This window comes from Syzygium oleosum, unplaced genomic scaffold, assembly GCF_021117445.2.
Source record: "Syzygium oleosum isolate NSW1041296 unplaced genomic scaffold, Sole_v2.1 Sole_v2.29, whole genome shotgun sequence".
NCBI classification, from domain to species: Eukaryota; Viridiplantae; Streptophyta; class Magnoliopsida; order Myrtales; family Myrtaceae; genus Syzygium; species Syzygium oleosum.
The window spans coordinates 3,283,691-3,345,869 of NW_026607513.1; the positions used below are offsets into that span (position 1 = coordinate 3,283,691).

Below are 62,179 nucleotides of genomic sequence, written 5' to 3' on the forward strand. Positions count from 1 at the left end.
GAGACATTAAGTTGGAGCTCCTAACTGAGTTCCTATCCGCTTGCAAATCATCCATCGAAGACTTGACGGGCCAATGCGAAACTACGGTTCACATTGCCATTAAGAACTGCAACCTCCAAGCATTTAAGGTGCTGTTTGGATGGTTTAAGAGAGTCAATCTGACGCCAATCTTGGATTGGAAAGATGGTTACATTGTCTTACATATTGCTGCATCCGTAGGGCAACCGGAGGTATAGTTCATCGATTCCGTGATTGTTTGTGCTTATATTGTTCGATCCTTGAATTGTCATAATCCAATTCCGGAACAAATGTTATGATAATGAAGATTGCGAGATCACCTTGTTGGGTTCTTTTGATGGAGAGAAGAAAAGGAATTAGGAGGGATTAACATCACGGGAGAGTATGCTCGACCCTTATATTGATCCATTCTTTTTTCTTTTTTTGTTTCCTCAGTGACTCCTCTAATCATTTCATTTCTCTCCAAATCACTCGATCCAAACTTATAATAGACTTTTTATGCCACTCAACTGGGTTGTGAAAGTTAGGTCAACAACTAGCGTTTCTTCAAAAGAGGAAAATTAAGAACTCATATTAAGATAGTGACAATATGAGTATGTAGATTATTTTTTATTTTTTTCGTTTAATTTAATGGATACACATCGGCCTGTTACAAAATCCAATTAAGCGTTGGAAATTACAAAATTTAGCACTGACTGAGATTAAATTTGTATGATAATGTTAATTAGTATTTGGCTTAAAAGACTGAATTCGGTCAAAACATGCAGTTAATCTAGTTATGGCAGTTCCTTATTTGGTAAGAAATTAATCATATTCAGTGATGCACTTTTAATTGTTATTTTTTTATATTTCTATCTACAGCTCTTAAGAATATCAACACTTGCACTTATTTTTTAGTTTAACCAAAACAAGCCCATAGTTTCATTTCAATTACTACTAGTGGCAATAAAATCTAATTCAAGCTCTTGATGCTTCTAATTTGAGTTCATTTTAGCTGGCCTGACAATTTTTTTATTGGTGGAGGATATAGAGGATAAGGAAGGAAAACATAGTAACTGACGTAGAGATCACCTTGTCTATAGTCTATTAAGCGAATAGCAAAGGTATGATTAAAATTGTTTCCCTTCCAACCCCTATAAAACTCATTTTTTAGTGAGCTCTAAATCTCTCTAAGTTGGATGGTTTTGGATGCATAATTTTCTTCCAACTCTAACCATCATGATCGCTCCTGCCTAATAACTTAATTCATTTTTTTCTGTTCTTCAATTTTTTTTCCTTGTTGATCAGCAACATCTCTTTCCGTTTTCCGAAATCAATCCGTCTGAACAGATTGTAGGAGATAGAAGCTAGTTTGAATTGGAAGCTAACGAGGTCGATCCTACACCACAATAAAATACCCAATTTGTGGATGGGAAAATTACTTCTTGATCAGTCGAATCTCGTGCATATAGGTTGTGCATATATCTGTCCAAGGTTGTCTTTCTCTACATAGCGGAAAAGCTCATGTACAACTTGTAATTGAATTTGAAACATTTTCAATTGATGTGAATTCGCCTATTATAAGTCACATGGGCAATTCCTAGCTATTACTTAAAAAATTTATGGTGAATGGACTAAATCGCACTTTTTGAAGAGATTTAGGAATTCATTACATTGGTTGAAGTAAATTCCATTTTATAAATAAGGTTTAGTAACCTTTCCCCTTTGTACATTGGTCACTGCATCACTGGCATAATTCAAACTTATATGGCATGAGCTCACTTTGTGCACAATAGTAAAGCCTGTGACAAAGTAGGGATTGAAATTGAAGGGATAGATGCTTCATTTTTCTCCTTTTGCATTTCTTATCCCTGTGTACGTGTGGGAATGGCACATCCAAGTTCTGAACCGAATCGACACCACAAGGAGTCGGGTCGGCAACTTCCTGGGATCAAAGGATCGGAAATAACTCGCAAGTAGTATTTACTCTAGCTATTCTTGTCGAGTATGCAAATAATATAGGTTTCTCGTCTTGAGGTTTGCAAGAAATACTCTTTTTTTTATTAGTTGCACGTAATGGACTCATCTATTAATTTCTTGATTCCTTAAAGATCTTTGATCTTGCTAGAAGTCGGGCTTCGAATCGCTTTTTCCCAAATTCTATCTCATATAATGACGTAGTGGAAACGAAAAGCATTAAGTCACAGCTCGCAAACACAAACGTTCCAAGCTTACACACATAAAACAAGTAGAGGGAAATTCTATCTTTTTGTACTTCTAGAAAGAGGCAAACCGCGTGATCCGACAAAACACAATCAATATGCATGGTTGTAACCATTCTTTTAGAAAAACCTAGATAAATCGAACAAACAACTAGATCCTATGGCATCTTCTAATAAAAAATACGATTTCTTATCACATTTAAAAAGTTAAACTAATAAAAAACAATAAATTGAAGTTTGTTATATACTAAGTGAATATTCTAAACCAACTTAATTAAAGAAGGAAATAGCAAATTTCAAAATCCTAAATATATCAAATAAAAGAGGTAAATCCAAGCTTGAGGTGCCCCACATCATTGTCCCTTTGTTAGAAAAAGAGCTCGACCTCGAGTTTTTAAAGTGTCAGATTATCTTATATGCTAAAATTCTCATGGAATTTGACCCATATCTGCAAATCAATCTCATTTCTTGCTTTAAGAAAATATCCCAACAAAGTTCAAGATCGATCTATCAATTGATTCTTTAAATTTGTTGGTATAAGGAAACCAATTTTGGATAAACTATTATCCTTTCCATTTTCTATTGCTTCAAATTTTCTCGTTGAAATCTCATCTGTGTCTCAAATCAAATCAACATAAATTATCTCTCTATCTAGGATTGGAACTGAAGGTTGGGGTCTTTTCTAGGGAATTAGATCGGAGCAAGTGAACTAATATGACTTGTCAATATTGGAATAAAAAAGCACTTGGACACTATGTTCGACTCACAGCCTCCAAAAGATTTGATTCATGCTTTGTCGGGTGACAAATTAGGGATAGTAGATTTTAGCTATTAATTTGTATTATGTTTACTTTTATTTACCAAAAAAAAAAACGTTAAAGAGGAACAAGTGACGAAGAATCCACCAATGACTCACCCAATTTATGGATATTGATCTAATTTTCTTGACAGCAATAGAAATGAGTGCGAAACAAGACTTAAATTTTGATCAGTTGGTTAATTGAGAATTTAAATTGTTATTCTGGGCCACTCGAGGACTTAAAATTTAAAAGAAAATCTTCAAATTAATGTCAAGTTCACGACTAGTGGACCCCTAGCGTTGAAATTCTTATACACCACACAATTTAGTACTTACCATTATTGCGTGCCAGGGTGGGTGTAGTTGTGATTTATCGATACGGCCTCAGCTGTCACTCCCCCACGACGATATCACAATTACAGAAAGACATTGTCAAACCACAAATTATTGGCTTACGATTGATTTCACTTGTTCGATTAGCGTATTAAATTATTTATTTTGTCGCCCGGGTTCATGCACATAAGATTTCCGACAGAGAAAGACCAACCAACCAATTGAGCTGTCCCAACGGGACAAATCATAAACAATGACTCGCCAAATTAATTTTGGTTGACTATGGCAGTACATATGATCTTGCATGTTCGCTACTCGTACTTCCATACTTCATCAACGAGCAAAGCCCCCCGCTCCTACATTTCCCTCGTCAAACAATGGACCATCGGCTTCAACAAGCAATTGAACATGACGATGTTGATGAGCTACATGACTTGATTGTGGAGGAGCCAAAACTCTTAGATCATGCATCTGAGGGCCCCTTCCCAAATACTCCTCTGCACATCGCTGCGGCCACCGGAAAAACCCAAGTGGCCACGAAAGTGGCCATATTGGAGCCATCGTTCACTCGGAAGCTAAATCCAAGGGGTTACAGCCCATGCACTTGGCTTTGCAACACCAGCATTATCACACCACTGGGGTTACAGCCCATGCACCTGGCTTTGCAACACCAGCATTATCACACCACGAGGACACTAATGACCCTTGACCCCGAGAATCCGAGTTCAAGGACAATGCGGAATCACCCCTTTGCATTATGTTGCAAGGAGAGATGGAGACATTGACCTGGAGCTCTTGGCCAAATTCCTACATGCTTGCAAATCGTCCATCGAAGACTTGACAGGTCAATGCGAAACTGCGGTTCACGTTACCGTCAAGAACAACAACTTCACAGCATTCAAGATTTTGTTTGGATGGCTTAAACTAGCCGGTCTAGAAAGAATCTTAGCTCTTACAAATTGTTGTGTCCGAAAAGCAACCTGAGGTATAGTTCATCGATTTCGTGGTTGTTCGCGCTTTTATTGTTTGATTCTTGTAGGATGGACCCTTATTGTGAGATTTTGTAGAATCGCTACTAACTGTTCTAAAAACTTAAGCTGTTAGATGAAGGCGTGATTTAATATTTAATTATCCTAATACTTCCCCTCACACTTAGTCTGGTCTTTTGCCTAGTACTAAGTGTGGATATATTTAATTGGGGAGGCAAATGGGACCCGGAAAAGTTTGAACTCGGGACCTCCAAGTCTGATATTATATGAAATTTTGTGGGACCACTTCCAACCGTTCTAAAAGTTTAAGCCATTAAATGAAGGCATGATTTAATATTTAATTATTCTAACACTTATATTGAATACAACTATTGCAGGTTGATCCATTCTTTTATCTTAGTTTGTGATTAATCTTTTCAATTCTCACCGATCATTCCATCTAAACATATAATAGACTTTTTATGTAGTTTAGAGGGGCTGTGAAAATTGGGTCAACGGGTAGTGTTTTATTTTTCTAAGAAGAAAGTTAAGTACTCATATTCATGTAGTGAATATGTGTGTGCATATATTTTTAATTATACTCATTTTGCTTAATAGATACCCATACGCTTGTTTGAGAATCCAATTAGGTGTTGAAAATAAAAAATTAAACACTGAATGAGATCAAATTTGTATGATTACCCTAATTAGAATTTCACTTAAAATACTTAATTTAGTTAAAACATTCAGATGTACAAACTTCCTTCCAACTCTTTCCATCATAAACTCCTACCTAACACAACAATAACTTAACTCATTATTTTTTATTCTTTCTATTTTTCCTATTGATTAGAAAAATCTGTTTCCTTCTTTCGAAATTGATCCATTTGAACATATTTTACAGAAGCTAACAAGAACAATATGATGCAACCATAAAATAATCGCTTTGTGGAGGGGCAAAATGACTCTGATTTGTTAATATTATGCATAATACGATATATATATATATATATATATATATATATATATATATATATATGCTTGTCGAAGGTAGTCTTTCTCTTCGTAACAAAGTAACTCATACAAAATGCAATAGAATCCTAAACCTTTAAATTGACGTGATTGAATCCTAAATTTTTATGAAAAATCATTATTATTCGGTAGAGGTGTCAAAATGGGTCTTAAACCCATATATGACCCATTTAAAAATAAATGGGTCATATATGGGTCACTTTAATTTTAAAGAGTCAACCTTAAATGGGTTTTAAATTTTAAAGCTTAAAGATAAATGAGTCTAAATGGGTTGAGTTTGGAACCCATGTCCAACCCACCCACTAGACCCATCCACACACTCTCTCCCTCTTTATAAAGATGTTTAAAAAAAATCGAAATTTAATTATTTTTCTTTTTTCTTTTTTCTTTTCTCTTCTTTCTTTTTCTTTTTTTTTATTCCGGCCGATGGTCGGCCACGACGACCGGCCACCGGGGCGGGACGACCTCGCCGATCTGGCGAGCCTCGAGCTCGCCCGATTCCGGCAACCTCGAGGCTCGCCCGATCCCGGCGAGGCTCCAGCCTCGCTAACCTGTGGCGAGGCTCCAGCCTCGCCGATCTGGCGAGACTCGAGCTCGCCGGATCTGGCGAGGTGGAGCCTCGGCCGAGGCCGGCGAAGCTCGAGCTCGCCAGCCTCAGGCGAGGGCGAGGTCAAGCTCGCCCGAGGCTGGCGAGCTCGAGCTTTGCCGGCCTCGGCCGAGGCTCCACCTCGCCGATCCGGCGAGGTAGAGCTCACCCGAGGCCGGCGAGCTCGAGTCTCGCCAGATCGGCGAGGCTGGAGCCTCGCCTGGCCGGCGACCGGCGATCTGCCAAAAATAAAGGAAAAAGAAAAAAATAAAAATAAAAAATAATTAAAAATTCGATTTAAAAAATAAAAAAATATTTTTTATTTTTTATTTTCTTAGATAATGACTTTATGGAAAATATTTTTTAGAAATGTCGCATTTTTCGTAAAACAAACAGAACCTCAATTTTAAAAAAAATTATAAAAAAATTTCACTAGCTTTGTATTGCATAAAATATTTTAGCAGTATAATTTTAAAAAAAAATCATAAGAAATAAGTATTCCTATATTAGGTTAAATATAAAAGTATTTTAGCAATATGGATCGGGTCGGGTCGGGTATGGGTCAGGTCACGTATGGGTCGAGATATTTACACTATGAATAAATGGGTCATAAACGGGTTAATGGGTCAATTTGGGTCGGACCATTTATGACCCGACCCAAACCCGATCCGACCCACCCGTTTAACAAGTCTATTATTCGGGTCTTCACTAGTGTCGATTCGTCTATGTTACGACTCACATGGGCAACTCCTAGCTATCATGCATATTTCGGGAGAAAGGACTGAATCACACTGTTTGAAAAGATTCAAGACTTTGTTACGGTGGCTGAAACAATTTCATGTGATAAATTTTATGAAACGTCTTCTCTTTGGATATTTGCCGTTGCATCACTAGCATAGTTCGATCTTATATGGCACGGATCAATTCGTGCACAATAGTAAGGTCTCTGACAAAGCAGTGACTGAAATTGAAGGGAGACGCCCTTCATTTTGTTCCATTTACATTTCTTCTAGATCATGAAGCTGTTGATTGGGCATGCGAATGTAAATGCGAAGAACTTCCAGGATAAGACGGCTTTGGAAATCTTCCAAGCGAATCCTTGTGGCGATCAAGATGCTGCGGAGAGGTTACGCCGTGAAGAACATCAAGCTGGACGTTTTACTCCTACCCTCTCTCTATCGCAAGCTTTTAGCATCGGAAAGTACGTAACTGTTTCCAGCCGCCGCCCCAAGGTGAAGCCACTCGCAACATAACCCTTATAGTGGCTACGTTAATTGCGACCACCACTTACCAAGCCGCTCTCAGTCCTCCGGGAGGATACTGGCAGGATAACTCTTCAAATCACCCGGCCACTTCCATTGTCGTTACTGCCAATTCCAGCGACATTGCTATTTGAAAGCCACATCAAGCCGGAAACCTTATCCTGAATGGCTTCAACCTAGATTATTTCGCGTATGTCAACACCGCGACTTTTTTACTCTCAATCGGCATAATCTGGGCCACGGTCATTCCACTATTACCCGGCAGTTTATGGGTTTGCCTATCTTTATCCTACCTCGGCGCTGCCTACTTTTTCTCCCTTATAATCGAATTGCCGAAATCCAAGAACGTACCAATAGGTCTGCTAGGGTGCTTTTATGCCTTCTTGCTGTTGGCCACGGTTGGGTTCTCCGTCTACATCGGGCTACAGCGCAGCCGAGATCTAAACAAAATTGATGCCACAAGGAGACGCGTCCGCAGCTTTCGCAAGTAGTATTTACTATAGTTATTCTTGTCGTGTATGCATATAATTGATGTTTTATTATGACGATGTACATTTTCTTTTGAAAAAAGGAGGACTCTTTTTATTAGTTGCATGTAATGTACTCATCTATTACTTCCTTAATGCCTAACGACCTTTAATCTTGCTTGAAGTTGGGAATTCTGACAGCTTTTTTTTCCTGTTTCCATGTCATAAAATGACTCGGTCGAAATGAAAAGAACCGAGAGTTGCACCTCGCAAACACGAACGCCCGAAGTATGTAAGTATAAAATGAACAGAGAGAAATCTCTCGATTTTTAGTATTTCTAGACGAGCCAAGCTTCGTGATTTGATAAAACACAAAAAATAAACACGCAACCCTTTTATATAAATTACTGCTCAATAGAGAGTAACAGAAAAGGAAATACTGAGAATATGACAAAAGTCTAGATAACCCTAAAAAAGCAACAGATTCAATATATTCTATGTTTAATGAATATCCTAAACTAACTTAATTAAATGAGGAAATATCAAATTTCAAAATCCTAATTCATCAAATAAAAAACGGGAATCCAAACTTGAGGTGTCCCACATCATTCTTCCTTTATTTGAAAAAATGCTCGACCTCAAGTTTTTAAAATATGGGATTATCTTATAAAGCAAGATCAGTCCATCAATTGATACTTTAAATTCTTTGGTATGACAAAATCATTTATCTACTGTTATTCTTTCCAGTTTCTATCAGTTCAAATTTATCCGCCGAATCACATCTGTGTTTAAATCAAATCGACATGAGAGGGGCTTTCCTTCAAAATCTGTCTCCATCGTCAAGGTAAACAAGCTCATCCTGAAATTCTTCTTCGAGCAAAAAATCCTACCGTTCGTGAAATGGAAATCAAAAACTGGCTTGTTTGCACATCAGCTCGATCATCAACCTAAATAGCTTTGGCATTTTATGTTTACCTGCTCTTTTACCACTCAACCTGTCTTTGATCCCACAAAAGGAACAGCATCTCCCTTCAATATATAATCGATTTACTTGTGGATATTTGGATAGTACACGCAATGAAAAAGTGATCTACATATGCCGTAGAACATTTCCAGGTTCATACATCCATTAAAACAGGTGACCTTGCAGTGAATTCATGTAACTCTCTGAGACTACAGTAATGGTCACCATTCTTGGTGGGAATCTCCATCACCAGCTCCACCATGACAACCATCCGATTGTCGTAATTACCATGACTATCACCTCCAGACCTTCTGTGGTGACCAAAGTACTGATTACCCCTCTCAAGCTTGTCATAACCCTTCTCGCTCGAATCTGGTGTCTCCAGATAAGCAGTATGTTCCATTACTTCGGACCACCGAAATAGGTCCATCGAACCATTGGCGCCGGGCTCATTTTTCCTGCAGTGCCACTTCTTTGTTCCCACCTAGGCTTCTGTCCAGCCCTTCAACACCAAGTCAGTTCCCAAACGCGTCCATAGTCAGCTGCATCCCACTGAATTGCTGCTCCAGGTTCTGTTGAGATGCTGGCCGTCAATGCCTGGGCGCCTGATCTTTGTCAATGAGGCAGTTCCCACCGTTATCCTTGTCACCAAACATCACCTTCCCACGATCTTCTAGCTTCTAATATCAACCGACGCGATGGAGACGAAAAGCATGTGTCCCAACTCGCACACACGCCCGCCCTAATCCTAGGAATTACGACCTAATAGAGTGATAAAGGGAAATACAGAGATTATTAAAAAAAACCTAGCTATATGTAGAGAAAAAAGAACAACAAGAAGATATCTTCCAATTATAGATAAGATACCTTAACAAATTTAAAGAGCTAAAGTAATAGAAACAATAAGTTCAAATATTATATACCGATCGAATATTCTAAACTAACTTAATTAAAGAAGAAAAAATCAAATTCCAAAATCGCAAGATTATAAAATCAAAGACGTAAGGTCAATATTTTGCACTTTCTTTTCAAAACGTGTTGCATTTGTTAGGAATAATAACATTAGTCTATACTATAAAGTATAACAATATATTGAGTAGAACAATGTAAATAACCCTAGCCTCCAGCTAATTGCTTCCTTGATCTGGTCGACTCTAACATCTCGAAAACATATATTGATTCTTGGGCTTTTCAATAAGGTCAAGGACATTTATTTAGATAAAAACTAGTTAACAGCATCCTGAAGTTCATAATGGAGAGAAAAAATTAAAATCTTTTCGTTTTGGTCAGGGCAGATTAACCTAGCTGTAATTTCCGGCTGGTGAAATCTTTGAATTAATTGCATTTATTTTCTCTGACTATTAATATCTCTACTATGTATTGAAAAACTCACGGTAGCTGTTATTGAAAAAATAACTCAAAATTCCAAGAATTACCCTTCATCCGAAGAAATTGGAAATCTAACAACAACGGAAAATTTTCCCACTTTTTCCATACTGACCACAGGATCGTCAGTAAACTATGTATGGCAATCCACAACTCTGCTGCTTCAAGTTTTTTCTTTTAAATGTTATGACCTTGACCAATTTTAGTATAGTTAGCATTATACTGTATGACCATGCTTTAAGGTCTTTTGCTCGCCGTGGACAATTTTCAATGTGGCTGGTACTATTGAGCGCTTTTGTTGAAAGCACTTTTCGTCCCCTGAAAAGCTTTTCTCTTTCTTGTTCCATTAATGGAAAATTTGGCTTGTGCTGGATGATTGTGAGAATCAAGCATGGCGAAATATGCTCGATATCATTTTGAACTCAAGAATTGAATGCAAGTTCCGAGCTTTGAGTCAACATTTTATGTTTTGGATTCATTCAATTCTTTTCATGACAGAGCTTTTGATTTGGAAGCAACAGTGAAACGAACTTCAGATGTTATCCAACAAGACTTATTGAATTTTCGACCATTTGATTACAATTCATGCCCCTTCCAAAATCGATGTAGGATAACTACAACAATCTCCCCCTCACACATTGGGCTTGAGTCGGTGTCGCAACAACCCTCTCTAAATGACTATTGAGTCCAGACTTGTTGGTAACCTGAGCTCTAATACTAGTGTGGAATCATCTTGGACCTCTCTCATCTTAAAAGTTAGCTAAAAGGTTAAGGCATTCTCTCATACTTATAAACTGACCAAAATGCCTTATTCTGACGGCTGGAATAGGGCATTTTGGTCCAAAACAAAATTTGCATAAAGGTTAAAAAAAAGAAAAACTAAAAAAGTCAAAATAAAATTTCAAACCAGGTCAAAAATGAAACTCAGATTCTAAGAAGAAAAGCAGGGACATTAGGTCTTTGAATGTGAAGAACGCAAGCCAATCTTAGCAATGTCAACCAACCAAACCGGGATTTTAATAGAGCAAAAGCTTGTAACTTTCACTCATTTTCTTATATGGTTGGGGGTGTGCCCCTCATTTTCTTATATGGTTGGGGGTGTGCCCCACCGCCCTTCCAACTTTTCCGATGAGTGCCGTCGACCCCTGACGGAGGGTATGTGTCTAGATGCTGAGAAAATGTGGGAAAGTTACAAGCTTTTGCTCTCTTAAAATCTGGGTTTTAGTTGGTTCACATTGCAGAGATTGGCTTGCGTTCTTCAGCTTCAGAGACCAAATATCCATGTTTTACTTCTTAGAATCTGGGGTTCATTTTTGCCTTGGTATGAATTTCTTCTTTTATCTTGGGTTTTTTAGTTTTTTTCTTTCTTTTTAATCTTTATCCAAATTCCCTATCCTGGCCGCCTGATAAATCAAGTGTTCACCAGCCAGCTATAATTTGGCCGGCCGGCGAGTTCAGACCCTTATTGGAGACTCACTTGGCCACTTCAGGTCTTTATTTAAAAGAAGGTCCATTGTAGGCCCTTTTTCTAGAAAATGAATCCACTTCGGACCCTTATTTAAAATTTTCCAAACTTTTTATGATATGCATGACAATCGGTCTAATGCACTCACCTCATCATCTTGAGATAGTGGAGTTGGTGCCATGAGAATTTTGTTCAATGTCCTCGAACCGCCATCTCAATGAAAGAGTTCACCAAGGGATGCTGTTATGTAGTTCATTTTCGTTGTTTAGCACACTCTCTGTCTCTCCAGCTGAGCATTAAAATCCATCCTTTCACTATCATTTTCCTAGCATGGGTCTTTTATGACTAAAGATCAAGTTATAATAGTCATAGGATATGAGGTCATTAGATTTAACATATAATCCATCCCCAAAATTAGCCAGTAGCTCTATTATTTAATTTCGCGTTATGGCTATGTTTTATTTTTTGTAAAACAATATGTAGTTCACGAGAGTTCCTGAATCTTTTGGGTTAAAAGCTTTAAGATTAAAAGCAAATGAACTATTATAGCATTTAGGAGTGATTAACTTCAACGTGGTACGGTTCGAGACTATAAATATCAAATCTATCCCATTAGAGCCGATTCTCAGTTTTTGGAACTAGAAACCAAACCGGCCCTAAGATTGATTGGAACCTAACCAGCCAGTTTTCGGGTAGACCTGAGAATTAGCTTACGTCTTTATTTATTTATTTTTATACTTAGTTTGAGGAAGACAACATACGGAAGCAACTATGTTTCATCCTACACAAGAGATCCAAGTATTCCCTCTTACTCGTGACCCTCCTCACATTAAAAAAAGCAAAAAAAAAAAAAAAAAGGAAAGCAAGAGAAAAGAGAGAGCACCGAGAGGCAAGAAAAGCCCTATTTTCACTCCTCAAAAGTTATTCTCTCAAAAAGTCAGTGTTCAAGTGGCAAGAGTCCTTCAGCTTTCCAGGGATCCTTTCGGCATAAGGCATCGACACTTAGGCTCCGTTCGTTTGGCGGAAAATATTCTCCTTTTGGAAAATATTTTCCCGGAAGTCATTTTCCTGGAAAATGTTTTCCCGGAACATAATTTTCCGGTGTTCGGCGACCAATATGAAAAAGTTTCGGAAAATATTTTTCGCCGGCGGCGCCGGCGACCGGCGGCGGCGGCCGGCGACCGGCGACGGCGGCGGGCCGGGCGACCGGCGACGGCGGCGGCCGGGCGACGGCGGCGGCCGGCGACCGGCGACGGCGCGGCGGCCGGCGACCGGGCGACGGCGGCGGCCGGCGACGGCGGCGGCCGGCGACCGACGGCGGCCGGCGACCGGCGGCGGCGGTCGGCGACCGGCGGCGGCGGTGGCCGACGATCGGCTGTGGCCGGCGACCGGCGGCGGCGGCGGCCGGCAGCGGCGGCCGGCGACGGCGACGGCGGCGGCCGGCGACCTGGCGGCGGCTGGCGGCCGCGGCGCGGCCGGGCGATGCGGCGGCGGCCGGCGGAGGCCGGCGATCGGGCGGCGGCGGCGACGCGGCAATGGCAATGGCGACCGGCGGCGGCGGCCGGCGATCGTTGGCGGCGGCGGCGGCGGCCGGCGACGGCGGCGGCGGCGGCCGGCGACTGGAGGCGGTGGTGGCCGGCGACCTTAGTGAAGAAGAAGAAGAAGAAGCTCCGGAAAATGATTTCCGCTTTTGAAGAAGCGGAAGTCATTTTCCATAGACTTAAGCTATTTTGTGAAGGGGGGAAGGAAAATATTTTTCCACGGAAAACGTTTTCCGCCCCCCGAACACCGGAAAACCCGGAAAATATTTTCCGGAAGAATATTTTCCGCCAAACGAACGGAGCCTTAATGAATAAAATCTTGACCTTACCCCACCACACTAGTGCTCCTCGCATGGAGTAATTAGCAAACGAAACTGACATGTGGAGGAGGAGAGTGTGCGAATCGCGAACGAATTTGAGACTTGGCTCACCCATTGCAAAACTTCGCATGCACGTTCAAGAGAAAGATCCCACAACTAGTTGCGTTGTTCCTACAGGATGTATAAAACACACCGAGTCGCCTAATTACACTTTAGTTGACTGCGGCACTGTTTATGATTCTGCAAGTTCGCTTTACTCCTACTTCCATCCATCATCAACGAGCAAAGCCACTCTTCTCCTATGTTTCCCTCATCAAACAATGGACCCTTCGGCTTCAACAAGCAATAGAACATGATGATGTTGATGAGCTACATAGCTCAATTGTGGAGGACCGAAAACTCTTAGATCATGTATCTAAGGAACCCTTCCCAAATACTCCTCTACACGTCGCCGCAGCTGCCGGGGAAACCCAAGTGGCAAAGTGCTATCGCAGACAAAAAAAATTTTATTTTCCTTCTTTTCTTTTCTTTTTTTACTATGGCTAGTGAGCCTCACCCAAACCTGGGGCCTCGACCAGATTTGGGCAAGGTCTTCACGGCCCTCGCTGACCACAGTGGAAATAAGAAAAGAAGGAAAAGAAAAGAAAAGAAACAAGGAAATTAAAAAAATTTAAAAAAAATTTATTCACGTCAGTATCGGTCATGTCACGTAGGACGGTCGATGTCCACGTAAGCGATTTCTAGCCAAAATTAGCTGGATGGATTAAATTAGTAAATTATCCAAAGGTTTATATCTAAATTGGCCAAATTAAGGTTTAGAACTGAATTTGTATAAATAAAATAAGTTTATGACTCTTTTGGTGATTACCCCAGCTTGCCGAGCCTCTTTCCACTATGGAAGATCATAGATTTGAATTTCACACAAGGAAAAGAGAATTTAATTCCTCCCAATTAGACAAGAACCACTACCACACAGGCTCGCATTCTAACTATTCAGTGTTGTTGACACCTATTTTTTATTTGCCCAAAATTAATTATACAAAATTTAGGAATTAATTTTTTTTAATTCCTAAAACAAAAAATATTTCTATTTAAATGCATTGCATATAGAAATTAGGTACATTTGCACTAATAGAGTCTATTATAGAGTTAAAAAAAAAAAAAGAAGTTAAAAAAAAAAAATTTCGAGTCGGGCCGGGTCGGAGCTGGGCCGACCCGGCCCATTTCTTTTTCCCTTTCCCCCCGGGCCCGGGCCCTTTTCCTTTTCTTTTTTCCCCTCCGCAGGCCCGGGCCCGTTTCTTTTTTTCCTTCTCCTTCCCCCCGCGCGCTGCTGGGCCTGGCCCGGCCCAGCCCTCCTCCTTCCTTCTCCCCCCGTCGCTCTCGCTGCCCTGTTCTCCCCTGTGCCCGACGGCAGCGTGACGCACGGCGGCGCCGCTCCTCGGCGTCGCTATCCGGCCAGAGCAGGGCCGAATGAGCACGCCAACGGGACTGGCATTAATTGCCAGTCCCGTCCTCTCCGTTTTCCTGGCTTCCCCTTATCTCCTCCTCCCTCTCGGCTTCTTGTTCCTCCCTGCCCGTCTCAGACTTGCTCCGCCCCTGCTCTGCACCGGCCTACAATGGCCACGAAAGTCGTGGGGTGGCGTAGGCCGGTGCAGGCCGTCGTCACGCCGACGCAGAGGAGCAGAGGGGCACCGTCGTCGCCGGCTATAAATAGCCAGAGAGAGAGAGAGAGGCCGGTCGGCCAATTTAAAGAGAAATAGAGAGAGAAGAACAGAGAGAGAAAGAGAGGAGAGTTGGCTTCTACAGGTTCCCAGCAGCGTCGCCGTCGCCCTCCGATCAGCCGGAAGCCCCCCAGACGCGCCGTCGACGGTGAGATTCCCCCCAGTCCGAACTGCCCCTGTTCTGCCCTGTTTTTATGCTCGGTTTGGCCGGGACCCGCGCCGGCCGTTTCGCGCGAGTCCCGGCCCATACCGCCATCCCCCGCCGTCCGTGTGTCATCACCGAAGGTAGGTTGGGTCGCCTGAATCCTCCGGTTCGCCGGAACAGGTTGGAATCTCCTGTTTTTGGTCGTGCACACTATCTGCTCGACAAAATTCCCCAATGAAGTCGGTTTTAATTTGGTCGCCGGCCGGCGATCGGACGGCGACCCATGTGGGTGGAGGGGCTCGGTATTGGTCCCAGGGGCCGAATTGGGGGCAACGCCGGTCTGGGTCGGCCGGCGAGAGGCCGATTTTCGGCTTCGCCGGCGGCTGCTCATGCGGGTTCGGCCTGACCCGGTTCAGCCGACCCGACCCAGGTCAATGCCCTGGGTCGGATCCGTTGACCCGGGTCGGTCCGACCGATCCGGATCAACTGACCCGACCCGGGTCAACGACCGGGTCGGATTCGTTGACCCGGATTGGTCCGACCGATCCGGTTCAGCTAATCCGACCCGAGTCAAATTAAAAAAAATATTTTCTTTTCTTTTTTTCTTTTTCTTTCCCTTTTTTTATTATTATTTTTATTGAAAAAAAGTTTCGAATTTATTTTATTTTATTTTATTTTATTTTATTTTTAAAAAAAAATTTAAAATTTTATTTTATTTTTTTATGTGATATATTTGTTGTTTTAATTTTGTGGTATTATTATGTAAGTTTTTGTCTTGTTTAAATTAGACAAGCCTGAGGTTGCGCGGTAGTATTTTGCATGTTAGTTTTTATTACCGTTGTATTATTATACGTGTTTTAGTACAATTGCATGAGTTGTTGTATTTTTTAATGTCATCTGACTCAGTTAAGGTTAGAACCTTAGGCTGCATGAATTGTTGTGTTCCTGATTGCTGATCGTTTCTGATTATGCACTCGCTTGATCACCTCACATGTTAGGAGAAATGTCCTAAAATCAATCCAAACTGCTTGACAAATATTTTCAGAAATGAACAGGGTAAAAAGGTACCGAAAGGGCATTAGTTATCTAACTAGTATAACCAAGTCCCCGAACTCGGTTAATCTCCGGTTCGCAGGAATAGGGTGATTCTCCCATCACCCTATTTGGGTTTCTAATCGGCCCACCCCAAATCGATTAGTGGCGACTCCTTGATATAAATCACTTGCATGTTAAAAACTTAAACCCTAAGTCGCGATATGGTATGGACTTGGGAGAGCCCGAGTTAAGTCCTAAACCTAGACTTAGCACGTACCAGGCGAGCCCCCCTTTTTTGCATGTTCGATAAAAAAGGGCTCGGGAGTTCGGTCGCGACAGACTGGCGACTCCGCTGGGGACTTATTTATTTTTTTTTTTTAAAAAGTGGACTTAGGCCAAAAATTTTTATCCTGTTCAAAAATAATTTTTGGCAGCAAGGACTCCAGGTATGATCCTGACTAATGGTGTTATTTGTTCTTGCAGGTTCGAATTGATTGTTTATAAATTGTTGTGCATACTCTAATGATTTAGCACTACACTATTGCACACACAACCACGCTGCCGGACCTGGGCCGCAATAGGGCATTTTAGGATGGTGTTAAGAAAGATAAGACCTCGAACGCAAGCCCGCGATGTAGAGGTTGCCTTTCTTTTCCCCGAAATTTATTTCTAACAAATCGTAAAGAAATATCTTTAGCCGCTATTCGCGTGACTATAAGATATTCCTTTCGATTTGGCCGAGATTAAAAGGACTTGACACCAATGCGAGACTGCGACGGTCAGGCTCCCTTTTAATTTTATTTTGTTAAGCCAGTCTAGATAGAAATTGAACCTCACTCCTCATGTGTATGTCGTTGTGATTGCCATGGTTCAAGGAAAGGTATATATTCTGTCCCTTCTCATTTTATTATGCAGCCTACTTATTCATTTGATTTGTTATTGTTAGGCCACCCGTTGATTGCATTCTATATACGATGGGAAGAGCTGATGTCCAATTCGTCCCCACTCCTAAAAAAGAGCTGCTGGCATGGTGGGACCGACTCGATCAAAATGGCCAACAGTATTTTGAAGCAAGAATTGGTCGCCTACTCCCCTTGCTCAAAATTAACATCCACTCTGGCATGATGCAAGCATTAGCACATTTCTGGTGCCCACAAACATCCACCTTTATATTTGGTAAGCTTGAGATGACCGCGACTCTGGAAGAGTATAGTGTTGTCATTGGAAAGCCTTTGGGATCTGAGCTCATTAAACCACTTTTGGGTGTGCCCCCTCTACCCGAATTATCCCAGTTTTTGCGAACCGATAGCAATACCGTGAAAAGAGTTGTCAAAGCCCATTGCAATGCCTGCCCCTAGTTTTTCCTAAATGAGCGTTTTGAAAGTCAACCCATGAGCCAAAAAGCTAAAATTTTTATCCTTGCTTTTGTTGGGTGTGTCATTTTCCCCCATCGCAGAAATTCGATAAACCCTTCGATTGCGTATGTGGCCAAACAAATTTGCACCGGCTTGGGTTATGTTAATTCGGTTCTAGCAGAAACATTTTTGTCTCTAAACCGTTTTAAACAAAATGATGATAAAATCATGCAGGCCGCCCCAGAGATTTTGCAAATCTGGTTTTTATCTCATTTGAGAGGATTTGGGCATCTCATGCAGCTTTTTGAAGTCGATGACTTCATGCACCCGATTCAAAGGTTCGAGGTTTTAAAAAATAATTCCCCTCAGAAGGATTACTCTACCTGGGTAAATTTTTTGAAAGACCCTGATCCCAAAGCTTTCTTATGGCATGCTAAATGGTTCCATGAGGGTCAGGTTCGGTATGCTCACCAGTTTTATAACCCTGTCCCACTACTCAGATTATCTGGCATCACTTCATACTACCCCTACCGGGTAGCTCGCTAGTACAGGGCCCTCCAGGAGATCCCGCCACCTCTCACGACAGATTTGAGGCGAGCTCGATTCACTCGTTCGAATTACAATTATGCTGGCGAAATTCGTGCCACCCAGGGGAGATGGACTGAATGTCAGCCTGAGAACATCCTTGTGCCTAGACTATTGAAAGGGCAAGAAAAAGTCCACCATGCCTCTTTATTCTACATCACACATCACAAAATCCCGGCAGAGCTACAGCCAAAAGTCCCGGATGTACCCAACAAGCCCAGTCGCCAAACACAGATCGACCAGCTCGAAAGGACCGTGGGGACGAAGGATACGCTTATTGCGGAGCTTGTCCGTGAAAATAAACGGCTCCGAGAGACTGTAGCTTCCCCATCGTTTATAGAATGAGCATCCGGGAAAGGGCACCTTTTCGTTAAAAGCCCTATCTTTTATATTTCCCTGTATTTATGTTTAGGGGTTTTGGTTATCTCCTGTAAAAATGTTTATGGGTTGTACAAATGTTAATATAACTCGGGCCGTTTTTTATGCTTTAAATAAATTTTTTTTGCCCCTTAATGACACCACCGCGGCCTTCGGCCCAGTGGTATCCGGGGATGTAGCGTCACGGTCCGAGGCGACCGGGGTTCGAACCCCGGGGACGCCGCCTGTAATGTTGATATTAATAAAAAAACCCTTTTTCTCATTTTTTTCTTTGCAAATAAATAAATTATGCAATAATAATATGACTAGGTCATAGAATGATTCTTTATTGGACATTATACTCATTCATATTAGCGTTTTCACAGGTAGTTACAAAAAATGGCCGAAGAAAACGTCCGTCTCAATAACATGGAGGACGAGATGAAGATGGTCCTCAATGCGATCCAAAATCTCACAAAGCAGGTGGAATCCATTCAGGGCAAGCTCATACCCACGCCTGCAGCAATTGAAGTGGTGTTACCACCACCGTCTACTGGAAAAGACAAAGCCTCCGCCAGTGATAGCAAGATGCCCCTGCTGGAGGACGATCCGCTTCCCCTTGCTGTCAGGAAGCCTGAACTTGAAGCTGTACCAATGACAGAACAGGACAAACGCCTTGCAAAGGTCGAGGAGATGCTGAAACAGCTACAAGGCCCGCAACATGCTGTTCCACTTTACCTGTCTATATACAAACGGGTCAAAGTACCAGAAAAATTCAAGATGTCGGAATTCGAGAAGTATGATGGTACCTCATGCCCCAGACATCATTTGCACATGTATCATGTGCGGATGACCCAGTACGTTGACAACGAACCCCTCATGATTCAGACCTTTCAAGCGAGTTTGACGGGGCCAGCCTTGACATGGTATATGTCGAAAGATGTGGATGCTTTTAAGTCTTGGGATGATGCCGCTGATGCATTCCTCAAGCAATATCAGTTCAACCTCGACGTTACCTTTACTCGTGACGATCTGGAACGCACTGAAAAGAAGAAGAGTGAGTCCTTCAAGGAGTATGCCACCAGATGGAGAAACTTGGCCGCCCAGGTTACCCCACAACTCATTGATCATGAACAAGTAAAGTTGTTCATAAAGTCGCTTCCGTACGAATACAGACACCGCCTGGTTGGCGCCACTGCTGAATCCCTTAATCGTCTTGTTCCTATCGGTGAACGAATTGAAATGGGACTGCGTGACGGATGGTTCACAGACCCCGCTTCTACAAGTAAGAGACTCCACACACGAAAAGATAAGGAGCCCCTGGCGAATGGGAACGTTGCATATACCCAGACTGTTCATCCTCCCCGGACAGTCCAAGTAAACAGTGAGCAGCCGCCAACCTCAAGTCACCAGCCTCCGAGGTGATATAAGAAAAGGCAATTTACTCCGTTGCCTGGATCCCCTTCTCAAGTCCTAGCCATATTCCGGAAGAAAAACCTGCTTTCTACCGAACCAAAACGGCCCAACTCAGAAAGCTTTTCGAATTACGATCCGTCCAAAAAATGTGACTATCACATGGGCGAGGTAGGACATTCGACGGACGACTGCTATACCCTCAAACACCGAATCCAAAACTTGCTCGACACCAAAGCCTTTTCATTCCAGACATCCAAGCCAAACGTACAGAATAACCCACTACCCGAACATGAAACAGAATCAATGCCATATCCACCTTCAACGCCAGTCGAATCAAGAGTGAGAGGGTACGCACTGTTGATGTTTATAATGCTCTAGTGAGAGCAGGGTATTATCCTACTGGTGAAGTACTGCCCTTATCCCTAATGAAAGAAAAGGTTGCCAGCATAGCGAAAGTAGGTTTGATTGTGTATGCCGACCGTACCGGCATAGTGGCCACTATCTCTGAGGTTATCATCGACCGGGACAAAGAACTCTCAGCATTGAATGCCGAAACAAGTGAATCCACCCCCACGCTTGTAAACAAACCTTTGTCTGACAGCCCAGACGAGAAGGAGGAGCTGGCAATTGAGGTACCCCTACCTGAAGGGCACATAGTGATTGAAATACCTCAGCCCTATCGGTACGAGGATGACAAAGCAGTCCCGTGGTCCTATGAATTGGATGTGGACCTAATCACCAGGTCAGGACGAACGTATGCCCAAGCTGACGCTCAGCCTCCAAAGCCTGTTACCGACGAAGAAACCAAAGAATTCTTGGCCATTGTCAAAGCTAGTGAATATAATGTAGTGGATCAGCTACGCAAATTGCCAGCTCAGATTTCCTTGTTAGAACTGCTCCAAACGTCCGTAAAGCATCAGAAAGCTCTCGGGGTGAGGTCGACCTCGCCATGACCAGGAGGTCTCGCCAGATCTAGGCGGCCTCGCCATCGCCGGGTGAGGTCTCGCCAGTGCACTCGCCGGTCCGACGACTGGGGAAGAAGATAGGGGAAAAAAAAAGAGAAAAAAATATTTAAAAAATTCGAAAAAAAATTATTAAAATATTTCCACGTCAGCCGACCGGCTAAAAGTGACCGGATGGACTAAATTAGCACAATTACAAAAGGTTTGGAATTGAATTGGCCAAAAAAAAGATTTATGACTGAATTGGCACAATTGCAAAAGGTTTAGGACTTTTTTGGTAATTTTCCCCACTTGTAGATTGTCCATTTAAGACTTGACGAGCAGATGTGAGACTGCAGTTCACATTGCCCTCAAGAGCCACAACGTCGAAGCATTCAAGGTTTTGTTTGGATGACTTAAGCGAGCCAATATGACAAAAATCTTAGACTGGAAAGACCAAGATGGTAACAATGTGTTGCATATTGCTGCATTCGAAAATTAGGCCGACGTATAGATCATCGATTTCGTGGTTGTTCGTGCTTTTCTCGTTCGATCCTTGAATTTGACATAATCTAATCCAAGAACAAATGTTGTGATAATAAAGTACTAGAGATTCAAAGTACATGATTTTAGAAATATTTAGAGAGAGAGGCTATTTGAACGGGATCACCTGGTTTGGTTTCTTTTGTAGGAGAGAAGAAAAGGAATTAGGAGGGATTGTTATTTACTTTTAACTACTCTGGTCGTGCGTGTGTGCATGTAATCCATGTTTCTAGTCTCGAGGTTTGCAAGAACTAGACTCTTTTTATTAGTTGTATGTAATGAACTCGTCTGTTAATTCCTTAATCTCTAAAGACCTTTAAATCTTGCTTGAGGTCGGGACTTCTAATAGCTTTTTCCCTAATTCAACTTCATAAAATGACGCACTGGAAACGAAAAGCAATGAGTTACAACTCACAAACACGAACCCCCTAATCGCACGCACACAAAGGGAAATCGCTCGATTTTCTGTATTTGTAGAAAGAGGCAAACTGCGTGATTCGATAAAATACCAACAAATAAACACGGTTGGAATCTTTTTTCCAGAGATTACTTCTCAATAAAGTAACTGAAAAAGAAATACTGGGATGAGAATATAATTAAAACGTCGCTAGACCTTAAAAAAAAAAAAGAACCAGGTCCTTATGGTATCTTCCAATCAAAGATAAGATACATTAACGCATTTAAAAAGTTAAAATAATAAAAACAATAAATTCAAATGTTCTATACTAAGTGAATATCCTACTAACTTAATTAAAGAAGGTAATATCAAAGTTCAAAATCCTAAATTCCTCAGATAAAATACCTAAATCCAAACCTGAGGTGCCCACATCATTCTACCATTATTGGAAAGAAAAGCTCGACCTCGAGTTTTTAAAGTGTCGGATATTGGATAAAGCAAATCCATCACAATCCTCTTGGAATTTGGAATCGTGTCTGCAAAATCAATCAAAATTCCTCGCTTTAAGAAATGATACCGACCAAACTTCAAGAAATCATGAAAGATCAGTGAAAGAACTATTGGGCTGTTTACTTGGCATGCTGGTAATTATGATGGGGAAAATTACCAAAAAGGTTTTAAACATATTGTATTTGTGATAATTCAATCCTAAACATTTTTATTGTATCAATTTTTTTTTACAATATTGTACCAATTGAGTCCTCCTTTTGACGATTTGTCAATGTAATCAATTCGGGCAATTTAGGAAGAAAATCGCTATGTGAAAGTCGACTGTTTTACATGTCATAACAGCGCTAACGTGAACGATTTTTACAATTTTTTTAATATTAAAGTGTTTTTTTATTTTTTTTATTTTTAGTTTTTCTTTTCTTTCCTTTCTTTTTTTTTTCTCAACTATGGGCTAGCGAGGTCGCTAACTAATCCTCGCCAGCCACAGGAGAGGTTTGGGCGAGGTTTGCAACCCTCTTTTGGATCCGGGCAAGGGCTCAAGGCTCTCGTCAGTGCTGTAACACCCTAGCCTGATCTAGGTGAGGACCACGATGCCCTGGCCGCAGGATAGGGGCTTGCAATGCCCTAACTTGGATTTGGGCAAGGACCCAACGCCCTCACTTGTGGTCGATAAGGGAGCAGAGGCCCTTGCCTATTGCCAACGCGGGCCGCAAAGTCCTCACTCAAACCAAATGAGGGTAGTCGGTCCTCATTGGCCCAGAGTTGTAAAAAAAGAAAAAACTCAGGAAAAATTATAAAAATTATCCACACCAGCATCATCTATGCCACGTCGGACAGTCGATGTCCATGTCAGCATTATCCAACCAAAATTGACCGGATAGACTATATTGGCAAATTGTCAAAAGATTGAGGACTCAATAGATACAATTAACATGTTTAAAATCGAATTGGTACAAATGCAACAAATTTAGGACTTTCCAAGTAATTTTCTCATTTTGATAGTATTGTTGGTTTCAGAACACTCTTTGGTAGCGGATTAGTAGCGTGAAGGGTGTAATCTTCAGTGGAAACAAGGCTATTGACAACTGAGAAAGGCGGGACGTGAACATGGGGAATAAAGAATCGAGAAGTAACTATCATTCCAAGAATTACTATGATCATGAAAGAAAGGGCAAGGTGCAGTCAAGGCACTCCAGAATTGGTGATGATCACAACTCGCTAGAACAGCTAAGCAAATTTCGCAGAAGTGCACCTCATTTGAGGGATATCAGTTAAATTACTTTCTCGAACTAGTGATCTTGTGGCGATCGGAACAATGACGAATTCTGATTGTCGAAACCTGATTTTTAATCGATAAATCAAATGTGTATAAAAATTGAATAAAATAAAGTGAAAGATCAAAAGAATGAAAAGGAAAAGAGAACAAAAACCATTTTCGAAACCCATTCGGCCATCGCATTCAAAACTGGTCTAGTAGCTTGATCCACTCATTCCACACTAAGCCCATCATCTCTAACCCAGGCTCATAAGCCTACTAATTAGGCTCTTGAAACTCTAATCAATGCGCGGGCTAGCTAAAGGCCCATTTCGATTAAAACGAAACCCATAGGATACAAAAGGAGGCCCGGCCTCAATTTTTCCAATGTCTGGAACGTGACCTGAACTCAATCAACCATATGCAAGGCACCGGAGAGGGAAGTAAAAGGGGGGCGTGTGAAAAAAATAAAAAGAATTTCAAAACTTGTCTACATCAGTGCCGGTCGTCACCATGCCACGCAGGGCGGCCGACATCCACGTCGGCTATTTCCGATCAAAATTGATTGGAAAGACTAAATTGGCAAATCGTTAAAAGATTTAGGACTAAATTGGCACAATTGAAAGGTTTAATAATGAACTTGATCGCCGCACAATAGGTTCATGAACTTTTTAGACAATTATCCCAATCTTTATGGACAATTGCCAATGTGGATGGTACCCTACATTAGTAGAGAAATTTTGAGCACCGGTGTTCAATACTAGGTTACGTAGAGTAAAAGAATGAAATTGGTTTGAGATTAAAAGCAAATGAACTATTAGAGCATTTAGGAGTGATTGGATTCTAGGTGGTTAGGTTCTAGACTAGAAATATGGAATCTATCATGTTAGAGCCGATCCTCAATTTTTGGAATTGGAAACCGAATCTGCCCTAAAATTGGCTTAGGAACCTAATAGGAACTGGCCTACTTCTTCTTATATATATATATACTTAGTTTGAGGAAGACAGTATACAGACACAGCTATGTTTCATCCTTCACAAGAGATCGAGTATTCCCTCTAGCAGGCCAATCCCATGTGTCCAGTAACGGTTTAGAATGCTGCACATGATTGTTCTCCAGCTATTAATTTATCTTATGAATCCCAAGATGTAATGATATTCAGAAAAATATATATAGTTCCATTCGCCTCAAGTATCGTATCGTGCAATGATATTTAAAAAAGTGGATCCAAAGGCCAGAAGCTAAAGGGTTCTAACAAGTGATTAGATGCATTGGTATTAGTGCAAGAACAGGTTCCTTAAATATCATATCACAACATCTAAACTCCAGGTGAAAGCGTTCAAGATCCCAAACTGTTCAGATACCAGAGCAAAAGAAACAAAAAACAACACTTTCCTTCTGCTTTACAGATTTCACTTGATGTAGAATGCAAAGAGAAACCTATTTGGAGTTTGTTTTGGCCGGAAACGAACGATACTATTGACAGCAACAGCCAAAGAACGAACACATCCAACTCACAATTATTGTCAAAACTCTACCAAGTTTCACATAGATCACATCGTTTTTACTATGGAAGATCATAGATTTGAATTTTACACAAGGAAACGAGAATTCCACTCCTCCCAATTAGACAAGAACCTCTACCCCACAGGCTCACATTCTTACTACTCACAGCGTTAATTATTCACAGTAAAGAGACACCGAATTCCATTTTGCCAATCCCTACTTGCGACCCACCTCACATTAAAAAACCAAAAAACAGAAAAGGAAAATAAAAGAGACAGCACCGAGAGGTAAGATGAACCTATTTCCTGCTCAAAAGTCGTTCTCCCGAAAAGTCGGTGTTCAAGTGGCAAGGGCTCTTCGGCTTTAATGATCACCTTACCCCACCACACTAGTGCTCCTCACACGGTATTAGGTGAGTGCTTGACCCTCATGGCCTGGGCGGTCCTCGCCCCCGCCTGGATGAGGGTTGCCCTCACCGGGTTTAGCGAGGGCTCGACCATCGCAGCCGAGTAAGGGCCGCCCTCATCGGATCTAGCAAGGGCTCACCTGGGCACCGGTGACCTTCGCCAATCACAATGAAAATAAAAAGAAAATAATAAATAATAAAAATTAGTAAAATTTGCCCACGTCAGGGCGGTCATGTGATGTAAGACAGCCGGCGTCCATGCCAACGATTTTCCAGCAAAAATTGATCGGATGAACTACATTGGCAAATCATCAAAAGTTTAGAACTCAATTGATATAATTGAAAAGTTTAATACTGAATTGGCACAAGTGTAATAAGCTTATGACTTTTTTTATTCTTTTCCAGCTAAAATTTCTAAAAATTACCCTTCATCCGACAAAATCAAAAATACACCAATAATGGTAAATTTGGCAACTTTTCCAATGACTCGACCATAGAATCTTACGCAAATTACGTATGGCCATGCACAACTCTGCTGCTCCAAGGTTTTGCTTTTGAATGTCATGACATTAGCCAGTTCTAATGGAGGTAGCATTATTCTCTATGTACATCAATAGAGTGTGAACAACCCTCGCATTTCGACCCAAAAAAAAAAAAAAAAAACCTGACCCTTGCACGGTATGTACATAAGGCGGAAATATACTATCCGGCTACTTTATAGTTTCGCCTTTTCTTTGGAGTACATAATGCATCTTTGATTGTTCTTAGCAACCCTATCTTTTGTAACTTTCTTGAATTAAAGACGACAAGTAGAACTTCCTTCTGCAAGTCTGGTGGCTAGTCTTTCTTGCCCGATTGCATCTTGGAAACCATAGACTACGGCAACCTCTTGTCTAGAATTTTCTTCTTCCCCAATTAATTTCTCTGCAGCATGTCTGTCAAAAGATTATATAAATGATGAGTCCAGTGACGCACTGCCTCCATCGTCATGGCGACGACCGACCCTTCGAAACTTCGATATAAAAATGGAACGAAAAGTCCACTATCGCGCACTCCCAAGGAAATTGACATTTTCCACGTGGCAATAGCTCATAAGGGAATCGGAACTGGTCTTGTTTTTCCGCTTTTTTTTCGGCGACTGACAGGGGATTTTGTTATGTCGACAATCCTCGAAGAGTCGCAAGAAAAGATCCTAGTGGCGTCTTACTTGCTGTTTATTTTTTTATAGAATCATTTTGATATGATAAACATCAAGATTGTTGCGTAGGATAAAGGGTGAGAGAGTTGATGAAGAAAACAAAGAAAACTCGTAGTATATAATCTTAAACAAAGTGAATATTAGACCATTAAGAAACTCCATTCGCCTTGTCCAGAGAGAGGAAGGCTCCGCTTTGAATTTGTCTTCCTCATTGTAAGCAGCAACTCTGAAGAACAACCTGCGGGAGGTGATTTCTGCGTGCTTCGAGGAATAAAGGTTAGATTTTATGCAGTCGAGGCTCACCATGTTTTAATAATGGGATTGAATTTAGCTTTTGAAATTTTTCTTTCTTATCTGTTCCTAATTAACCTTTTGGTCAACTAAGAAAACATGTAATGATTGTTGTGACAAGAGGGTTTGCAGCTTTTTTCCAATCTTGTGTTTTTTCTGGGAAGTTTACAGGGAAGTTGCTTGGGAAGTACAGAGCTTTTAAGAGTCGTGGGTTTGACTTTTATTGGGTGACTTCACTGGTTTTTCCCAAGAAATGGGTTAATAATAATATGACCACAGCTTTTAGGTGGAGGGTTGTTGTCATCCGTAATTTCCGTGAAGAACTGATCAGCTCAAGTTGCGCTCCCCATCAGTTTTGAAGCTTCAACCCCTTCGTTTTGCCTTAATTTTATTTCTTGATGCAAGGCATTGACTTTGTATTTTATCAACAGTTCAACACTCCTCTGTCCCTATATATTTTGGATGAAAACCGCTTCTTTCCTGCAGAGCATTCGTTCTGAGACCTTGTGATTGCGACAGCCTTTTCTTTCTTTTCTTTTGTTTTCACTGCAATTGAGGTAAATACAATCTATTTCTGTTGTCTATGATGTCCAGAGAATTATGACATGATCTCTGGTTTTAGTTTGTCTCTCTCGGTTTATATCTATTGCTGAATTGGCTGGAATCCAATCATAAAGTCTCTGCGTGTTTCTGAGAAAGAATCACAATTTTCATGGAGAATGGTGACAGAATTTGGTTGAATTTAGAATTTGTTTCAGCTGTTTTTGCATGTTTCTCAAGTCACTGCGCTACTGGTAGAAGTGGATGGTAGCAATTTTGCAGCTTATATACCTTCAAGTTATGCACAATCCATTGTAATTTTTTAAAAGTGGTGTGGTTAGGAAACTGTACAATGAAACGCCTTGTTTGATAGTTATCTGCATATGTTGTGTCTGTGGTTTTATCAAGCCAATGAGTTCATACTACTACATGTTGCGACAATGTTTTATTTACTTGAAACTTAGAAATTTATATCATGAAAGATCGGTGAATCCAAGAACTATTGGGCTGCGTACTTGACATGCTTATAACTTTGATGGTATTGCTGGTTTCAGAACACTTTCCGGTAGCGGATTAGTGGTGTAAGGCGTGTAATCTTCGGTGGAAGCAAGGCAATTGACAACTGAGAAAGGAGGGACGTGAATATGGGGAATAAAGAATCGAGAAGTACCAGCAGCAGCTACTTTGATTCCCGCAGTTATGACTCCCAATCATTTCGAAGCTCGTCTAATCGCTCTTCATTTTCCGAGAATTACTATAATCATGAAAGAAAAGGCAAGGTGCAGTCAAAATACTCCAGAATCGGTGATGATTACAACTCGCTGGAACAGGTGCTCAACTGTAGGTTTTACTTTTCATGCTTATTTGCCATTTGCAAAATAAAAAACACTAGGTTCAAGCTTAATTCACTGAATAAGGTGAAAATGCTTTGCATTTACAGTCTGAGCTATTCCAAATATTATAAACCACTAGGATCAAGCTTAAATTCTCTGAATAAATGTGGAAATGCAGGTCACAAATGCTCTTGCTCAAGCTGGCCTCGAGTCTTCCAATCTTATTGTGGGTATCGATTTCACAAAAAGCAATGAATGGACAGGTGCGCGATCTTTCAACCGCAAGAGCCTACATCACCTTGGGGATACCCCTAATCCGTATGAACAGGCAATATCTATAATTGGGAGGACGCTCTCGAGTTTCGATGAAGACAATCTCATTCCTTGTTTTGGTTTTGGCGATGGTCAGTACTTGTGGATGTTGTTATTAGAGGTATCACTACCTAGAAGAGTTGCTAATTCCATTGGTTTTGCAGCTACAACGCATGATCAGGAAGTCTTCAGCTTTTATCCCGACGATAGATTATGTGAGGGCTTTGAGGAAGTTCTTTCCCGTTACAGAGATCTAGTTCCGGACGTAAACTTGTCTGGTTAGTTTCAAACTTTTCGCCCTCATGTGTTGCAAATTTTGCTTATGGAACTGTGGAAATGACTAAGTACCTATGTTTTCCAAAATAACAGGACCGACATCATTTGCTCCCATTATTGACAATGCCATTGAAATCGTAAATAGCAGTGGCGGACAGTATCATGTCCTTGTGATCATCGCTGATGGACAGGTCAGTTTATAAAGAGCTCTTGTTTATGCAGTAACTGCAGCCCTTTACTTTGTGCCTTTCACATATGATGAATTTCTCGACCTTAATGATTTGGTTTAACTTCATTTGCAAGGTCACAAGAAGCGTTGACACGGGTCCTGGCCATTTGAGCCCCCAAGAACAGAAGACAATAGAGGCTATCGTGAAAGCAAGGTTTTGATATTGCATGACCTTCCATTTTACTAGATCTGATGCATCTACTGCACAAATCACAATCCTGAACGCACGTTTCCATTCTTTCAGCGAGTATCCATTGTCCATCGTGTTGGTCGGAGTCGGGGATGGACCGTGGGATATGATGCACAAGTTTGACGACAACATCCCTTACCGAGCTTTTGACAACTTTCAGGTTGACAGACCGAGCTACAATGATTATAGAACTTGCTCGTATAATACTTTGACTCGTTGTGACCCGACTCTTTTCTGCCTTGTAGTTTGTAAATTTCACCGACATCATGTCGAAGTGCATGCCCGCATCCAAGAAGGAGGCAGAGTTTGCCCTCGCGGCGTTGATGGAAATACCAACACAATACCAAGCTACACTCGATCTCCAACTTCTTGGGTAACGATTGAGCGTACACTTTGAAGTGTAGTTTAAATTAGCAATTCATAACTATAGGATTTGTATTTGTAATTTCAGATGTCGAAGAGGAACTTCGGGAAGGTTTCCTCTCCCTCCACCAAAGCAGATCCGTTCCGCAAAATCTTACCCGAAGCGCATGCCCTCAAGCACTAACGAACACAGAAGTGGTTTTTCTTACACTTCTACTCCTCCTACTGAAGGTCCTTCTCACAAGGTAACTTTTTTTCCTCAAATGCGGAGCTCAACTCAAAGTAAATGTCAGGACCGATACAGAAATGAATGTTCAAACGCTTGATGTACTTTCATATGATGTCCCGTTCGTTAATCCTTGATAGAGGGTAACACAAGTCTTGGATCACTTGTAAACCTCGGTGGTTCTTTTTTTCTTGTTTTTCAGAATTGTCCCGTGTGCTTGTGGAGTAAGAAGGATCTTGCATTTGGATGTGGGCATCAGGTAAACTCAAAAGAACACCAGATTTATTTGCTGTTACATCTCTACGGGATCCGTAACCCCTCAGTGTGACTTTTGCAGACATGCTACGAATGCGGAACGGACTTGGCCTCGTGCCCAATCTGCCGCACATTCATAACTACCAGGATAAAGCTTTATGACTGAACATCGAAACCAAGAAGATGGACAAGGCGATAGATGCGGGCCGCAATTTACTGGTGGATTTTTGGCTCTGGTACGGTTCTCTTCGAGTATGTGAGCCTTTGCGGACATGTAGTTGACTTTTGGTGTTTGTTGTAACGGGTTCTGTTTTCGGTTCTTTGCTCTTTGTTTGCTTGTAGCCGTTGATGTAAATTCTACCTCTCTTCTAGCTTGTTTATGTCTCCCTCCAAACTTTCTACAGCATCATCTACTTGCTTACAGGTTCTTTTTGGCACGAAAGGCTGAATGCAATCAACCCATAATTTTACATTGAATCTTACTGCATTGTGCAATCACTCCACAATTTTCACGCATGGAGACGTTCTTTTTATTGAAAGCACGATGTTCGAGCAATAATCATAAGATATACCATGCCAATGTTAATTTAAGAATCAATGGTTCTCATCTCACTACATAACTTCACTCTCTGTGACAATTACGAAGAGTCTACATATACTAGGGTAATCCTGAGTATGTCTAAGTATAGCGACCTGACTTCTATGACTATCGGTTTCACTTTCAGAAGAGGGGAGCAACAAAAACCCCAAGTAAGAAACTTCACACTTCAAACACCCAGACACTCCACAAAATCAAAACCCAAACCATGACCCCTCTCCAATATGTCCCAACAGCAGCAGAAGTAATATCAGTTACACCGACCAGAAACCTACATTCACCTACCGACGGATCCAGGAAAGTAACCATCCCAAGCCCATCGAAATCGCAGCTCTGTGAATTCTGCATCTGCACTTGATAATAACTGTTGAATGCATACGAGATATTTCCCTTTGCTCCAATACCATTGCATGATCCACCGTAGTTGAGCGTAGTGCAATCCGCAATACTACAAGCAAGCTTCATGTGATTCGCAACGGTGGAGAGATCCTTTGATGGGTCAGCCACGCACCACCTAGACGGGAGATATTGCACGCTCCTCGCATTTTTTAGCAACCTGTTGCCCATACGGAGGTTCAAGGCATATTTAGCCTGGCCATCAAAAGAGAAAATTCCCCAGTGCCTCTCAAAGTTTCCTGGAAGCACACTCTTGGCACCTTCGTCGACTAGACTGAAAAGATACACATCCATTGGAGGGACTCCAGGTCTCAACGGAGTTCCACTGTTGCTAAGTACATGATTAATAAGGCCTTGATTAAATGCCCGAGCAGCGGTGAGATTCGCACTCAAAGCTCCGTCCGTTGGCCAACCCACCTCCCCAATGACTATGGGCATCTGTCCATAACCTAATTTAGTAAGTGCTGCAACTAGCGTGTCAAAATTCCCATCGAATGCATTAGTGTATACATTGGCCCCATCTGTCACAGCATGAGTAGTTCCCTCAAAAAATGCATAGTCTTGAGGAAAATCCGAGCTCCCATACAGGCTTAGGAACGGATAAATGTTCACTACGAAAGGGGAACCATTCGAATTCAGGAAAGAGACGAGTTGCGTCAAGATTTGTGTAAGTTCAGGACGAAATGCCCCTTGAGAAGGAAGGTCCGCTTCATATGCATCGGCATTGCAAGGGACCACTAGCTTGACGTAGCCAGCAAGATTTGCTTTGGCCAATGACTGTTGTAGATTGAGCAGGGCTGGCATAACATAGTTCTGAAATTGACCCGCATAGCTTGAGAGGAAGGGCTCATTGCCTACCGCGACATACCTGTCATTTTGTCATTTGATAGTCAAGAAAAATTGAATCCACACATCAACACGTTAAAGTTCATTGCCATGTTGTAACCCACAGATGCAGAATGAAGAAAGTTCTTGGGAAGCAGGCATAATGATATTTAAGCAGGAAAGGACAGTGGCAGGGCCTTAGGAGTTAACAATTACGCATATATCTTCCATTGCTAGATATACTAAAGAAACATCAAGTCTAGACTCGTTTTGGTCCTTCTGATTACCACAGACAGGTTTGACCAAGCCATAAACTTCGCTCTCACCCTCGACATTGATATGAGCAGAGATCCTCCACTATGTGTAAGACTATAATCGTCCATACAACCAACTCCCACTATCTCAAACCAATGACTTAAACACTGATGCTCTAAAAAAATATAACAAGAGGATTGAAGAATCCGGACCCAGAAAATTCAACCTGCAAGGCACTAACTAAACAACAGCACGCAAATTGGGACGATTCAATGGAAAGGTGCCACAATTAAGTTAATCTCACTACTTCAAATTTAATGTGAAGGAGGGAATTCCAGGAAAAACAAAAAAAAGGCTGTATCTCCACTCTTCCACTTCTAAAAAGTGTCCAACACAATCTCACTAGCTCGCTTTAGATTCATCTAACAACCAAGATCATTATCCGACAAGGAAAGACACTTAGCTCTCAATCAAACAATCAATCAATCAATCATACACAAACCAAACCCCAAACAAAGGAAAAAAAGGCAAAAACAAGAACTTGTTGCATCATACCTGATGGCAACACCGCCTTTACCCACAAAGCTAGACACATTCTGGCGAACCCAGAGATCAGAGGCAACACTCGAAGAGCCCAACACGGCCAGCATCTCATTGGGTATCCCCACCATCACCTCAATCCCACTCCCTTCAAGAGCCCTGAGCGCACCTGGGTCCGCATCGAACAGCTTCACCTTCTGTACCTTGTTCTGCTGCAAGAGATCCACCACCGTGGATGGCCTCAGCCTGTGGAAGGAGATGGTGCCCCAGTTCACTCCAATGGCGGATTCCGTGACCGGGGGCGAGGACGAGAGCACCAAGAAGAGCGAAAAGATTGCAACTTTGGTTATGGGTTGCAACATTTCCGGGTTTCAAGATTGGTCATTAAGGTGAGAGATGGGGGAGTCTCGATTTGGATAAAGGAGTGATTTTTAGTGCTCTGTAGGGGCAAGGCGGCGGTGGGTTGATTCACATTGGAGCTGCCAAGGAGCAGCAGCAGGGTGTGTAACCGGTTCTTAAAAGGGAAGTGCCAAAAGAAAAAGAAAAGTATGAGAACCAGCCAGTGACCCGAGAGGATTTTTGTTCATTTCTTGTATTCTTTTAAGCTGCTCATTAGTGCGTGGCAAGTGGAGATTATCAGTCGCTTGGTAATCTTGCCGGGGCCCTCTTCTTTCTTGCCCATTTTCAAGAAGGAAGAAACCATGATTAGTTTGACAGAGAGAGAAAAAAGAAATCCATTCTTCTGTCTTTATTTGGCGGATGGAGGTGGGGTCTTTCTGCAAATGATGTGACCGAACACCTAAGATCATGGCACAACGTATCTATAATCTCTAGAAGCTCATGACCTGTCGGTGTTTCATTTAACCTTTAACCCCATAATCAGGTGCCATCGATAGCATTTGTGAGTGTATTCCACATGAAGCTTTGTTCCTAGCTGTTGAAATGATACTCCCTCATTTGCAGGAAACCTGAGTCAGGAGTGCCGGAAAACGAACTGAGAATGTTAAATTGTTAATAAGAGAGATTAATGGTTTCTCTGAAGTTTCCCCGATAACTAGTTAGCCTTTGCAAAGGTCGTGTGTGGCTACAGACACCAACGAAGGACGCCTGATAAAACCTAAATTTGGTTAGGATGCCCTGATGTCTGTCCTTACTTGAGCAGTTTTTAATAGCACAAACCGACTTTCACGTGAAGATGAGACTTTCTGTCCGAGCCATCTCGATCTCGATGCGTACTTTTAAATAGGAAAGGGAAAAATTATACTCTTTGCCCCAGTTCTGCCATTGATCTTTCGACAGCTTAGCCCTGAAAAATTCAAACTTCTCTGCACACAAACCAGTACAGGCATAGGGACATAACTATCTTGTGATTGACCTGAGTTCTTTTCTTTCATGAGCCTTTTCTGATGAGTATTTCAAGAATCACCGTTCGATTCCCGGCAAAATAATATTATGTCCGCCCATACCGGTCTTATTTGTTCAATCTCGTCTCTGTATTTTTTTTTGGGCAACATGACCCCCGGACCACACTTTTTTTTTTTTATTCAAGTTAGTCTTCCGTAAAAAATGCAAACGAAAACATTGATGCTTTTTTTTTTTTGCTGGCGACCTCGAAAAGCCTTCACTAGGGCCGACTCAGGCCCAGCCGCCACCAAACTGTGGCCATCGGCCGCGGAAAGTGGCGTTGGTGCTTATAGGGTCGATAGTCTATTTTTTTTTTAACTTTCTTTATATTCTTTTTCTATACTTCAATATATTCATTCTATGCTATACATTATTTTTATTTTTTTAAATTGTAAAAACCAATATAGAATATCACATTAGCATCACATCACCACTTATGGGCCACGCTAAATTTATTTAACAAAATGACTAATTTGAACAAGAAAAGACAAAACAATCGTCATACAATTACAGGGACGGACGGTAACATTATCCTAAAAATCATCATACAAACAAAATTCCTAAGTTGTTCAAAATACAAATTCAAATCTCTTTTCGATCAGCTACATATACAATTCTGATCAATTATTGTCTGTTGCAGTGGAGTAAAGACTTATCAACAAGTGACAATTCTTCATTTGAAGCAATCATGTGATATCATGAATTAAGTTTTGGCACACTAGGCCAAATCCACGAGCCCGATTAAACCATGCCATTGTACCTTGTTTGGAATCTGCTGAATGATTAAAGAGAAACACACCCCCGGAGAATGAGCTCCAACCAGTGCACATCGTGTGGGACTTATTCCCATTTCAAACATCAGATGAAAGCTGACAAGAATTCCCTCAGAACATATGCTCAACTCATGTGATTTGCAACCGACAACATTCACATGTAATGAAGCAGACCAAGACAGTTGTAACATTCCAAGCTCAACTCATATGATTCCATGAGTTCGCTTCATTGAGTTTTTTTTGCCTTTTCTTTAATCTATCTGTGGGCAGTCGTTCCCCTGGAGACTTTACCTTTATATTGCTGTTAAGGTTTTCTAGCTTTAGGGAAAGGCATTCACAAAAGTTGCAATTCTCATTCTCATCTTTTACTTTTTGAAAAGAGAACCACGAAACCATCGCCGATTCTCTCCCAAAACAAACATACATTGGCTATTTATTGACCCAAATAAGAGCTTGTCTGAAACTTTTCAATTTTTTTCTGCCATTTTCAAAGGGCAGGAAACAAAAGATTCACTCGTGCCTTGTCAAGGGCTTTTGCTTAAACAATAATATCTTACGTTGCACACGTGCCCATCACATCTTCAGTGCTTATCATGCATCTTTCACTTTACGGTTTTGCAAAGATACCCAAGGCCAGATGAGACATCCGGGCCCATATTCTATTTCCACATTATAAAGCAAAAGACCAAAGAAGAAACACATGATTATCCACAAATAGTTGCACCTTAACTTTGTCAAACAACAAAGAGAGTAGAGAGAGGGAAAATCAATGACCGACATCAATTTCATAACCATCAAATGTAAGACAGTATTGAAAAACATAAAAGATATATCAGCTAATTTGCGTTTCCAAGTTCTTGTTCTAGTAAAAAATATGTGCAGTTCCAGTGATTCAAAAGCACATCAATCAGCGCTTTATTTACTACCATCAGGCAACTACAGCATTCCGAATCCCAGGGATGTGAAGCTGATGGTACCATAGGATGCTCATATGAAAAGCGCCGCAAAATTTGGTATTAGACATCTAGCTCCTCAAAAAATCGGGCTGATTGGTTACCGACCTGACCCATGCCCATTTATGGTCCTGCGTGTTGACCTCATTCTTGGCCTTGGCCACCTCGTCGAGAGGTATATACGCGTAGTTGCCGTTAATAGGACCACAGACGAAGCCAGTATAACCTGCCATGACTCCGTGAATAGCTGAGTGAGCCAAAAGAGTGCAGTACAGATTGTCTGTGGCATTCGCCGGGACTGCCCGGATCATATAAGTAGGATCGATGTACTTGACTGTGAACAGCTCGTTCGGGTGATCCCGGTCCCACCATTTCTTCAGCTCTGACTTCAACCACCCACCGACATCCAAGAACACGAGATTTCCTGATTCATCCCGCTCTTCCTTCTGTGATGCAGTTCGCGGTATAAGATCCTGTCCTGCGCCCTCAGCAACCACCAGCACTGCATGCCCATTCTCTTTCAATCTCCAGTCAAGAAACTCAAGCAGTCCTCCTTTCCCTTCCAAGAAGAACTCGACTTCAGGAATCAAGCAGCAGTCGACATCACGATTACTGAGCGTTGCATGAAGAGCAATGTGGCCCGTGCTTCGTCCCATCAGTTTCACTAGCCCAATTCCATTAACTGCACTTTCAGCCTCCACATGCGCAGCATTGATTGCTTGTTGCGCCATTTCGACCGCCGTCTGGAAGCCAAATGATCTATCAATAATGCCAATGTCGTTATCAACAGTTTTGGGAATTCCAACTACTGTAATTTTTAATTTTCGGCGACTTATTTCCTCAAATATCTTTACTGCGCCCCTCATTGTGCCATCGCCGCCAATGATGTATACCTGCACTCTACTAAAATTAGTTATTGAACAAACAAAACACAATTAGCAGCAATCTTAAAAACTAGAATGGTGAAGGCAGAAAAGGACCCAACAAAAATATGCACATTATAATAACCAATTTGGGATCCATGGCCTAAGTCCACAGTATTTAATATTGGACTTGAATGGTCAAGTTCTTGAAGACCAATAAACTTCTTCTCTTCTCTCTCTCTCTCTCTCTCTCTCTCTCTCTCTCTCTCTCTCTCCTCGCTCGCTTCGGACAAGTTCTCCTTTTTGAACATCTTACCTCAGCTTATCAGGTCCAAACATTTTGGAAACAACATTCTCGCAATATGTTAATAAAGGTGTGCCGACTAGTACTTGGTCCTCTCTCTCTCTCTCCACTTCAGACAAGTTCTCCTTTTTGAACATCTTACCTGACCTTATCAGCTCCAACATTTTGGAAACAACATTCTCACAATATGTTAATAAAGGTGTGCCGACTAGTACTTGGTCCGCATATCTGTAATTACCCCCATTATTGTGCTCGCTTTGCTCCTCAAGCAAGTCTCGAGAATAAGGTCATTTTCCCCATAATTACACCATTCTCTTATTCACCTCATACCTAAAGCAAGTCCCAGATAAGATCACAGTTTCAAACTTGACAATTGCAAACGAAAACTCCCTAAATAACGAAGAATACTCAAGACTCTGTCCCTGTGCTCTATGACAAAAATCACCCCAATCTTCTTTGGCTAGTCAAAAACTCAACGTCATGACAGAGAGAAAAGCGCACATGTACTTGCTAAAGTTCTTCAGACTGGTTTTCTAGAGATAGCTTACTGAATGCCACTTTGGTAATACAGCACAAACTTCAGATGAACATAATAAGTTAAGCTATCCAGAGAAAACCGAAAATCTATTTGATGCAGTAGGAAAGGAAAATGCGGGACTCACAACAAAAATTTTAAGTCGATACATATTTACAAGTATGCTAAGAAATCAGACTTTAAATGACGTATTTTTGGCTTACTGAATTTCAGAAACAGTAAGAAATTCCTCCTTTCAGCTCAGGTTCTTATTAAGAAAAGTTAAAAGTTCATCAAGCAATTCTGGGTTTTCGATAAAATGAACCACGTGGAAATTGTCTATTAGCAGAAGTTCAATTTAAAACCAACTCTGCAACCAAATTTCCCAAAGATAAAGTGTTGTCAACTAGTATGTCCCATGTTAATAGGGTTAAGCCCAGAGTTCAGGCATGATTTCATTGGATCAAATTGCATGGAGGGGACAGCCCCAGAAATTGAAAACTCTCATTGTACAATAAAATGACCAGCTTGAGTAAATGTACAAACTATTAGGAAGCATGGGCAACACAACTAAGACTCCAAATGAAATCATTGGCAAAGACCAGCACCACCTCATCCAATAGAGAGCCACTTCAACCAACAACAACTGACCTTTCAGCAATACAAGGACAGTCAGTCGTAAATCAAACTCCATTGACATTTCACAGCCGAAAAGTTAAGGTAAAATTTAATATTAAACCAGATCCAGTCAGAACTCCACTATTATTAAACCTAATCCAGTCAGAACTCCACTACTAATTGGAGGATATGGCAAATTAGTGCATCCTATGTAAGAGAAATCAAAGATTGCACTCTATCTGGTTCACCACCGACTTACTAGAAAACAAGCAAACTAACCTCACGCACACAATCTAATCGCCAATGCTACAAACAGAAGAGAATCCCTAAAATACAAACCTGATTAAACCCCTTCTCTTCAATAGCATTGACAATCTTTTCGAGATCAAAGCCACCCCTTGATGTCTCGAGGGCTGTGCCGCCCATCTTGTGCCACCCGTGCACCATCTTGGGACTCAACTTCACTGGCTCCCTTGAGTAAAACCCTCTGTACCCTGCCGTAATCCCATATATCTCGCGAACGTCATACAACTCCCACAGCCCCACCACAAGCTCTCTGATCACCGTGTTCAGCCCCGGGCACAGCCCTCCGCATGTGACGATGGCCGCCCGTACTTCAGAGGGCTCGAAGAACACGCGCTCGCGCGGGCCTGCCCTGTGGTAGGCCAGGTGTGGCGCCGGCGGAGGGAACATACCTGTCCCCAAAAGATTACACGCCCAAAAGCTCCAATCAACAGACTATTAACGGATGGTGTCACGATTTTCACAAATTTGGAAGGCACCCATCAAAATATCCATTCCACGAGCTCAAAATATTAATTTACTAGCTTAGACAGCAACATCATACTAGATAACAGAATACGACTGCTAAATGTTAGCTGAATTTCATGAGAATCACCAACTAACATATGACCAGGATTCAAGAAACCAGTAATCATGCACTGCCCACATGAAAAAAAGAGACCTTTCACACGTTACGAAGACTAAGGAGTACCGGAGAGATCATAGACGATCTGACGGAGGATGACGTCGCCGGGGGAGACGTAGAAGCCGTCCACCGGATGGAAGAAGTGGTTGCTGTCGAGCGGGTTGGGCAGAGTCCGGAGGTCCGGGAGGTAGTCGGCGAGGTGGGGGAGTCTTTGGAGGCTCACCGGAGCGAACGAGAAGGTGTCCAGCGATTGATCTTGCCGCCGCCGCTGCTGCTGCTGCTCCCCCGGCGGCTGCGTGTAGGAAGAGGCGGTGAGGTCAGTGGCTTCCGGGCACGTCGCCGCCATTTTGCGGCGGCGGAGACGACGGTGAGGTGACGCGAGCAAAGAGAGTTGCAGAGGATTCGGGGAGTTTCGAGAGTTCTTGAAGTTTGAAGTTGAAGAGGATCCGCGGGAAGCCGACACGTGCTTGGATTGGATGTGTGCCTGTTTGGGAGCACACAGATCGAAGAAACTTTACGCTACAGTTAATAAACGATGGAATCGTCCAAACACCGTAAAATAATTTTATGTACCGCGGTATTTTTGTACTTAATCACGACGACATGTTTTAATATCCTAAAATATATCCAAGACATTGTGAAAATGCCGACAGGAAGAGAAATTTGGATGGGAAACGATCCAAATTGAAAATTTATAAAGGGAGCACACAGTCGAAGAAACTCTACAACGCTACAAAAAGGTAATGATAATTTTTTTTATATAGATGTGCGCATTATATCGCACTATGGGAAATTACGCCTAAAAATAAAGGAAAAAGAAAAAATAAAAATAAAAATAAAAATAATTAAAATTTAAAAATTGATTTAAAAAATAAAAAAATTATTAATTTTTTTTTATTTCTCTTGGATAATGACTTTATGGAAAATATTTTTTAGAAATGTCGTATTTTTCGTAAAACAAACTAACCTCAATTTTAAAAAAATTATAAAAAATTTTCACTAGCTTTGTATTGCATAAAATGTTTTAGCAAGATAATTTAAAAAAAATCATAAGAAACAAGTATTCCTAGATTAGGTTAAATATAAAAGTGTTTTAAAAGCCTTTGAATGCACGAGGATATTAAGTACGACCGCCCAAAAAAGGGTCTCAAAAGGGTCTCATGTCGATAGGTTCATTTCGAATTTTAGCAAATTAAAATTTTCTCTTCCAACTATTCTTTGTTCTTTTTATTTCCTCTTTTTTTGGCAGTTGTGGACTCAAGCCAACCAAGGCCAAGAATCAAAGACATGGCATCAATCACATTATAATGAGGTTGGATCTCGCTTTGGCCACTAAAAACACGAATCTTTCCAACCATTGACTGGTCCCCGGAACACAACACGAATGTTTCAGGAATGCGCTCGATTTAGGCACTGAGGAAGTCGAAGCTAAAAAAAAAAAAACCGACAGCCAAGAACCAGATCGACAATGCCCTGGATGGGAGGGTCACGACGTTGGCCTTTTTATGGATCTCGAGACCTGTACACGTACGCATCCGCATACTTGTGCACGCACCCCGCGAAGACGACGACGCGCTCGAGGGGCTGCGTGACGACATTACCCTTTTCCCCTCCCCTGCTGGATCGCATAGACGCGGACGCAAAGGACACTCCTTGGACTCTCTTCCTCCCCCTCCCCTTCTTCTTTCCCCTGTGAAGGCCGAAAGCTCCCTCCTTTTGAGATTTTCGATCGGTTTCTGCCCGATTTCCTCGGTGGGTCTTCGCTTAGATCGAATCTTTTTGGTCTGTGGTGTCCAGTTCGATCGGAGGATGTCGTACGCTTACCTCTTCAAGTACATCATCATCGGCGATACAGGTACTCTTCCTGAATTGCCCAATTGGTTTTCGATGTTGGGCAGCTTCGATTCCGACACCCTTTTCGATGGCGGCGGGTTGTGTTGGGAAATTAGCTGTTGATCACCGTCCTTGGTTTGTCGATTCGGAAGTTTGATCTTTTTCGAGGAGCTTACGGTTCGGGTTGTGTAATTCGTTATTGGAATTGCGTTGTCCCGACTTGCTTTTTCGATGTGTTTGTTGCGTGCGAGGCTTGAACGAGCTTTTTTTATGGCGCCTCCGATGCATTAATCTGGAAAAGGAGTTGCCCGAGTTCTAAATTTTGGATTTTTAGTTTTGGGTTTTATCGAAATTGGTACTGTTATTGTGAGCTTGGGATGAGCTATCTGGTGTATTTTAGAATCGGATGCAACGAGTGTGATGTGAGCTTGGCTGCTCTTCCTCTGTAGGAGTTGGAAAATCATGCCTCCTCCTCCAATTTACCGACAAGAGGTTCCAGCCGGTGCATGACTTGACAATTGGTGTTGAATTTGGGGCCAGGATGATCACCATCGACAACAAACCAATAAAGCTTCAGATTTGGGACACGGTTTGTGTTCTCTCCTCGAACTTGTGTTACCGAAAGCCCTATCTACATTGGACATCCTTAGCTTTATGAGTCTTTTCTTAGTATATTAGAAAGCTGGTTTGGAGCATTGGTATGTAGTAGTTTAAAAATGACAATTCTCTTGTTCTTTGCGACACTTTTTGAAGCTGAAGTTTGTGTTATTTATCCCAGGCTGGTCAAGAATCCTTCAGATCCATCACTAGGTCTTACTACAGAGGGGCTGCTGGTGCATTGCTTGTTTATGATATTACAAGGTACATTTTTCCCTGCTGTTGTATATGTTGTTTCTATCATGAGGTGGTTTGCTTTTGGATTCAGAGGCTTCTTTTTAATCCTTAAACTGAGTAGCTGATGTTGTCCAATCAGGTGTCTCCATTTGTCAGTCTGGAAAGAACAGTATTCACTTGTTGCTGTTGTTGCATTTGAAAGTTGCTACATAGACCAAGTCTGGTCTTGATGGTTTAATGTGCAGATATGGTGTTTGTTAGAATATTTGAATTTTATCTACGGCTTAACTTTTTAGAATAGTTTACAGTGGTCCGACAAAATTTTACAAGGTACAGAGCACGACTCTTGAATTCAAATCTTTCCCGGCCCTTTTTTCCAGCCTACTCATGAGGGGAAGTGTTAGGATATTTGAATACAAAACCACGCCTCATCTATAGTTTAAACTTTTAAATAGCAGTGGTCCCTCAAACTTTCACAAGTGTTCAATTCAGATTTTACATGATTGGCTTTTCCTTTTTCTAGGAGAGAAACTTTTAATCATCTGGCTAGCTGGCTAGAAGACGCAAGGCAGCATGCAAACGCAAACATGACTATTATGCTCATTGGCAATAAGTGTGATCTCGCTCATAGAAGGGCCGTAAGCACGGAGGAAGGGGAGCAATTTGCGAAAGAGCATGGTTTAATCTTCATGGAGGCTTCGGCAAAGACTGCTCAGAATGTGGAAGAGGTGACGAATCTACGCTTTAAGATGAAGATTTCTTGTAGTACAATTACTTCTTGGCCCTCATAGTTTTCCTTGGATTTACCTTATCTGATGGAAGAAGTTTTCCTGACAGGCATTTATCAAGACAGCTGCGACTATATATAAGAAAATTCAGGATGGAGTATTTGATGTGTCAAATGAGGTCAGTTCTGGGTTTTGGCATTTGTGATATATATTTTCTTCAGATATGGGATTATATGATGCATGTTAGGTGTTTGGGATCAGAGAATAGTACAAAGATATTCTAATATCATGATTAAGTCCTTTTTTTTTTTCAATTTGCTTATAATTAAGTTTGAGATTAGTTCCGATTTTGCATGTGGTCTTTTGTTGTAGGTGATCATGTCTTCTTGCAATTACCCTTAGAATTAAGTTATTCTTTAAGATATGATTAGGTCAAAAGAACTAGAAGAGACATACTATTCATTATTTCGCTTTTCCTTTCTGCTGAATACGTACTTTGTGATTTCATGTCAGTACTATTGATTGCTCAGAATCTTCGAAGCTTACTATCGATTTTTTGTCTGCAAATTGTAGAAAATAATACAAGAACGTGTTTGCAAAAGTGGTTGTTCCTTATTAATGCAAATTAATTAATGACTTCTTTTGAGTCTTGCATGGCTGTGCTTCGTTATGCGATTCTTGTCATGGTCATTTTGCAATAAATTCCATAAAGAGATCAATCTCCAAAGACAGTCATTTTCTCTATAAGAATGTGCTTTTTCCAGGCACTCGTTTTAAAGTGAGAATATAGGACAAGATAATTAGGTCATTGTTTTTTATAGTAATACCCATTCGTAATGGTCGCCTTTTTAATTAGGATTACCGTTGTATTGGTTGAGTCCATATTAGCAGATGGTTGCATCAAGTATTTGTTTTATTGACCAAATTGATCAGGGTTTAGATACTAGAATGCGGCTAGCATTGTTTACAATTTTCTAAAGTATGTTCGGGTCGTCTATTGCAGTCTTATGGAATAAAAGTGGGATACGGTGGAATTCCTGGTCCATCAGGAGGCAGAGACGGCGGTGTTTCTCAACCTGGAGGATGTTGCAGCTAGACCTGAATTTGGATCTTCACTTACCTCAAGATACTTTGACTTTGCTTTATCTCTTATTTGCAGTCTGAATTGTGACTTATTATTTGTAAGTAAAAACTTTTTACATTTGACATGCCTGAACTTCTTTTGGTGATCTTGATTGTAAAGTCAGCAGTGTGTTCAGTTTCATCTGTAAGTGGTCTTTTGGAACAATCACAAGTTGTTGGAATACGAGGAAAAGGGGCCATTCTTTTTGTTTGTTCTATAACTTATGTAAAAGTCCATTCTGTCTCTGTATGACTTGGGCCAATTCAAGATGGTGGAACTAGTTATCAGTTCATTGTACCTCGTTAATCTATGTAGACACGCTCTATCTTATTATGGGCAATCTAAGCAATTGGAAAATGACATTCTTGTGGTCTAATGGATTGTGTACTTTGGATCTTTGGGGATTAAACTACTACTACTATCTAACTTGCTCATTGGATTGTGAGTTGTATCCATAGTTCTCTTTTAATACTGTCTATTCATCCAATTGGGCAACAATAGTCTATTGAGTTTTAAAATATTTCCAAGCTCTCCTCCTGTATATTGCGCAACTAGGACTATTCATCACCTATCACTCTTATCAGTGATTATCTGGGGTAGATAGTCGTTTTTTTTCTGGTGCAATCAACAGCTGCGACCGTTATATTCAACTGCTGCTGAAGATTTAAGTATCAATTTGAAGTTGTTAGCAGAGTTCTTGCGAATGCTTTTTCTGTTTGCATCGAACTAGTTGGCGCTATGCCAGACTATGGTTTAACTGTTCTTAGTTTTAGGGAACATCAGTAGTATCCAAGGGTTTCGGCTACGTTAAGACAGGAAGCAGAGAGAGATCTCACTTCTGGTTTAAACCGCCATCCTGCTTTGAAACTAGGAAAATCAGATTGGACAACCACTTACAAAACAATGATAAGCCAAAACTTATATTGCAAAAAAAAAAGTGCTTTCCATGTCCATCCTGTCGTAGCTACCAGCATTGATCTGTTTCCCATCTTCTGTTTGGCCGTGGCGCCATGCTTGAGTATCTAGGACTACAGTGTGCATGTATGGACAAATCGTAGCGAGCTCTGGCTACTGGATCAGATAAGATGGCGTAGGCATTATTAATCTGGACGAAGTCGCCCTCGCCTCCGTTCATTGAAGCCGAGTCCGGGTGGTAGAGCTTCGCCAAGCTACGGTAAGCAGCCTTGATCTCCGCCTGCGAGGCGGAAGCCTTGACACGAAGCACTCGGTACAGCGTGGTCGACGGGTCCCCGACCGTCGAGAACGGCTCGACAGTCGCGGTGGCGGCCGCCGAGACGAAATTGAACCTCCTGGGATGCGATCTTCCGAAACTCGCCGGAGGGCATGAGCTGGGAGGAAGGTACGGGAGCTGAAAGGACACAAGCCTCGACATGTTGCAGACGAGAGGCAGCACGAGGCAAGTCAAGAGGGCAAAGAGCTTCTGGGTTGTCAGGACTGACTGACTGTGTGTGGGATGAGAAGACTTTGTAGTTTGTGTGGGGAGGATTGAGGATCTGGCCATGGATTTTAAATGAGTTGCAGGAGGAGAGAGAGTGATGCAGTGGGCGCCAACAATTTTTCTTGAAATGGTACGCCTTGGTAGTTTTTTCCTTTTCTTGGTCTGTTTTGCGCACGGTTCAAGGACAGCGACTTATGCTTAAATTGGACAGCATCATCATCGGCCACCCGTTCACGTCAAACGCTCTTTTGGTGGGGCTAAGAGAGAGAGAGAAAGGGAGAGGAATGCATTTTGTATTAGTAAGAACGACTTGTTTAACACAGGAAAATGGGATCATCACGTGATGATGCCCTGATTACAGACAGGCAGTAGTGTCATGCACAAAAAAAAGACGGAAAACTGCTGAAGCTTTTTCCAAGGAGAGCTGGTTTTCTATGTACTGGGAAACTGCGGTCCGGATGTGACTTCTCATCGCATCATAGAGCACACAGGACAAGAGGTCGGTTGGATTGGAAACTAGGCATAAAAGGATAAATCCGATCGTCCCTTATGATACGCGGCATAACGGATGGGTTATGGTTGAACGGATCGATTGGAATTCAGTATATAACATGACTGACTTGTCGTGGCGCGTCATTTTCGAACGCCGGAAGCATTGCTGACATTTTCGGAGCATGGCAGCCCCAAAGAAACGTGGGTGTAAACATCGCGTTTTAGGAGAAGGCGTTTGGGAAATTGCCGCGGAAAACGAACTTGCCACAGAAAACACTAGGGTACCGAGGGGTGTATGTGGTGAGAATTTACGTGGGAGTTTTTAGAATCACAAATCACAAGGTGTAGACATCTGATCGAGCCTTGTAAGGTAGAGCTGATGTGAATGTGTCATGTGGCTACTCTCTACAAATCACGCCGCACCATGTTCTTAGATTATTAATATGCATATAAGATTATGATCAAAGCGTATAATAAGATTTTTTTTGCACCAGGTTCTTAAATTATTAATATGCATATAAGATTCTGATCTAAGTCTATAATAAGATTTTTTTTGTCGGAACATAATAAGATTAAAAATAGGTTCTTATGGAATTCTTCTAGAAGAAGAATCGATCTTTTTTTTTAATCTACGTTTATGTATTATCGCTAATATACTTTTAACCTTCGTAGATGCCCGAAAGTTGAAGTTGTAGACACTTATTTTTTTTAGTTACATGACCAAATGACCAAATTATTTTTAGTTACATGACCAAATGACCAAATTACTCTCTCTCTCTCTCTCTCTCTCTCTCTCTCTCTCTCTCTCTCTCTCTCTCTCTCTCTCTCTCTCTCTCTCTCTCTCTCTCTCTCTCTCTCTCTCTCTCTCTCTCTCGTTTCCTTTTTTATTAGGTTAACCAACAAAATTACCTTTCCTATCTAAGTATCACTTTGTTCGGAGAAGGTTTTATGATCTCATTTTTTAGTCACAAAGCGATGTTTAACTTTAGAAGTGGGAAAATTACCTAAACAGTTCTAAAATTATTGCAATTGTACCAATTCAATTTTAAACATTTTTTTTGTACCAATTAAGTCGTAAATTGTTTGCATTTGTGCTGATTCAGTCTATTCGATCAATTTTGACCGACTGGCACTAACATAGACGCTGGCAATCCTACGTGGCATAACCGGCACTAACGTGGATAATTTTTAATATATTTTTTCAAATTATTTATTTATTTATTATTTTCCTTTTCTTTTTTTTTATTTCTTTTTTTCCTCCCTTCATCTTCAACCTTTAGCCGATGCCAGAGGCGAGGGCCAATAATGTCAGCCCCACTGGCTACTGGCGAGGTCGACCTTGCCCAACAATAGCAAGGTCGAGCCTCACCAAAGTTGGGTAAGGCCCACCGTTGCCAGCCCTCAACTTTGTCCGATCACAGAGTTCTGGTGACTAGCTAGAAGTTGAAGATGAAGGGAGGACAAGAAAAAGAAAGAAAATAAAAAAAGGAAAAAAAAAGAATAAATAAATAATTTCAAGAATTATTAAAAATTATTCACGCCAGCACCGACCATGCCATATAGGACTACTAGCGTCCACGTCAACACTGACCAACCAAAATTAACTAAATGGATTGAATTGGCATAAATGCAAAAAGTTTAGAATTCAATTGGCATGAAAAAAAGTTTAAGACTTAATTGGTACAATTGTAATAGGTTTAAAACTATTTTTGTAGTTCTCTCCTTTAGAAACCTACAACCTTATTCCAAAGAAACACACACAGATCAAGATCAGCTAGATAAATATATTGAATATTAATTTTAAACTTCGAAATAAAGTTTCAATCAAGCTATTTAATAAAAAGTAAGTAATTGTGAGTTCATAGGCATCATAAATAGACATTGTTAATCTTTAATGTAGCTTTGTGATTAAGAATATGATAACATAAATTAGAAATAACAACTTATATCTAGTTGGATATAATTGGGCATTTATATTGTGAAACTGATAATAGAGATATTAAAAACAAATGCATATTTATCAGTTAGCCTAACGAAAAAAAAAATCAATAAATTGAAGAGAGAAGGGTATTTCGTCAGTTAATTGAAAAAAAAAGTAGTGCCTTAGCCCAAATGGGGTGAAAATAGCGTCGCCCCGTAGGAATAATGGTAGCGTTCTAACGAAACTTTAATTATTATATGTTCTTCCCTTATTAGTTCAAGAACCAATTCTTCAAATTGCATGGTCATGGCCTTGAGCAATTACCTAAACGATGGCTCAAAAGAATTCATGCAATTTGATTTCTTCTTCTTATTTTGGTCAAAGTAATTAGATTTCTTCAATTTGCATTATTTTTAGGAAAATTGGAAAGCCTACGGAATTAATTTGACTCATAAATAGTCAACTTTATGGTGTCATATATAATTCTTGCAGCCTGCGCAATCAAACCTGTGCAAGGCTTCGAGCAAAACCCAATGGCGGGTTGACACAGTCGCGCATCCAGTTCCACATTCCCTCGGGCGTGTGTTCTTCGCCATCTCGCGATGAAGATGCGAACTTGGTGTCGCAAGACCGTCCCTTTCGCTTGCAACAAGTACGCGATCACTGCATCAGTCGCCTCGAGACCCGTTACCTCCTCTGCGACTCGTGCAGACTTCTCCGACCCAGATGCGTCAGAGGCCGAGAGCTCGAATGAACCTTGCGTCATACAGGCCAAGGACCTTCTTCGCAGAAGCCCCGGTTCTGGGTCTGGGCTTCACGTCCTCGACTTGCTCGATCGTGGGTTGCTGCAACCTGATCGAGCTCTGTATAACAGCATGCTGAGGAGATGTACCCAGTTGAAGAAGATTAATGAGGGGAGGCTGGTTTGTGCCCACGTTCTCAAGTCGATGTTCAAGCATGACAGGCTTATCCATAATACAATACTCAACATGTATGCCAAGTGTGGTCTCATGGGTGAGGCTCGGACGTTGTTCGATGAAATGCCCGTGAGAGATATGGTTACTTGGACTACTATGATAACTGGGTATTCCCAGAACAACCAGTCTGATGGGGCGGTTGCTTTGTTTCCGCGGATGCTTCAGATGGGTTTGCAGCCAAATGAGTTTACTTTGTCCAGCCTTCTCAAGGCTCTTGGGTTCTGGCCTAGTGATAAGTGCGGTAGGCAGGTTCATGCCTATTGTTTGAAATGTGGATATTGTTCGAATCTTTATGTCGGTAGTGCTTTGGTTGACATGTATGCTAAGCATGACCGAATTGATGAAGCGTGGTCGATTTTCTGTGTGCTGGTGAACAAGAATGAGGTGTCGTGGAATGCTTTGATTGCTGGATATGCTAGGAAAGGTGAGGGCGAGCGTGCTCTTCGTATGCTCCAGGAGATGCTGAGGACTGGTTTCGAACCCACTCATTTCACGTACTCGAGTGTGTATGGTGCCTTATCGGCCACAGGATCTTTGGAGCAGGGCAGATGGGTTCACGCACATATGATCAAATCAGGGGGTCAGCTTATTGAGTTCGTGGGAAATGCTCTCCTCGTCATGTATGCAAAGTCTGGTAGCATTGAGGATGCTGAAAAAGTTTTTTATAGGTTGTTGAGACGGGATTTAGTTTCTTGGAATTCACTGCTCACTGGATATGCTAAACATGGGCGTGGGAGGGAATGTGTGAGCAAATTCAAAGAAATGCTGAGGATAGGAATTCAACCGAATGACATAACCTTCCTCTGTGTTCTGAACGCTTGTAGTCATGCTGGACTTTTGGACGAAGGGCAGTACTATTTTCATTTGATGAAGAAGTATAATGTTGAGGCACGCATTGTGCATCACGCAACAATAGTTGATCTTCTGGGTCGAGCGGGTCTTTTGGATCGAGCGAAAAAGTTCATAGAGGAGATGCCTATTGAACCTACAGCCGAAATCTGGGGAGCATTGCTTGGTGCTTGTAGGATGCATAAAGACATGAAGTTGGGTGCATATGCAGCAGAGCGGGTTTTCGAGCTTGATCCCAATGATTCGGGGCCCCATGTGTTGTTGTCTAACATATATGCTTCAGCGGGTAGATGGGGCAATGTGGTTAAAGTGAGAAGGATGATGCAGAAGAGTGGGGTGAAAAAGGAGCCCGCATGTAGTTGGGTGGATATCGAGAACAAGGTCCATATGTTTGTGGCTAATGATGATTCTCATCCACATGGAAAAGAAATCCGAAAGATGTGGGAAGAAGTCAGTGCAAAGATTAAGGAGATGGGTTATGTTCCAGACACTAGCCATGTGCTTTTCTTTGCGGACGAACAAGAGAGGGAATCGAGATTGCAACACCATAGCGAGAAGCTTGCTTTGGCATTTGCACTTCTAAATACACCCCCTGGATCTACCATTCGGATCAAGAAGAACATCAGAGTTTGTGGCGATTGTCACTCGGCATTTAAGTTCGCATCTAAGGTGTTGGATCGAGAAATCATCCTGAGAGATACCAATAGATTCCATCATTTCCATGATGGCTTCTGTTCCTGCGGGGACTATTGGTAATCAATAATGCAAGTTAGAATGCATAGCCATATGAAGCTGACTGTGGTGATTAGTGATTCTATTGCTTACTTATCTGCTGCTTTATCGGCCACAAATTCGAACTATTGGCATTGCCTGCTTGGCGCACACCAAAGCAGGTTCTGTGCCCTGCAATAGTAGTAACGGGGGGTCTGGTGGAGTTGGTGGAATTAGAGTCCCTTTAGGAAGCTCCCAAAAGGTAGATCGGCGTGGTCTCTGAATGAGCTGAATGAATGCATGGGGTAATGCTGGATTTTTTAAGGACATAGGCTATGGCGAATCATGGAAAGCCAGAAAGTGGAGTTTTTGTCTTTGTGGTAATCAGCACACCATCTCTTTCATGAGCTTTGTCATAGGGCAGCGAAGAAAGGGATGATCAGCCTGGTTGCATGTTCATTATGGATCAAGCAATAATGGGCACCATCAGGATGGCATCTCGATTGATGGTTTGCATGCTCATTACATACACAAAATTTATAGCTTGTGCACGCTCATACCGGAGTTAGATTTTATATATCTGGATAGACATGAATCTCGGGTGAGAGCTTATTCCTTGGTTAATTTTTGTTCACACAGACGAGGTGATCAAGTGATGAAGCTTGATATTAAGCATAAGACGATTCTTATGCTAGAAAAGCTAGAAAAGCATGGTCTTTTCTATCAAAAGGAAATCATAAGTGAAGATCATGTTGAAAGCGGATAACAAGGAAGCAAGAGCAACTTTCTGAGGTTGGCGAGACGTATGCCCATGTAGTTGTCATAACAATGAAGAACTCTCTTTTTTCCCATGTCACATGGACAGTGTTCTCGCGTATCACAGAATATGCATATGTCGAATTTGACAGGATAGAGGCCCCGCAAGCTGCATGTCGTTTCAAGGTTCAAGGTTGAACGGTACTGAATCTCCTTAGGGCCAAATTTAGGTACCCTTCAGGAAATGCATCTTCTGCATCATGTGAGACAAAGGGTGATGTATCTTGTTTCTCGTTCAGTTTCAATTTTGACCCACTTCATTGTTCAGCGGTGTAAAATTATAGAATCAATGATTTGCAATTTCGTGCTCTCTCCTCTCCCTCCCTGATCTCATCATTTAAGCATAGCTTCCCTGTGTTTCGCCACGGTTCCTTGTACATAGGCTCAGTACTGAGGGTCGAACGGCGGCAAAATGACGGCAAAATAAAAGAGGGAAAATGCACGTCATCTAGTTCTTGATTCACATCTTTCTGTCTTTTACTGGAGTCATTTTCATTGGTCATGGATATCGTCCGTACAGTTGCCAATTTCAGACATTTTCATAACAAATAAAACTCATGATGTAGTAGTTTGATTCATGCTTTGCTGTTGCATGAAAAATGACAGATACAGGGTTTGTTGGTAAATCAGCCATTTTCTGCTTCCTTCCTCTTACCAAGCGAGGAGAAAAACAAATGGACAAGGCGGTTTCGCACCCAAAAAAGCTCGTCTCTGCCTCATCATCCGGCCATGAATAAACAATGAATCAAAAGAGAGATTAAGGACAAAAGATAGAGCTTTAAAGTAGGGCTTTTCGAGTAATAGTTACATAGGATTTACCTAGACAAGTCAATCCTCAAGCTCTTTTCAGCCCAAAAAATATGAGTAACCTAGTGAGGGAATTTCTTGACTGTTCCAAAGGCTGTGAAAACATGTGTTTGCATTACAGAGCATGTTAGAAGAAAGGGTTATTGAGTCTTGCATTACAATGTACAGATGTACATTCATCCTAGGGAAATGAAGGGTTATTGTAGATGATGAAAAATATATAGAAAAACATAAAAAGAAATTTCAGGTGAGGTTGTGTGTGGGTGTGGATGTGGGAGGGGGAGAGAGAGAGAGAGAGAAGAAGGAGGTGACTCTTGGCAACTGCGTGGCAAGACAAGAGCAGAAGGTGTGCCTTGGTGGACTGAGAGGCAACCATGGGAACGAGAAACGCTCTTGCATGGTGGTGCCTTCACCTTCACTAATTTTAGTCCCCGTTCACAAAAAAACACCAACAACAAAAAGAAAAGATTTAATCAGCTTCAGGCGTTTCAAATCCCCCCGCAAAAAAAGCAACCACCTTCACCTTCTCCTTCATCCTTCCTTGCTGCACCAATATTGTCCAAAAAAAAAAAAACAGGAAAAGAAAGAAAAAAGAGAGAAGTTATATAAAGGTACGCGTGTTAGCTGTAAATGTATGTCTCTCTGTAGAGAAAACAATTCAAGTTGGGGCTGGTGACGAAGGAAGAGCAACTGCATTCGCAGGTTTGGCTCAAGAAAGCCTAAATTATGTTCATCTGAATTCTGGGTCTCTTGACTATGTTATTCACTGGTTTAAAGTTGTATAAATTCTTTCTTTTGTCATGCATAGTTGTGCAGAATCATGTTTTTGCTTGCAATGACTTGCCTTCTCCCTTCATAAATTCCACTGCCTTCATTTACTGGTGCTCCATTTTATGCAGATCAACCATATGATGGTCAGATCAGTGTTCCTTTGATGTGCATCATCTTGCATGGATTTTATTCCTGAGCCAGTAATTATTTTCTTGACAGAAAGCTGAGTGAAAATGATGGAGCCTCAGAGCAGGAAAAGAGGAAGGGAAGGAGATGTGGAGGAGGACAAGGTTGACACCTCAGACAACACCTCCTCAAAGAGACAATTAGTTGGCGTTAGTTACGAGCACAGCAACAATTATGAAGATCATGGAGACCAAAAATTAGAGGACAAGGGTAATTGCAATGATGAAGAATTGGATGAGTGGGACTATTGCATGTCCTCCTTGGGAGTGTTCGATTTCCCATGGCTGAGGGAAGGCGATGGCATGATCTTCGGGTCGGAGGAGGACGGCGAGAGCAAAGCCGAGGACGCGTTCTCGTTCTCGCCGTCGTTCGCGGCTGCTGACCATGGCATGGAGCTCTGCGAGCTGTTGCCGTCTTGCCAGAACTCGGCGTTGTTGCTAGATTCACCAGGCGACAATCACGACACATTGTTGCCGGACCAACAACAGTCGCCGGCGCAAGGCGGTGATGATTTGGAGGGGCTGGATTGCATTTGGAGCTCCGTCCTCAATCAGCCCCTTGAAGGAGGGTTCTGAACCAACTCAACGTTGCAATCCTCCACATACATCATCCAATTTTCACTTTTCATATAGTTTTTGTTTTCTTATTTGTTTGTTGGATTTTGTTTATATCAATGTGATTTAATGCGTTTGCATGGTCAACGACCGAACATATCAACAGTTCTTCAAGAAAAGACATGACAAGTCTCAGGTATGCCGAGACAGTCGCATATATCTTAATCAGTTTTGAGATGAGCATAGCTGATGTTCTTTCAATCTTACAGTGGCCAACACATCAATGTTGCAAACCTCACCAAAGAAAGAAGCCAAGTAATGCATTGATGTAGTTCCGAAGACCGACTATGAGCACATATTTTTGGAATCAAAGAACCTTATTTAGGGCTCCGTTTATTTTGTAAAAAATGAATGTTTTTCAATTTTTTTTATAAAAATGATCACTTGTGTATCACTTACAACAATGAATGAACAAAAAATATCTTAGTAGTCCACAAAAATATTTAGATATAAATTATCGTCTATCATCCATTTTTCACGAAACATACCAACTCTAGACACAAATCACTTTCCCAAAACTTTATCTAGCCTGATTTTGCTAGTCCTGATGTAGCCCAATTCAAGATTTTTGGGCCTCCTTTTCAAGTCGTGCTCGATTTCGGCCTCCAAGCTATAAAGGCCAACCTTACCTACTTATAAACATTTTGATGCACAACTCTATCCATGTTTTGATTGTTTCTTAGATGCTGTTTGTGACTATAACTCAAATTTTTAGAATCTCGATCGCTGTTATGTTTTTTTACTGATGATTACATGAGCAAATGATTTGGGATTTCCAGGTTTTGATCTTAGAATCTGATATATTAATTAATTTTGAAAAATTAATTTTCCCATCTAAAAAATTGGACCCGAGCCGAACCGAACCGAACCGAACGATTTTTCATGATCCGGGCCGAGCTTTCTCATCAAGCTCTGAAGCTTCAGATCCACTGAGTTTGGGCTGGGCCTAAACTTTCAAATGAATAGAATTGCCTGTCTCTTGGTTCATGATGTTCAGGTCCCAATCACATGGCATTTGTCAGCAAAAGACTCCAAAACAAACTAAAACATCTCCCTCGCTCCCAAATAGTCAACGACAAAAAAATAATAACGATAAACATGACATTTCCCATAAAGGAACCCCGGTTTAGCGTGCTCTGGACCCCCACCATATGTTAAAAAGTGGCATTTGCAGATATTATAATGCTGGTTTATAAAACCGATTTCTTTTAGTAACAAGACAAATTCTTATTTAGTGTCGGATATGACTTCACGATTCACAACTAGCAGTAAGGATAAATTGGTTTTTCAAATGTGCAAAATAAAGAAAAACAAAAAGAACGATGAGGTGGATATAGTTTGATGCTAAACGATTCTGAGGTTTCGTTTGCTTCGCAAAAAAAAGAAAATAATTTTGAAAAAATATTTTCCTAAAAAATGATCTCTCATATCTCTTGAATTTATTAGTCAATAAAAAATATTTTTATCATCGACAGCAATTTATGTCTAACCATCTTCGCTTGTATATATTTTTTTCGCTAATTCATTTTTGTAAGAGATACAAGCGATTAATTTTAAATAAATATTTTTTAAATCATTCATTTTTCACTGAACAAATCAACGTTAGGCAGCAGAAAATTAGTAATATTGCTCTCCAATGCTGACCGCTCACCATGGGACTTGAAGAGAGAGAGAGAGAGAATGGATCCAGTCAATTTCAGCCCAAAAAGGGCATGTGGCAACTATCAAGATCCATGGGGGGGAAAATTACAAATTAAATTTGGAAATTCACTGTTTGAAAGGCCATTGGAGAAAGAGAAAAAACAAAACTTGCTTTTATTCTATTTTTAAATAACAAAAAAAATCAAAAATTGAAAAAAAGCAGACAAAAATGAAGATGTGATTTAACTGTTGGGGGGACCCCAACACAACAGCATCGCACGAGCAGGGACACAGCCTCGGCCACGCGGACAGAGCCGTTGTGCCGACACTTTCGGTCCCCAGCGCTCTTTCTTTATTATCATTCTCCATTTCTTGTCAACAATTATTATATTGTCCATTTTTATTTTTTAAAATAATTTCGATTTTCGTTTGATCTTTTTTTGCTAAAAGTGGCAGTCAATTAAAATTATGGGGGGCCCTTGTCTTATAAAGACTGGTCGTTTTCTAATTGTGGGTGCTTCCGGATGCCTTGGGGTTTGGTTGACTGAATGCGTGTTGTATTAGTCCAATCTCAGTTGCTATATTTTCAACCAATATAATATTATGATTAAGTTGATTTTTCTTCTTCTTCTTCTTCTTCTTCTTCTTTTTGGTATGGTATAGAGTGCTAGTTTCGGCTCTTGCCTATGTCCTAAGTTAAACTAATTTGGTTGTTTGGAGCATGTGGGGATACATCATTTGAGGACTCAGTTCAGATGCCCTAGGCTTGTGAAATGATCTCATGGCTTCGTCGGGTTCAAAAGGGACGAGAATGTTTCGAAGGCGGCATCGTTTCGAGTCTTAATAAAAACCCACGATTAGCTACGTCGGATAAATCAACCCGAGTATAACGGTTTCGAGATTGGAATTACGGCACTTTTGATTCCCTGGCGAAACAAGCGGTCGGAGATACATCGAGCGCAGATACTGCTTTTTAAAAAAAAATTAGGAGTTAAATAATGGGTCGAGAAGTTTTTCTGATCAGATTGTATTGAAATAATACGAAATTACGAGTCAAATGAATCGAAAATAGGATGTCTCGATACACCCTAGCTCATGTTGGAAGACAATAAGAAATTTCACAATACTTGTTACGCACTGATTGAACTACTCATTTATTTATTGGATCGAGAAACTGAAACTTAAATTCCTTATTTCATTGACACCGCGTTGACAAAATGGGCATTTATCACTCGATCACTATCTTTGGATCTATGGTTAGGGCAAGCAATTTATTATGGTTGGTAGCTGGTGAGCAATTTCACTTTTGTAGAAAACCTTGTGAATGAACCCTATTCAAAGCATGGAAAGAGAGAAGTTCTTATGCTGCTACTCTAGAAAGAAGACCCAAACAAAATAGTCAGCTTCCAAAATTAAGAAAAGAAAAGAATAAAATAAAATAAAATAATGGTGGTGATAATTATTAGGGTTAATATCATTAAAGATGTCAAACCGATACCTTATGACACATTTTCTCAAAATTAGCATTCGTCTCCTCAGAAATTCCATACTGGTACTCTTATGATATATTTACCTTGAGTTAATTTACTTTTCACAGAAATTCCCAACAAATGCAGATTCCTACCCGATGGATAGACTATGAAATAGCAAAGACTCTAGAGCAAGAAAAGAAAAGAAATAAATGGGTTAATACTACAAAAAAAACTCCAAACTAGCACATCCGTGATAAATCTACTCCAAATTAATTTTTTGATCATTGAAAATTCCAAACTGATACACCTATGACAAATTTACCATAAATTAATTTTTTGACCACCAAAAACTCCAAACCGGTACAATTGTGACAAATTTACCCTCTGTTAGTTTCCGTTAAATTTGATTATCATACATGTGACAAAACGAAAGGTAAAACCTCAAATTGGTGCACTCGTCAATTGCCATGTGTCGTTTAACTCAGCAATTTGACAGTAAAAATTAACGGAAATTAACGAAGGGTAAATTTATCACAGGTGTACCAGTTTGGGATTTTTTGTGGTATTAACTCAAATAAAATACATTACACCCTCTATTCTTTATTCTCGGTCGAAATTACACCCTCTATTCGCCAAATATATTTCACTAGAAGTATGGTGATATTATTTTCCCCTTTTTTGGGCAACAAAAAGAAAATCACACAAAAAAAAAAAAAAAGACTCTCTCTTTCTTTCTATTTGTCCTTTTTCCTTATTTTTTTAACCAAGAGTGAGTGAGTACGCGTGTGTTTTTCTTCGTTCACGCGTGTGCTCCCTCTCTCACCCGTGAACCCTTCGCGTCCCTGCCGCGTACCGTCTCGTCTCCCACTTCGCGTTTTCTTCTCCACGCCTGCATCCTTTTAACCTTTCCGGGTCCACCGAAGGGAAGAGATGATAATGGCGGAATATTGAAAAACCCACTTTCAACAATCCATCTCTCTCTCTCTCCTCGCTTTACTTTACCCAGTTGCAGAACACACACAAACGCCTTCTCCCGCAAGAATTCTCAAAGCCCCAACAGCGAGCCGGCGCTTCTTTCGCGGCGTTTCCTTCAATGTGACTTCAGGTTCGAGTTTCCAGGAGCTTGGTTTCGAGAAGCCGCCATCTGGGTCTTCGTTTTCGTCCCCAAGGGAGGAGCTTTCTGGGTTTTTCTTTGCTTTCTTTCTTGTTCGTTTGGGCATCTGGGGTTGAAAGTTCTTTGGGTTGCGAGAGGGGCGAGAGGAAGGGATGATGTTGGTGAGGAATGCCGTGGTGTTGATGCTGCTGGTGACGGTTATTGCTCCGATTGTGCTCTACACCGATAGAATCGGCACTTTCAAATCTGCCTCTTGTAAGTTTCTCTTTGTAGCTTTTTATGATTTTCCCACAAGTTCTTTCAAGAAATGAATCTTACCCCCCGAAACTTCAGATTGATTGATTCCCATCTCTCTCTCCCTCTCTCTCTTCCTCAGTCTAACGTGAATTGGTTGTTTTCCCCCTTTGTCTATTTCTTGCAGCTAGGAATGAATTCATAGAGGAAGTCACATCCTTTGTAAGTTACTCCAACTTGCAATTGTAGATTTATTTCACGAGCACCCAAAACGATTGATTGCTGATTTTTGGTGTTTTTTGCTTGGTGTTTGATGCTCAGACTTTAAGTGGTGATGCAGAGCGTTTGAATGTGCTTCCGCAGGTATATTAGTCCTGGTGTTTTAATTATTTCTTCTGTTGCTTTTATTTTTATTCTCTCTTTTTTCTGTGGTTGTTCGTGCTGTTAATTTACTGAGATCTCGCTCTCACCCCCTTTCTGTTTGAATGCAGGAATCATCGGCAACTCTTAAAGAACCGATTGGATTAGTGTACACAGATAATATAACTAAAGGTACGCTTTCCTGATCGATTAATCTGTTTGATTTGGATTTGGATTTGGATTTGTTTAGCTGTTTCTTCTCCACATTAAATTGTGTGATAAAAGTTGTCAATCTTGTCCTAGAAAAATTTGGTCAAGCAGTGGAAGTTTTTCTTGAAAAATTTATTGAATTTTCATTTTGTTGATATTATAAATTAGATTTGCAAAAACAAGAGGGAATAGAGCATAAATCTGCAAGAGTTTTGTCGGCGACGACGGCGGATGACGGTCAAGCTCAAAAGGAGAACCCCATCAGACAGGTAACTGATGGGAAAATTCAACAAATGCAGAGTGGAATTTCGGAAAAGTCTACTGTAGCAATTGAAAATGAAGTCAGGAGAGATGGGAAAATTCATAAGGACAGGGATGGGAATGCTAAAGTTTCCGGGCGGTCATCATCAAATCATGTTGCACAGAATGTGGTAAATTCATCTCTACCCTGACTAGTTTTCATGTAGCGGGTTGGCTCGTCAAATCTCTTAGTTATTGAGTATATGGTGCAGTAAGGGCTTGTTTTGTGTTTTTGGTCTTGGTCCTAAACTAATACAACTTGCAGGCACGCCTTGGGTTGAAATTGATGTTTTCAGTTAAGGAGCTCTTTTAGTTGCTTTAACTTTTGGGTTAGTGTTTTGTTACAAGGGTCTGAGTATTTTTCACAATGCATATGGGGTTGGGCATTGGTAGTGACTTTAGAATTTGACAATCAAACTTAATTGCTTATGGAAATCTTCTTTTGTCCTTCCTTTCTTATTTGTCGAGGTGGAGAACGCAGTTGATTGATTGATTGATTTTATTCATCAGTTTTGTTGTTTAAGGCCATCAACTCCTATGCACGGTTTTTTGGTTGATTTCTCGAATGTTTCAATTGAAATTGAAAATTTATTAAGAAATGCACAAACTTTTAGGTCTCAGAGAGTGTAATTTGACTCCATATAATTAAGATTTCACAATTCTTGTTCAGGAAGTGAAATCTGAAGACCAGTCTCCTAAGACTCCGGTCATCCCTGGAAAACAAGAGACTGCAAAATCTGGAGAGGGACAGAATGGGCAAATGGCAATGCCCGATGCTCGTGTCCGGCAGCTTAAAGATCAGTTGATCAGGGCCAAAGTTTACTTATCTCTACCAGCCACTAAGAACAATCCTCATTTTACTAGAGAGCTTCGACAGCGGATCAAAGAAGTTCAACGAGTGCTTGGGGCAGCATCTAAAGATTCCGATCTGCCGAGGAAGTAAGTTGATGGGTCTCTACTGCTAAGATCACCAGTCGCATGCTTTCATATGTATGCGAGTCTATACTAATATCTCGATTGGCACATACAGATGTATGATTTTAAATGTGATTCATTTTCTCATCTTGTTTAGCTATGAGAACTGACAGAGAGTGCCATGAAATGTGCAGCTCCTATGACCGGTTGAAAGCTATGGAGCAAACATTGGCCAAAGGCAACCAAATTCAAGATGACTGCGCTGCTATTGTACGGAAACTTAGGGCTATGCTCCATTCAACGGAAGAGCAGCTTCGAGTGCACAAGAAGCAGACGCTGTTCTTGACACAGTTGACTGCAAAAACCCTTCCCAAGGGTCTTCATTGTCTTCCTTTACGCCTTACTAGTGAGTACTATGCCTTGAATTCTACCCAACAGCATTTCCCAAACCAAGAGAAATTGGAGGACCCCCGGCTGTTCCATTATGCGCTGTTCTCTGATAACGTGTTGGCAGCAGCTGTTGTTGTGAACTCAACTATCACCCATGCGAAGGTATCTTTGTTTTCCTGTAAAGATTAACTCTATTGAGATTGGCTTCCAAGAAGAAAGTAAATGGTAGGAAACTTAGTGACTAGGTGAAATGGTAATGTTGTGATGCTTCTGCTTTTCTTTTCCTTTTCTTTTTGGCTTGACTTCTTTTTTATTTCTTTCGGGATCATGGACAGGAACCCTCGAAACACGTCTTCCATGTTGTTACAGACCGGCTCAACTATGCAGCAATGAGGATGTGGTTCTTGGTAAATCCTCCGGGGAAAGCCACTATTCAAGTCCAGAATATAGAAGAATTTACCTGGTTAAACTCGAGCTACAGTCCAGTGCTCAAGCAGTTAGGTTCTCCATCCATGGTCGATTATTACTTCAGGACTCATCGTGGGAATTCTGATTCAAATCTGAAGTACAGGAACCCTAAGTACTTATCTATTTTGAACCATCTTCGATTTTACCTACCGGAGATCTTCCCCAAGCTGGATAAGTTGCTGTTTTTAGATGATGATATAGTAGTACGAAAGGACCTCACTGGTCTGTGGTCCCTCAATTTGAAGGGAAAGGTCAATGGTGCGGTGGAGACTTGTGGGGAAAGCTTCCATCGCTTTGATCGCTATCTCAATTTTTCTAATCCTCTCATCTCAAAGAATTTCGATCCCCGTGCTTGTGGCTGGGCATATGGCATGAACGTCTTTGACTTGAAGGAATGGAAGAGGCAAAACATCACGGAAGTGTACCACAATTGGCAGAAACTTGTAAGTAGTCACTGGGACATTCTTATATTCAGTTCGATACATCTTTCATTGTTTGTTCATACAGTCTGACTAGTACAAGTGAAGCTACATGTTTTAAAGAATGAATAGAATGCCAAACTTACATATATACGCTACCATGGTGGAGGGATTTGGAACTAGAGTATCAGGTGGTCAATGCTTTTTTAACTCAACTACTGTGCTTATCTCATGATACTATATTAAAGCAATAGCCTCGGGCAGAAAATTTTATTGTCCAATCAGTCAATGTAATTGATGACAACTAGGCCTGAGTTGCTCCTCTCTTCAATCACTGAAAATAATTTCTTTTTGCAGAATCATGACAGACAATTGTGGAAGTTGGGGACCCTGCCACCTGGCCTTATTACATTCTGGAATCGCACTTATCCACTTGATCGGTCGTGGCATGTGCTGGGACTAGGTTATAATCCTAATGTCAACCAGAGGGAAATAGAGCGGGCTGCCGTCATTCACTACAACGGCAACATGAAACCGTGGCTTGAGATAGGCATTCCCAAGTACCGGAACTATTGGACAAAGTATGTCGATTACGATCACGTCTATCTGCGGGAGTGCAACATCAATCCATAAACCAACTCTGGATTTGCCCTTCAGTGACACTACCTGAGCATCAAGATACCTATTCTTACAGGTCCGCATCACTCTCCGTGTAGTCCCTTGTTTTTTGTCAGGAATTCACGCTCTCTGATTCTTTCTGTACACATTTCAGTTTTCCCCCTTCTTTTTCTTTTCTTGGTTCATTTTTGGGCATGGTAGATTTTGTTCGAGAACGAGTTATGCAATGCTCTGTTCCTTGTAGCAAAAAGTGCAGGTGAAATTTGTAAATGAATGAAGCTAGTGTTTTTTTTTTTTGGCAATGTATCTTTAGAATCAATGTTAATCTTCTCGAGCATGATTCTCCTCTCCTCGACATTCGACTCGTTTGCTCATGCCAATGAACTTATTGCCAGAATGTGTAGGGTTTTCTATTGAGTTCCTGACCATGTCGTGCCCTTCACCTACGGATGAAGGGTTGTTCTAGAATTCTAGTGCCCTTTTTGGGTTTCTCCTAATGAATGTTCTAATCGGTGAGTTTACTGTCAGACATCTTCCTTCTTTCAAAAGGACAAAGAAAGAGGGTTTTGAATCTTTACATTGTTTAACCAGAGTACAGCCAGTGTGCATCATTTGTCCTTTTCTGCACACTGCCGACAGATGTGAAATATAGCAAGGACTGATTTTTTAGTAGGTTTTGTTTGGGACTGTGTTGTAGTTTCCGTGTGCGTATATATAA

At 41.2% G+C, this 62,179-nt stretch overlaps 8 protein-coding genes and 1 pseudogene across 11 annotated transcripts; 6 read left to right on the plus strand and 3 right to left on the minus strand.

The window, feature by feature from the left end:
- Positions 1 to 3,728: 3,728 nt before the first annotated feature.
- On the plus strand, positions 3,729 to 7,690 carry LOC130135206 (ankyrin repeat-containing protein BDA1-like; annotated as a pseudogene).
- Positions 7,691 to 26,756: 19,066 nt separating this feature from the next.
- LOC115693937 (E3 ubiquitin-protein ligase RGLG2-like) lies at positions 26,757 to 30,705 on the plus strand. Of its 2 annotated transcripts, none has more exons than XM_030621010.2 (11): positions 26,757 to 26,989; positions 28,099 to 28,374; positions 28,556 to 28,781; positions 28,854 to 28,967; positions 29,059 to 29,156; positions 29,269 to 29,348; positions 29,439 to 29,544; positions 29,630 to 29,757; positions 29,836 to 29,992; positions 30,176 to 30,232; positions 30,311 to 30,705. In XM_030621010.2, the coding sequence occupies exons 2-11, from the start codon at positions 28,189 to 28,191 to the stop codon at positions 30,392 to 30,394; spliced, it is 1,236 nt and encodes a 411-aa protein (XP_030476870.1). In that variant the 5' UTR covers positions 26,757 to 26,989; positions 28,099 to 28,188; the 3' UTR covers positions 30,395 to 30,705. The 2 variants fall into 2 exon arrangements, with proteins under 2 accessions (XP_030476870.1, XP_030476869.1); XM_030621009.2 differs by lacking the exon at positions 26,757 to 26,989 and adding an exon at positions 27,183 to 27,561.
- Positions 30,706 to 30,775: 70 nt separating this feature from the next.
- Positions 30,776 to 33,450, minus strand: LOC115693936 (glucan endo-1,3-beta-glucosidase 5). Its single transcript, XM_030621008.2, has 2 exons — positions 32,858 to 33,450; positions 30,776 to 32,090 (listed from the first exon to the last, which is right to left on the minus strand). The coding sequence occupies exons 1-2, from the start codon at positions 33,202 to 33,204 to the stop codon at positions 30,989 to 30,991; spliced, it is 1,449 nt and encodes a 482-aa protein (XP_030476868.1). The 5' UTR covers positions 33,205 to 33,450; the 3' UTR covers positions 30,776 to 30,988.
- A 2,326-nt stretch (positions 33,451 to 35,776) lies between these two features.
- On the minus strand, positions 35,777 to 39,627 carry LOC115693944 (ATP-dependent 6-phosphofructokinase 2). The gene is made up of 3 exons (XM_030621021.2): positions 39,266 to 39,627; positions 38,611 to 38,966; positions 35,777 to 36,865 (listed from the first exon to the last, which is right to left on the minus strand). Exons 1-3 carry the CDS (start codon positions 39,543 to 39,545, stop codon positions 36,044 to 36,046), a joined length of 1,458 nt encoding a protein of 485 aa, XP_030476881.2. The 5' UTR covers positions 39,546 to 39,627; the 3' UTR covers positions 35,777 to 36,043.
- Positions 39,628 to 40,757: 1,130 nt separating this feature from the next.
- Positions 40,758 to 43,937, plus strand: LOC115693945 (ras-related protein RABB1c). Its single transcript, XM_030621022.2, has 6 exons — positions 40,758 to 41,054; positions 41,482 to 41,621; positions 41,811 to 41,893; positions 42,390 to 42,594; positions 42,704 to 42,772; positions 43,598 to 43,937. The coding sequence occupies exons 1-6, from the start codon at positions 41,009 to 41,011 to the stop codon at positions 43,688 to 43,690; spliced, it is 636 nt and encodes a 211-aa protein (XP_030476882.1). The 5' UTR covers positions 40,758 to 41,008; the 3' UTR covers positions 43,691 to 43,937.
- Positions 43,938 to 44,565: 628 nt separating this feature from the next.
- LOC115693946 (chaperone protein dnaJ 11, chloroplastic-like) lies at positions 44,566 to 45,533 on the minus strand. The gene has a single exon (XM_030621024.2). It carries the CDS (start codon positions 45,237 to 45,239, stop codon positions 44,682 to 44,684), a length of 558 nt encoding a protein of 185 aa, XP_030476884.2. The 5' UTR covers positions 45,240 to 45,533; the 3' UTR covers positions 44,566 to 44,681.
- A 2,533-nt stretch (positions 45,534 to 48,066) lies between these two features.
- On the plus strand, positions 48,067 to 51,249 carry LOC115693943 (pentatricopeptide repeat-containing protein At3g24000, mitochondrial). Its single transcript, XM_030621020.2, has one exon. It carries the CDS (start codon positions 48,192 to 48,194, stop codon positions 50,169 to 50,171), a length of 1,980 nt encoding a protein of 659 aa, XP_030476880.2. The 5' UTR covers positions 48,067 to 48,191; the 3' UTR covers positions 50,172 to 51,249.
- A 794-nt stretch (positions 51,250 to 52,043) lies between these two features.
- Positions 52,044 to 53,407, plus strand: LOC130135248 (uncharacterized). Of its 3 annotated transcripts, none has more exons than XM_056303901.1 (2): positions 52,044 to 52,360; positions 52,740 to 53,407. In XM_056303901.1, the coding sequence occupies exon 2, from the start codon at positions 52,754 to 52,756 to the stop codon at positions 53,279 to 53,281; it is 528 nt and encodes a 175-aa protein (XP_056159876.1). In that variant the 5' UTR covers positions 52,044 to 52,360; positions 52,740 to 52,753; the 3' UTR covers positions 53,282 to 53,407. The 3 variants fall into 3 exon arrangements, with proteins under 3 accessions (XP_056159876.1, XP_056159874.1, XP_056159875.1); XM_056303899.1 differs by having other exon boundaries at positions 52,298 to 52,451; XM_056303900.1 differs by having other exon boundaries at positions 52,322 to 52,451; positions 52,649 to 53,407.
- A 3,995-nt stretch (positions 53,408 to 57,402) lies between these two features.
- LOC115693942 (probable galacturonosyltransferase 4) lies at positions 57,403 to 61,816 on the plus strand. Its single transcript, XM_030621018.2, has 9 exons — positions 57,403 to 57,802; positions 57,969 to 58,003; positions 58,103 to 58,144; positions 58,273 to 58,333; positions 58,520 to 58,782; positions 59,322 to 59,590; positions 59,761 to 60,118; positions 60,292 to 60,867; positions 61,201 to 61,816. Exons 1-9 carry the CDS (start codon positions 57,700 to 57,702, stop codon positions 61,474 to 61,476), a joined length of 1,983 nt encoding a protein of 660 aa, XP_030476878.2. The 5' UTR covers positions 57,403 to 57,699; the 3' UTR covers positions 61,477 to 61,816.
- The last annotated feature ends 363 nt before the right edge of the window (positions 61,817 to 62,179 follow it).

Coding starts and splice junctions, on each gene's coding strand:
- LOC115693936 (XM_030621008.2), bottom strand. CDS start 33,204: ATGTTGCAACCCATAACCAAAGTTGCAATCTTTTCGCTCTTCTTGGTG. Junction 32,091..32,857: donor AAAGGCGGTGTTGCCATCAG/GTATGATGCAAC, acceptor ACAAAATGACAG/GTATGTCGCGGTAGGCAATG.
- LOC115693945 (XM_030621022.2), top strand. CDS start 41,009: ATGTCGTACGCTTACCTCTTCAAGTACATCATCATCGGCGATACAG. Junction 41,622..41,810: donor AGCTTCAGATTTGGGACACG/GTTTGTGTTCTC, acceptor TATTTATCCCAG/GCTGGTCAAGAATCCTTCAG. Junction 42,595..42,703: donor CTGCTCAGAATGTGGAAGAG/GTGACGAATCTA, acceptor TTTTCCTGACAG/GCATTTATCAAGACAGCTGC.
- LOC115693946 (XM_030621024.2), bottom strand. CDS start 45,239: ATGGCCAGATCCTCAATCCTCCCCACACAAACTACAAAGTCTTCTCAT.
- LOC115693943 (XM_030621020.2), top strand. CDS start 48,192: ATGAAGATGCGAACTTGGTGTCGCAAGACCGTCCCTTTCGCTTGCAAC.
- LOC115693944 (XM_030621021.2), bottom strand. CDS start 39,545: ATGGCGGCGACGTGCCCGGAAGCCACTGACCTCACCGCCTCTTCCTAC. Junction 38,967..39,265: donor GATCGTCTATGATCTCTCCG/GTACTCCTTAGT, acceptor TTTTGGGGACAG/GTATGTTCCCTCCGCCGGCG. Junction 36,866..38,610: donor AAGAGAAGGGGTTTAATCAG/GTTTGTATTTTA, acceptor AGTAGAGTGCAG/GTATACATCATTGGCGGCGA.
- LOC115693942 (XM_030621018.2), top strand. CDS start 57,700: ATGATGTTGGTGAGGAATGCCGTGGTGTTGATGCTGCTGGTGACGGTT. Junction 57,803..57,968: donor CACTTTCAAATCTGCCTCTT/GTAAGTTTCTCT, acceptor TATTTCTTGCAG/CTAGGAATGAATTCATAGAG. Junction 58,004..58,102: donor TAGAGGAAGTCACATCCTTT/GTAAGTTACTCC, acceptor TTTGATGCTCAG/ACTTTAAGTGGTGATGCAGA.
- LOC130135248 (XM_056303901.1), top strand. CDS start 52,754: ATGATGGAGCCTCAGAGCAGGAAAAGAGGAAGGGAAGGAGATGTGGAG.
- LOC115693937 (XM_030621010.2), top strand. CDS start 28,189: ATGGGGAATAAAGAATCGAGAAGTACCAGCAGCAGCTACTTTGATTCC. Junction 28,968..29,058: donor TCCGGACGTAAACTTGTCTG/GTTAGTTTCAAA, acceptor CCAAAATAACAG/GACCGACATCATTTGCTCCC. Junction 30,233..30,310: donor CATTTGGATGTGGGCATCAG/GTAAACTCAAAA, acceptor TGACTTTTGCAG/ACATGCTACGAATGCGGAAC.